General features: G+C 34.1%; 5 protein-coding genes across 13 annotated transcripts in view; 3 read left to right on the top strand and 2 right to left on the bottom strand.

The window, feature by feature from the left end:
* LOC103492044 (ETHYLENE INSENSITIVE 3-like 3 protein) overlaps positions 1–2,396 on the top strand; it is a 2,995-nt gene extending 599 nt beyond the window's left edge. The window contains exons 2-3 of one of the 4 annotated variants that reach the window (XR_007818038.1): positions 243–2,131; positions 2,224–2,396. Coding sequence is in view for 3 of the 4 variants with exons in the window: in XM_008452225.3 (XP_008450447.2) it covers positions 269–2,080 (1,812 nt within the window). In the remaining variant the exon portion in view is untranslated. Of the gene's footprint in view, positions 1–242 lie in introns of all 4 variants that reach the window. The other 3 variants (XM_008452225.3, XM_051080773.1, XM_008452226.3) reach the window with 3 other exon arrangements.
* A 20,220-nt stretch (positions 2,397–22,616) lies between these two features.
* On the top strand, positions 22,617–26,677 carry LOC103492075 (lysine-specific demethylase JMJ30). Of its 2 annotated transcripts, none has more exons than XM_051080789.1 (6): positions 22,617–23,171; positions 24,219–24,428; positions 24,737–24,868; positions 25,076–25,219; positions 25,897–25,989; positions 26,193–26,398. In XM_051080789.1, exons 1-6 carry the CDS (start codon positions 22,707–22,709, stop codon positions 26,199–26,201), a joined length of 1,053 nt encoding a protein of 350 aa, XP_050936746.1. In that variant the 5' UTR covers positions 22,617–22,706; the 3' UTR covers positions 26,202–26,398. The 2 variants fall into 2 exon arrangements, with proteins under 2 accessions (XP_050936746.1, XP_050936744.1); XM_051080787.1 differs by having other exon boundaries at positions 22,619–23,171; positions 26,183–26,677.
* Positions 26,678–34,340: 7,663 nt separating this feature from the next.
* On the top strand, positions 34,341–34,960 carry LOC103504328 (histone H3.2). The gene has a single exon (XM_008468725.3). The coding sequence runs from the start codon at positions 34,410–34,412 to the stop codon at positions 34,818–34,820; it is 411 nt and encodes a 136-aa protein (XP_008466947.1). The 5' UTR covers positions 34,341–34,409; the 3' UTR covers positions 34,821–34,960.
* A 4,853-nt stretch (positions 34,961–39,813) lies between these two features.
* Positions 39,814–60,554, bottom strand: LOC103492074 (uncharacterized). Of its 2 annotated transcripts, XM_051080790.1 has the most exons (18): positions 60,198–60,552; positions 60,014–60,110; positions 59,854–59,907; positions 59,715–59,764; positions 59,010–59,043; positions 58,820–58,904; positions 58,554–58,645; positions 57,990–58,064; positions 57,166–57,254; positions 55,193–55,322; positions 54,974–55,063; positions 44,939–45,004; positions 43,540–43,631; positions 41,989–42,054; positions 41,825–41,891; positions 40,693–40,781; positions 40,456–40,579; positions 39,814–40,271 (listed from the first exon to the last, which is right to left on the bottom strand). In XM_051080790.1, exons 1-18 carry the CDS (start codon positions 60,254–60,256, stop codon positions 40,227–40,229), a joined length of 1,404 nt encoding a protein of 467 aa, XP_050936747.1. In that variant the 5' UTR covers positions 60,257–60,552; the 3' UTR covers positions 39,814–40,226. The 2 variants fall into 2 exon arrangements, with proteins under 2 accessions (XP_050936747.1, XP_050936748.1); XM_051080791.1 differs by lacking the exons at positions 39,814–40,271; positions 40,456–40,579 and having other exon boundaries at positions 40,688–40,781; positions 41,825–41,896; positions 60,198–60,554.
* An 8,584-nt stretch (positions 60,555–69,138) lies between these two features.
* LOC103492042 (transcription factor bHLH122) overlaps positions 69,139–72,089 on the bottom strand; it is a 3,754-nt gene continuing 803 nt past the window's right edge. For 2 of the 4 annotated variants that reach the window (XM_008452221.3, XM_008452222.3), the window contains 6 exons: positions 71,364–72,089; positions 70,781–71,136; positions 70,519–70,689; positions 70,022–70,087; positions 69,880–69,948; positions 69,139–69,776 (listed from right to left, as the gene is read on the bottom strand). The exon at positions 71,364–72,089 is cut by the window's right edge and continues 117 nt beyond it. In XM_008452221.3, the coding sequence (XP_008450443.2) occupies positions 69,723–69,776; positions 69,880–69,948; positions 70,022–70,087; positions 70,519–70,689; positions 70,781–71,136; positions 71,364–71,958 (1,311 nt within the window). In that variant the 5' untranslated portion in view covers positions 71,959–72,089 and the 3' untranslated portion in view covers positions 69,139–69,722. The remainder of the gene's footprint in view (positions 69,777–69,879; positions 69,949–70,021; positions 70,088–70,518; positions 70,690–70,780; positions 71,137–71,363) is intronic. The other 2 variants (XM_051080792.1, XM_008452224.3) reach the window with 2 other exon arrangements.

Here is a 72,089-nt window from a genome sequence, read left to right on the forward strand (position 1 = left end):
TAGTGGTTGCCTGGATAAGTTTCTGATTGATGGATATTTGACTTTGCCAAATTGATTTCTTCTTGTTTGGCTTTGAGGAAATTGAGAAGAGTGGATAGAGATTGAAGTTTTGTTGATTCGAATTGAATGAAAACTGGGTGGAGTTTAATTTCGTTGAGGAGAGTGCCTACTGAATCAATATAAGTTATAGAAACAATAAAATTCTGAATTCCTTGTGTTCTCTCTTTGTTATCTTTTACTAGAAGGCAAACAGATATTATCATCTTAAATGGAGAATATTATGATGGTTGATGATGCTTTGGGAGACTGTTCGGATATGGAAGTTGATGATATAAGGTGTGACAATATTGCAGAGAAAGATGTTAGTGATGAAGAAATCGATGCAGAGGATTTGGAGAGGCGTATGTGGAAGGATAGGATCAAGCTTAAAAGGATTAAGGAAAGAGAAAAGATTGCTGCACAACAAGCTGCGGAGAAGCAGAAACCAAAGCAGACGTCTGACCAGGCTCGAAGGAAGAAGATGTCTAGAGCTCAAGATGGGATTCTTAAATATATGTTGAAACTGATGGAAGTATGCAAAGCTCGGGGATTCGTATATGGCATTATACCTGAAAAGGGGAAACCAGTTAGTGGTGCTTCTGATAACATTCGAGCTTGGTGGAAGGAAAAAGTTAAATTTGACAAGAATGGACCGGCTGCTATAGCCAAGTATGAAGCAGAATGTCTTGCCAAAGGAGAGGCAGATGGAAATGGAAATGGTAATTCCCAGAGCGTTCTTCAAGACCTTCAGGATGCAACACTTGGGTCTCTTTTGTCTTCTTTGATGCAACATTGTGATCCCCCTCAGCGGAAGTATCCTTTAGAAAAAGGGGTTCCTCCACCCTGGTGGCCCTCTGGGAATGAAGATTGGTGGGTAAAACTTGGGCTATCCCCGGGCAATAGTCCTCCTTATAAGAAGCCACATGATTTGAAGAAGATGTGGAAAGTAGGTGTCTTAACAGCTGTAATAAAGCATATGTCACCCGACATTGCAAAGATAAGGAGACATGTACGGCAGTCAAAGTGCTTACAAGACAAAATGACAGCAAAAGAGAGTGCAATTTGGTTGGGAGTTTTAAGCCGAGAGGAATCTCTAATCCGACAACCAAGTAGTGATAATGGAGCTTCTGGAATAACGGAGACACCAGTAGGTGGTCGTGGAGAAAAACAAGCTGCAGCAAGTAGTGAAAGTGACTATGATGTTGATCTTGCTGATGATGGTGTCGGGTCAGTTTCTTCTAAAGAGGATAAGAGGACTCGATCGGTGGAGGTGGAGCCATCCAGTAATCTACGCAATAATTCTCAACCTGCTGAAGAAAAGGAGCAAGGTGAAAAACAGAGAAAAAGGCATCGTGGTGGCAGGATAAAGCCTGCCAACCGAACACTGGCTCCCTCTCAGAACGCAGAAGAACCAAGTGTCGAACCAAGAAATACTCAGCTCGATATTAACCATTCTAATGTACCGCTAGATAGATTTGAAATTCCAGGAAACCAACAACAACAGGATATTGCCACAGCTTTGAGGCCACTGGAGAAAGACTTGGATGTCCAGTCAGAAGTACCGGCTCCCCAGTTGTTCAACATGTTCTCTGCACCATCGTCCGATAATATCAATATAATTTCCACTCAGAGCATGTTTGTTGATGGAAGGCCTTTGTTGTATCCTGTTATGCAGAATTCTGAGATGCGACACGAAAATGCTTACAATATTTATAACCCGTCTGTGGAGTATAGATCCAATTTTGATGTGCAGCATTCTCAATTTGTAAATGAGCCACAAATGAGATTGGAGGAAGGAGGAGTACATATTCCAACACAACATAGAAACAATGAGACGATAGGAGGAGAATTCAACTATGTAAAAGAAACGTTCAATGCCGAACAAGATAGGCCTGTTGATCCACAATTTGGATCACCAATCAACAGTCTATCATTAGATTATGGGGCATTTAACAGTCCGTTCCATCTTGGAATCGATGGTGCAAGCTCATTCGATGACTTTTTGGTTGACGATGATTTGATCCAATACTTCGGAGCATAAGTTTGCTGATTCTGTACATTCTGAGCCTTAGATTGTACCAAATCCCTCCTTGTAATGTGCCAGTTTTTCCTGTTGTAATTTTCTTCTGTCAAAAGAAATTCTGTTTAATTGATGTTTCATTACTAATATAATTCTATGTCCAGGGATTGACTGCAAGAATGCAGCTCACCGAAATTCATGCTTGATGGGGTTCTTTTCCTCAATCAGCTGGGAACCTTCCTCTTTGTTCTTCTCTAACATTGTCAAGATTGTAGGTTATATGAAACTTGATGCAATGGACATTTTCATTGAGAAAAGGCGTCAAAATTTATTTGAAGTTCATTGTTATATTTGATTTGAATAATGACTGTCAACATGTAGTATGCGATTCTCCAAGGTTCCCAAAGCAAAGCAACGGTCGGGGCTGATTTCAACTCCACTTGCACCTGGTAACTTATGTCATCTTCTTTACTTCCTAAACTCTCCATCTATCTAATCAGGTTAATAGTAAGGCCAAGCTATGAAGTTGTATCAGCTGGCCAATTTCAATCTGCAACATGTTTCGTAGCGTAAGCACACTTCATGGTGCCTCGAAGAAATTTGGCGAAATTTATCTTACCATGAGTTGATTTACTTTTGGGACATATTGAAACCATAGAGTTTAGCTTCCTAAGTGAGTTGATTTACTTCTTCACTTCCTTCTCCATCTACCTTTCAAGATCACGTGGCTATAGGTGGAAGATGTGAATCTTGGTTCAAAATGTCAACTAACTCATGCATTTTTAATTTTACTCCATATTTGTAATGTATATAATTTTTCTCATAACAATAAGATATGTTCGAGTTTGAAACTTTTGTAGGTTTGATACGGTATAAAGAAAATTGGGTGCCTAGCAGTAAAGTATCATTTGACCGAGTTGAATGTAACAATTCTATATTGTTGTCTAATGGTTAAATATGGGATGATATAAATTTTTTTTATTTAAGGGGTTGTTAATGGTAAACATCTTATAATTTTTCCCGAAGATTTAGGGTATTTTGAAGTCTGGTTAGAGATATTGAAAATGTAAATGTAAAAAAGGGAATTTGATGAAAAATAAGGTTGTATTATATAGATCAAAATTCTTCTCATATTTTCTACAAGTGGGTGTAGTCCTAAATGTCAAACACGTGAGGGGAAGGCTTCTCGTAATTGAATGCTCCCCCAAGCTGGATTGTATATGTCGTTCAACTTCAGCTTTGCTTGTCCAATTAGAGCATCCCTCAAGTCTTCAATATTTATTTTCTTAGATTTCTTTAAGTGAGTTTTGTGACTATCAAGTTTGCAATTAAATTCGATTTCATAAGTTGTTCATATTTTGTTTTTTAATATTATTCTTTGTTTCCATTGATTATCATTACATATATATATTATATATTAGTTTCATTCCGAAAAGGAATTATATCATATGAAACAATGTATGTAGCTATGGGAGTTTTTATTTCCTTATCAAAATAATTCTATATTTTCTATTGTTTATTTGTAATATCCAATAAATTTTGGTATGTGGATCACAACTTTTTAAAATGTTTCTTTTATTTGGTGGATTACTTTATTAAGAAGAAAAAAGAACTATATGTACCAAGTAATTAATTTATTTTAAAGCTCAAAAAAAATAATTTATTTATTTTAAAGTTCAAAAAAGTAATTAATTTATTTCATCGAATGAATCTGAAACTCTCATCCAATCAATCCAACCTTACAAAAGGAGACTAATGCTTAGTTTGGAATCTTAAAGATTTGGAGGATTTTCAATTTATAACCGATTTCAAATTATTTTAAAATTCTTGATTCTAAATTTTATTTTTTATTTAAAAACTTTGGTTTGATTTTACACGTACATTATTTGATCTCATTATTTTCTAATTTTTAATTAACGCATTCATGGATAAAAACCTATATTAGTAAATTTTTAATTTTCTCTTCTTTTTCAACTGTCATCCAAACATGGAATTATAAATACATTTATTTCAAATCTTTGTTTGTTTCAAACAAAATAAATTATTTAGAATCATTTCTTCAACTTTCTTCAACCCAAAGCAATGAAAAAGGAATAGAGATTATACTATTTTAATGTTTTATATATGTCAGGCTAATTTACTCACAACTCAACTAATTTTATGGATCAATCTTCATAAATAATCTATCTTATCTTACAACATAGGTATTAAGGAAACTAAGTGGTCTCAGTGAATTAAAATTATAACCAATAAAAATTACATTGATATTTCTAGCAAATAAAGGTATCGGATATCATTCAAAATATTCCATTCACTCTTGCAATTGTTTGGAAGAAATGTAATAATCTCTTATTCTATTTCCTCTTATTTTATTTGTTTTCCATCTTTGGGTTTTAAGGGTAACGAAAAGATGAAGATTTCATTCCAAAGAAACAACCATCTTTATCAAGATTTCATTCCAAAGAAGCAACCATCTCCACCCCACAATATGGGATAACAGGAACCATTAGGAGAGATCAGATGTCCACAAACAAGAAGTTGAATTTGAAACAGCAAAATAGGCTAGATTATGGGCGTCACACTGTTAAATGCCCTTGAAAAGGAAAAGAGAGCTCTTTAATACTCAAAAACTAGAGCAAATAGCCAAAGCTTCAGCATGCATTATAGATAACACAAAGGGAGAGAATAGTAAAAATTGTTGTTGACTCAATAAATTCTAGGAAGATCAAGCACTCAAAAAGTGTGTTAAAGACTTCAATATTTGGTTAGTTTTGTGCTTAAGTGATTGATATGCTTCAATGCTATTTGTTGTTTTTGTAGAGATCTAACTATTGAAGAAGAAACAGAAGGCTTTGATGTTAAGATTCAAAGGAGAAAACAAAGTTTATATACAATTGGTAATCTTGGTGTTCATTAACTACACAATTGATAACATCTCAAGATTATATTTTTAGGTAATTTATTTAATTATCTTGAATCCATAAGTTATATTTTGGTTTTAAAGATTAAACTGAATTTGAGAATGAGATTTAAGATTTAGATATTTTGGCTAATTTTGAAAATGAGATTTAAAATATTTGATTTGGAATTTTCATTTGAAAAGAAATTTGGAAGATTTGAGAAATTATTATGGTTTAATAAAAGAAGTTGGTTGAAGTTTTGAGTAGAGATCTTGAAGCCAGTGTTGACTTGTTTGAAAGAACTTTCAGCGTCTGTTGATTCTGTTTTGATTTAATGCTTACCTATATCAATTGCGCTTTACATTCAAGTTATGCGAAAACTAATGCCTAATGAATAGTAATGTTGGTGAACTTTTACTTAGAGGGTGGATAATAGGTGACTAATGTTTACCCGTATCTTAGAAGATGATTGTATCGCAGTATTGGCAGTGTTGGTGAATTTCTTTGATCGAACACATATGGAGTGATTGGATAAAGTCCATTCACACTAGGGCCTTGGAATAAAAGGTTGCCAGTAGTTTTGTCCTGAATGGTAAATTTATTAGTATTGAAAATGATTAAGCAATTGTTATCTTTGCATAGTTGGTGAACGGATAGTAGATTTGTGGAGATGGTCAGGACATACATGAAATTTTGTAGTGAAAATGAGGAGTTTAGGGTGTAGGGGAGTTTACCTGATCATGTGTGAGTAATGGGAAGTGACTGACCACTGGCAACAGAGATGCTATCTTCGCCACTGTATCCATTTGCTATGTAGAGATTTCCAAAATTTGCAGTAACAAGAGCATTGCACCCTGAATCTGCAAGCCAAGCATTTGAAGGATAGATCTGAGTATTAAGATATTGTGAGTTTTGTTGGGCAACCACGGCAACAAGATTTTGAGGGGGGTGTTTTCCTTGATAATTGTAGTTCATTCTTTTGTAGAGAAATCGAGTGCAAAATGACTAGGTCGATTACATACTTGACATTGAATGAATGGCTAGTTTCCAGAATCAGGTTGTCCACAACCTACCCCATGACTGAAATTTGATTGGCCTCTTCCTGTGTTACGACCTCTTCCTCTTCCCCCGAAGTTGTTCTATTGATGATTTTTTTTGGGTAAATTTTTAGGTGTTACTGAGTTGGTATTTTGATTTGCAAGCATTCTCGTTGGTTAAACATAGATATCTTTACATTTTTTTTATTTTCTATTGCATATTCTTCGAATTTTAGGACATGAAGTTCAGATAAGCTTATTGGTTGGAATCTTATTTGCATTGAGGTGCAAAAAGCACTATATTCACTTGGAAGATCATTTAGGGCATAGATCACAAGATCTTCTTCGACAACATTTGCTGCATTTGCTAATTTATCTTTCAGTTCTTTGATTTTTTTGATGTACAGATCAATCGATTCATCTTGTTTCTTTGAAATTTGTTGCATATTTGATTTTAGGTTGACTATATTTGTTATGGTATTTGAGGAATAATGTTTTTCGATTATTGTTTTCCATACCTGACTCGATGATTTGCATCCGACTACATATGCTTGTGACCAGCCTTTGAACAGAGGTTAGTGATTTCGGTTGTTGAAGACGAAGGAGCCTGAGTGGTTCCTAAGGAATTTAGAGTTATAGAAGTCAAAATCGTCTTTGGATGAGCAGGAATCAATTCGTCAATGAAGCCATATAACTTGTGTGTTTTCAGCACAGGTTCAAATTAGAACTTCCAAAGTGTATGGTTGGTTGAATCAAGGCAAATCGATATTAGATTGCATATATTTATTAGAAGGAAGAATGGTGATGATAGTTCTTCGGAGGTTGAAGACAAAGAACTTGTTTCGGTTCCCATGGTGGGAGAAAAAAGATCAAAAGAGAAGGAGACATGGGACAGAATGGCTCTGATACCATGAAAACTAATGCCAAATGGATAATAACATATATATTTTCTTATATATTCATTATTGATATTTAAGAGTATTTATAATACTCTTTTACAATATAGTTTGGAGATAACAGAATAACTAAAAATATAACAAAATGAAAACTAATATCAACTATTTAATACAAGCTAATTATACATGATAATATTCTGAAGAAGCTTTAAAGTTGAAAGAGTGCTGACCAGTGGGTTCGAGTTCATTTTTTGACAATATTTTAAGATTTACGATCATTTCTGTTGATCTTTGGGTACCCATTGATTAATGGATTAAGTATTGATTCAATTCTTAAATTTAAAGGATTTAAGGTTGCTGCTACCTTTCGAAGTTAGAGGTTGTTTTTTTGTATAGATTTGGAGTCAAAATTTCAAAAAGACGGTTGATCAAACTTTTCTTCAAGTAAATTATTATTATTCAATTACTTGGTTTGATGAATTGAATTATGGGTTCCAAAGGTCGAATTAGATTTTGGGTTTGTGTCGTAGGATTTACTCAAGTTCTATTAGAAGACTGTTTTGCTTCGGTATTAATATTTAATCTTGAATTGAAGTAAGTGATTTACTATCAAATTTATATGAAGACTGTGTCACACCGTAAGTATGAGGTTGAGATGGACTGAATTGAAAAGTCATTATTAATGTTTTATAAAGGGATGTTAGCATAATATGGATCTTGCATGTGGTATGTTGTATTGGACTGAAGGGTGCATATTAATATTTTTATGGAGATATGTACATCTTGTTATATGTTACGATGTTCCTATGGGATCACCACCTATGACTGTTTTAACTATTATGACTCACATATGTACCATCTGATGGAAAAACAAACATGTACAACAGAATTAAGGATCAAATTACTCTAATTAATTTCATCTAATCTAATTAAAATTAACATAAATAAATCACCCTAATTAAATCAAAACTAGGGTTTATATAACACATACCTTTGTAGCTTCCGAATTGCTCGTAATCTTCTCACGAACATGAACCGGGCCACCACTACTATTGATCTGCTATTCTCCAAACTTAAAATCGGATTGTGGAACCTAATGAGTGAAGGAATTGAGAGAGAAAGAGAGATGGAAATTGGAGAATTCTCACAAGGTTGAGAGTTGGGAATAAAATCTTTGGTGAATCTTTATAAAAATAAAAATAACAAAAAGGCCAAAAACATTTTTCACATTTGAAAAGTTGAAAATTTCTTTTTATCGTCCTTGTCTTTAGGCCTAACATGCTAGTGGGGTAAGTATGTGTCATCACCACTAGCACACAAGTACCTAGTTTATAGGAGAGTTTGTTTTAGGTTTTCCACTTTCTAATTTGTATCTTTCATTAGTTGAACGTGCTTGTATTGCCTATATATAGGCCATTTGATTGATTAATAAAATTAAGTCAAGTATTGAATATTTTCTCCGGATTTAATTAACATTGGTATCAGAGTTGGGTTGGTGAGTGATATTGGGTTAAAAAAACAAAAAATGGTGAGTGATCTAAGAGTTGGGTTGGTGAGTAAAAAAAAAGGATTGAGTGAGCGAATGCTTCTTTGATTTGTCTTGCAGCAGTAGTGTATTATTATGACAACTCAAAACTTTGTCCAACCAGCCATTCATCGCTTTGATGGTCATTATGACCAGCATGCTAATGAAAAATTTCTTGAGGTCTAAAGAATATTGGCAGGTTGTTGAATCTGGAGTAGCAGAGCCTGCACCTGGAGCTATATTATCTGATACACAAAAGTTAGAATTGGAAGCATTTAAGCTGAAGGACCTTACAGCAAAAAACTATCTTTTCCAAGCAATTGATCGAGCAACTTTGGAAACAATTCTTTGCAAAGAAACCTCCAAACAGATTTGGGACTCTATGAAAAAGAAGCATCAAGGGAACGTGAAGGCAAAGCGGGTGCAGCTTCAAGGTCTACGAACCGAATTCGAGACTCTAGGAATGAAGATAAGCGAGTCAGTGATTGATTTCTTTGCAAGAACAATGACAATCGCCAACAAAATGCGGATCCATGGAGAAAAAATGGAGGACGTCACCATTGTGGAAAAGATTCTTTGATCAATGACACCTAAGTTTAATTTCATTGTATGTTCCATAGAAGAGTCCAATGATATTAATAATCTTTCAATTGATGAGTTACAAAGCTCTTTACTGGTTCATGAGCAAAAAGTTACCAAGCAAAAAAAAGAGGAGCAAGTATTGAAGGCTTCAACTGAAAATCAGTCAACATTCAAAGGATATAGAGGACGAGGAAGATGGCGATTTAAAGGTAGAGGAAGCAATGATCGTGGCAGCCAACAAAGACACAATCAATACGAAGAGAATCAATTTCAAGGAAGAGGAAGAGGAAGAGGAAAGGAAAGCAAAGAGGAGGCCATCACTCAACAACTTACAAACCAACAGACAAGTCACATATTGAATGCCACCAATGCTATAAGTATGGTCATTATCAATTAGAATGTCAAACAAATTTGAATTGGAAAAATGAAGAAAGAACTCACTTTGCAGAGAAAGAAGATGAAATATCTCTTTTAATGGTGTGCCATGTAAATGAAGCAACTCAACAAAATATGTGGTATTTAGATACAGATTGCAGTAATCACATGTGTGGAGACAAGAAGGCTTTTTTCTAACTTGACGATTCATTCCGCAATATTGTCAAATTTAGTGATAACTCCACCGTTTCGGTCTTGGGAAAAGAATGGGTGATTATCCAAACCAAAGGGAACTCTACCCACACCATTTCTAATGTTCTTTTTGTTCCAGATTTAAAGACCAATCTTTTGAGTGTGGGTCAGTTGCTAAAAAAAAATGGTATGAATTATCAATCAAAGATGGAGTCTATAGAATTCAAGATATAGAAATGGGTTTAATTGCTCAAGTGAATATGACACCAAACCGAATGTTCCCACTTTATCTGTAAAACACAACTCATTCTTGCTTCTCAGCGAAATTGAAGGATGTCTCTTGGTTATGCATTTTCACTATGGTCACTTGAACTTTGGTGGATTGAAAACTCTACAGCATAAAAGTATGGTGAACGGACTTCCTCAAATTGAAGTTCCTACTGAAGTTTGTGAAGACTGCATTGTCAGCAAGCAACATCGAGATCCTTTTCCAACAGGAAAGTCATGGAGAGCAAAGAGACCATTGGAGTTGGTGCATTCAGATTTATGTGCCCCGTAAACCCCTCTTCAAATGGAGGAAAACGATATATAATCACCTTCGTTAATGATTATAGTTGGAAAATTTGGGTATATTTTTTGCAGGACAACTCTGAAGCTTTTATTGCTTTTAGGAGCTATAAAGTGCAAGTTGAGAAAGAAATTGGCAGCTAAATCAAAATTCTTCGCACAAAATGTGGTGGAGAGTATATCTCACGAGAATTTAAAACTTTCTATGAGAATAATGGAATCAAAAGGCAGCTAACTGCAACCTACATGTTGCAACAAAATGGTGTCTATAAGCGAAAAAATTGCACTCTTCTCAATATGGTGATAAGCCTTTTGATGAAAAGTGGTATTCCAAGAACTTTCTGACCTGAAGCAGTCAATCGAAGCCTCCATATATTGAATAGAAGTCCCACACTTGTTGTACGAAATATGACTCCGGAGGAAGCATTGAGCGAATGGAGGCCAAAGGTAGATAATTTCAAAAATTTTGGGTGTATTGTCTATGCCCATATTCCAGATCAGAAGTGAACAAAGCTAGATGACAAAGGAGAAAAGTATGTCTTTCTAGGTGTAAGTGATCAATCAAAAGCTTACAAGTTTTACAATCCTTGCACTAAGAAAATTATAATCAGTCGTGATGTAGTTTTTGATGAAGAAAATTTTTGGCAATGGAACAAAAAGGTTGCTGAAAAACAAGTGTCCACAAACTTTGATTGAATTGATGATAAGGAGTCACAAAAGCCGACAAAACGTGATCAACTCGGTTCAACAAATGGTCTGGTTAATCCACCAAGCTTGTCAACAACATCGGACAACGAAGAAAGATCTCAACGTACTAAAAGAAAACCAGCGTGGATGACAGACTATGAGGTAACAGAAATCGATGAATTTGATGACCCACTTACATATTTTGCTCTATTTTCCGATTGTGATCCTACGGTTTTTAAAGAAGTTATTAAGGATCCAAAATGGCAAAGGGCAATGGATGAAGAAATCGAAGCCATTGAACAGAACAACACATGGGAGCTGACTGATCTTCCTAAAGGTCACAAGATAATTGGGATCAAGTGGGTGTACAAGACAAAATTGAAAGAGAATGACAAAGTCAAAAAGTACAAGGCGTGCTTAGTTGTAAAGGGGTATAAGCAGGAATTTGGTGTCAACTATAAAGAAGTCTTTGCTCCAGTTGCAAGACATGATACAATCAGATTAGTGGTCTCTTTGGCAGCCCAAAATTCATGGCCTATTTTCCAGTTGGATGTGAAATCAACATTTTTACATGGTGAGCTCCAAGAAAAGGTATTTGTCGATCAACCTCTTGATTATGTGAAGGTCAAAGATGAACACAAAGTTTATAGACTCAAAAAGGCATTATACAGACTAAAACAAGCTCCATGAGCATGGTATAGTCATATAGATGCTTATTATACTAAGGAGGGATTTAAGAAATGTCCATATGAACATACTCTTTTTACAAAAATTGGAGATGGAAGAAAATTGCTCATTGTTTGCTTATATGTGAATTGTCTTATTTTTACTGGAAACGACAGGGTCATGATTGAGAAATTTAAGAGATCTATAATGGTTGAATTTGAAATGTCTGATCTTGGAAAAATACATTATTTTTTTAGGATTGAAGTAGTTCAATCAGCAAGTGGAATCTTTATTTCTAAAAAAATGCACAAGAGATGTTGGACAGATTTCAAATGGCGAATTGCAATCCTGTGAGCACGCCTATGGAAGTGAGTCTTAAACTTGTTCGAGACCATGAAGGAAGGAAGATTGACAACACACTCTACAAGCAAATTGTGGGGAGTTTAATGTATTTGGCAGCAACAAGACCTGATATTATGCATGTTGTAAGCATTATCAGCAGATACATGAAATTTCCAACAGAGATGCATCTTTTTAGCGGCCAAAAGGATTTTTCGATACTTGCAAGGAACTTCAGAATATGGATTATTCTACAAGAAGGGTGAAAAATCAAGTTTAGTTGGTTTTACTGATAGTGATTATGCTGGTGATCTTGGTGATAGAAAGAGTAATTCTTGATATGTATTCATGATGAGTTCGGCAGCAATTTCATGGTGTTGAAAGAAGCAACCAATTGTTACTCTGTCAACAACTGAATAGGAGTTTATAGCTGCAACAGTCTGCACTTGTCAAGCAATTTGGCTGAGAAAAATACTTGAGGAGCTATACTTCAAGCAAGAGGGTGCTACTAAAGTTTATTTTGATAATAGCTTTGCCATCAAACTTTCTGAGAATTCTGTTCTACACGGAAGGAGTAAGTACATAGATGGAAGTTTCACTTCCCAAGGGATTTAACAAGAGATGGAGTTATTGAACTTTACTACTGTAAGTGAAGATCAAATTGCTGATACAATGACCAAACAATTGAAGTTGCTTGCATTTCAAAAGTTACGGAAGCTGCTTGGAGTTTGTGCAATCAATAAGTCTTTAAACTAATCTTTTTTTAGAAAAATTATCAGTTTAAGGGAGGCACTATTGAAAATTTCTTTTTATTGTCCTTGTCTTTAGGCCTAACGTTTTAGTAGGGTAAGTATGTGTCATCACCACTAGCACACTAGTACCTAGTTTATAGGAGAGTTTGTTTTAGGTTTTCCACTTTTTAAATAATCTAATTGTATACAAAAATGCATGTAATTAATTTACCAAAGCCCAACATCTCATTAGTAGGTTTAAATGGACTAGGTGTTCACTTCTCATGCATCAACATAGCCTACTAGGAGTTAGTGGAATTATCCAACAAAATATTGGATTTTCTCACTAACTTTAGTCAAAGGACAAATTGGTCCTTTCACACTTTTAGTCAAAGTCAAACTTTGACTTTTCAAACCAAAAGTCAACATTTTGACTTTTTATCATTTTGTCCTCCTTGACTAATTCCAACCTCTCGAGCATGAATCCGCTTCATTTTTTTAAAATTCAAATCAAATTTGCATATAAAGTCTGTCAAAATTTGACAACATTTTGACTTTTTACAATTTTAATAATTGTCATCATTTTTTTAGCTTCCAAATATGAATCCACATTTATATGATGGATATTCAAATCACATTTAAACATAAAGCTCTATCTCTTAAATAGTAACTAACAGTTATATCACATATGCTTGTTAGTTTTTCTCTCCTTTTACTAATTTGAATTGTTTGAACTAATCCAACATACATAATGTTCTAAGCTTATTCCGTATGAGCTAGTAGGGGGAACCTAATGAACCTATAGATCATAGGATTCAACGGTCTGAGATTAACTGACTAAACTCTTTTAGACCGAGTTAATCAACATTCGTTAACTATCGAGTCATTCAACCAAAGTCTCATAATTGCACTCCCCTTACTATAGATATATTTGTGTTCATTTGATATAACCATGATTAAATTACTAATCCTTCACAGGTTGTTCGAATCGACTAGATCAAAAGATTGTTTTACTCTCGAGATTACATCTTATTCCTTAAGTCTCACTAATCCTCCAATGAACTATTTAAGGAACAGTCTCTAAACTGAATCTCTCTCAGACCAATAAGAGGGTGAGGGGGCCCCTTGTTTAAGATCTAGATTCAGTCATTAAGGGATCAACCTATCTAATAACTCTAAAACGGTCAAGAGAGAATTCCATCTTGCACCCTATGTCTCTAGTTATTCAACTGGTCTTACCCCTGAAATGGAAGGTTTATTGGGCCAGCACTGATGAACTACTCTCACCTATGTAGATTTAAGGATAATCACGTGTGAACAGAAATTCATAGTTAGCTCAGGATTAAGATTAAGTTACCTAGGTCATCAATAAATGAAATAGTCAATCTTTAAATAGTAAATGGTGTTAAAACGAAAGAGTGACTATCTATTTCATGGTTTCAGTCTTATGTAAGATCTTTACATAGTATATGTCCCCACTTTCATGTCTCTACATGAACGATTTAGGATCACATCGTTTGTACTAACTACAAAGCGGGCAGCATCCATAGTGTTACCATATTAAGTATCCAACCTCATTCATATATTATAGATCGTTTAGGCTATATACTTGAACATCCATAGTTCTATTCATGTTTATGTCTATACATAAAGTTCAAGTCTACACCAAATAGCCTTGGAACCTTAATTTATTAGATTCAAGATTATAGTATTTGTTTTCACTAATAAGTCCTCAATAACCACTTTGTAGAATAGAATGTGATTTTAAATTACAAACTATGGGTTCTATGACACAAAATTCCAACATCATGGGTCCACACTTATGACTGATATGTTTTTTCTTCTTTGATCAAAATTTTAAAATTAGAACCAAATTTATTTTCAAATCAGTGAGAGATATCGTTTTTATTTTTTACTATTTAGAACAATTATCCAATCACAAACCAAACAAAACCTAAAATTTTTAATGTTTAGAGGGAAGATGTGGAACTATTGATTAATGTGTTTCTCTTTTTCTTGTACATCTCTTTTTCTCTCCATAAGAAAGAGATGTTGATTTTATTAGGTGAAAGTTTGAAAAGTTTTGACTTTTGAAAATGATACCTCTTTTTGGTTTTGTTTGACGTGGGACTCTCTCAATCACCCAATTATATTGTATGTATTACGTCATCAAAATATCTCTAGTTTGAAAACTTTTCCATACTGCGATAATAGTTAAAAAATACTTTTCAAATCTTAAACTTTATTTAAAAGTAATAATTTAGTTTATATGTAGTTAATCAATATTTTTTTCAAATCTGTAATATTAGTTTAAAGTAATAATTTAGTTTATATGTAGTTAATCAATATTTTTTTCAAATTTGTAATATTTAAATCGTTGAATGTTAATACATTGATGATTTAGTCTCTATATTTTTTTATAATTTGTAACCGTTTTTACCATGAAAATTTTCATAAAAACAAATATCAATAGTTATTACATAATGACTCAAGTATATAAATAAATTTGACTCGTGATCAATTTCTCAATCAATTCGCATGCGAAGAAATTTCAAAAAGTTTTATCAAATAATACCAACAGTAGAAATTAAATCATTATTTATTAAAGTTGAAAAACTAAATTGATATAAATTTATCAACAAAGTTTTTGAGCTAAATTGTCAAATTTATAAAAAGTTTGGGGTCCAATGGTATGTGTTTGGAGGCAGGGTGAGATCGAATAGTAGTGGAAATTTTTTGTTTAGTCTATGTCATATTAAGTTGCCACGTGGCCAGTCCAAATCAATATAGATAGTTTTGCTTCATATTTTTGTCTCTTGTGACGTGGAGCTCTCTTAGTCACCCAATAAGTACGTTTCACACACTTGTGCATTTTAAGTTGCCACGTTGCAGCTTCAAATATGCATTTGATGATTGGCTTTCGTTTTCTTTTTGCTTGACATATCCTAGATTCTCCTTTTTTTTTTACTTTTTATTTTTCTCTTTGAAATTATAGGCATTATTTTTACTTTTTATAATTCAAAATTAGGTAAATTTTGAATCCCAAGTTAAAGTTGGATTTGATAAGATATTATACACTCACTCGTTATTTAGGTTATAACATTAAATTTGTTTTAATCCCTAATTAACTACTATAAAGTCTATTTAAAAAATTTCGTTCTCAAAAAGCGAAAATTATTTGAAGCCTTTTTTTCTTTATTACAATGGACTTATAATTAATTAAGATGAATAAGTCGTTTTCTTTTTCATAATCTAACACTTAGAATTTAAAATACATGAAAAAAAATATGTTTATATTTTGAATGGATTATTTTACTTTCACTTAAATATATAAAAAAAAATATTAACGAGTAAATTAAAAGAAATAATGTTTTCTTAAATTAAAGTATAAAACTTACGAAAAAAAAGGAAGTTGGTAAACTAATGTAGTCATAGAAAATGAAGTAAAAATGAAATGTATTCCAATTTCTTTCTTAAATTAAAATACCAAAAAATGTAATGACAAAAGAATAGATAACTTTCACACCTTTTGACTTTTTTCCTAATATATATAGTTAAAGAAAAATAAAGCATAAATAAATGTAAGACTAAAAAAACGTTTTTAGTCCCTAAATTTGAATGAAAGTGTAACGACCCAACTTTCCGGACTAAGCTGAGGTCACTACCAAACACCAAAACTCGACCATTCAACATAAAATTTAAAACGGACCAGTTACGATTCATTAAAACATTAAAAATCTTACAAAAGACAGTTTCGGGCCCTATTTTAAATAATCAAAAAGTCACAAAATAAAATATCAAGTCACCAGTTCAAAATCACAAGTCAAAATATTCTGACAAAATACATAGCGGAAGCGATAAGAAAACCAGACGCGTCCATATGGCCTTCACGCATCCTTCCTGCCTCTCGTCGGTCTGTCCCTCGCTGTACCCCTACCTGAAAAGTTAAAGAAGAAAAAGGGTGAGTATAAACATACCCAGTAAGGGACCCACTACTGGGCCCGTTAGGGGACAACAGTTAACTTCCTATTCGGGGGTACCCTACATAACAGTCTAGTGCTCCCGAAGGATGCACATATCAGTCTAGTGCTCCCGAAGGATGCACATATCAGTCTAGTGCTCCCGAAGGATGCACATATCAGTCTAGTGCTTCCGAAGGACGCACATATCAGTCTAGTGCTCCCGAAGGATGCACATATCAGTCTAGTGCTCCCGAAGGATGCACATATCAGTCTAGTGCTCCCGAAGGACGCACATATCAGTCTAGTGCTCCCGAAGGATGCACATATCAGTCTAGTGCTCCCGAAGGACGCACATATCAGTCTAGTGCTCCCGAAGGATGCACATATCAGTCTAGTGCTCCCGAAGGACGCACATATCAGTCTAGTGCTCTCGAAGGATGCACATATCAGTCTAGTGCTCCCGAAGGACGCACATATCAGTCTAGTGCTCCCAAAGGATGCACATATCAGTCTAGTGCTCCCGAAGGGCGCACATATCCGTAAGGCACACTGCCCCATAGATGAAGCTAACTGTTACCCCTCAGTCCAAACTAAACTGTCTACATCAGTCACATCCCAACGGCATTCATATCACAGTCCCGCCATAGGCTTTGTCAGTCAAATAGTATAGGTTTAAACATCTACACCCTCAGTTGCTATATGCATTACCGATTCGCACACCAATAGGGAAAACCCTAGATCCAACCGACTAACCAACCAAAAACCGGACTCACTGTCCTTCCCCGTCCAAACTCCATGAACCACATCCAGACCAGTGTTTTACTACATACTGAACCGTAACTTTAAGGCCCATCAATATAAAATCTCAATCCACAATTAGCAGTCACAGTATATTTACATCAGACAAAATATAATATCAGTACTTAACAGTCAACACGCATGCAGTTATTCAGTACAGCCACTAACGTGCAATCCCCTGTGGATTGCTACGTTTTCAGCCTGGACTCGGGGTCCAGTAGTAGGAAAACCCTTACCTGATACTCGGTTATGCCCCTCGATCGAATCCACGCTCAACGGATCAACCTGAACGATAACACAAGGGTTTTAGTTGATGACTCTAGTAGAAGTCGCTTTAAAAGGTCCGAAACGACACCCGTTGACTTACCCAAGGAAAGGAGGACTACCTCCAAACAAGCCTGCCGCGGGACCCGAGAACTTAAGCGTCAATTCCTTACTACCTTCAAGGGAGAAAAGTAGGGCCATATCTTAATCCAACATTCAAACTCGAATCGGACGAGGTAACATTAGGGAATTCATCAAAACAATCCTTACCGAAAACTCACCGTGAACCGAAGTGGAGGAAGGAAGGCTTAGGTGGCTCGGCTCGGCTCGGCTTGGACTCGGCTCGGCTCGGCTCGGCTCGGCTTGGTTCTCGGCTCGGCTCGGCTCGGCTCGGCTCGCGGCTCACTCGGCTCGCGGCTCGGCTCACTCGGCTCGCGGCTCGGCTCACTCGGCTCGCGGCTCGGCTCGCTCGGCTCGCTCGGCTCGGCTCACTCGGCTCACTCGGCTCGGCTCGCGCGGCTCGCTCGGCTCGGCTGGAAGCGGTTTCGGGTCGGGTCAGCTTGGAACCGGGTCGGGTCTTTGCAGCGCGAAACGGGCAACCACACGCGACGGATTTCGGCGTTCGACGACCGGGATGGAACGCAGCTTGTCCGACGACTGGCCCTACTTCCACGCGGCGGAGGGCGACGGCGGATACGGTCTGACGGAGGATGCACGGCGGCGTTTGGTTGTTTGAACCCGAGAGGAGATCCGAAATAGATGGTCGCGGCGGCTGCTCGTTTTTCGGAGACGGAGACGACGACGGAGGAAAAGATGAAGGCGGACACGGACGGAAGGAGAAAAGAATGAGGAGGAAGAGATGGGCTGTGTGCAAACGGGCGGCGGTGGTCGGGCGAAGGATGGAGGAAGAAGAGAAAATGGATGGGCGGCGCGTGGTGGAGAGGAAGAAACGGAAGAGAAGAAGAAAATTTGGGGGGGGGGCGGCGCGAATTAGGGTTTTTAAAAAAATATTTATTATATATATATATATATATATATATATATATATATATATATATATTCTTAATAATTATATAATATTAATAATTTAAATTAAATAATAATATATATATTAAATATAAATAATAATAATAATAATAAAGTAATAATAATAATATATTAATAATATTAATATTAAATAAATAATAATTTATTATTATGTAATAATAATGTTTATTGTTTTAGAAATAATAATATTTCTATAATATTAATTAATAATAATAATTATAATATTAATATTATAACAAATAAAATAAATATTAATAATAATAATATAATTAATATTATATTATTATTATATCAACTTGCACTTTACATAAAACGAGAAAAATTTTACCTTAAATTTTCGGAGCGTTACAGAAAGTGACAATTTAATCTCATAAGATTTATAATCTTTGTATTATTAATTTAAGGATGATTTATATTCGTTGTACTATCATCCTTATAGTAATGTTAAATCCACTCTCTCACATTATCGGTTTTGTATTTTAACATTATCGGTTTTGTATTTAGAGTATAGTGGTAGTGTAGTGGTTGAGCTTGTGTTTTCACTCTCACAATCTTAAGTTAATGGTTTCAAGCCTTGTGTTTTGCAAATATTTTTTAACATTTTTTAGTTTGTTTATTATATAATGTTCCCTATGTAAAATTTATGGATCCGCACTAATTAAATCTATGATATTTGATGTTAATTGACATTGGAAAGGTTAGCGAATCAATGATAAATTTGCATAATGGAGATCAAACTCAGCCTACAAAATAAGAACTATGTGCACACACTTCAATGCTCAAGTTAGTCTCATGCTGTGAATAGCTTGATAGTGGAATAGTAAGAGATTCCAGTATATTTTTAATGAATGATTTGTGTTGTTCATATGGCCTTAATCTGATTTAACTAATGAACTTGGGTTCATCATTATCATCTTGTTATCTCTTAAACCATTGAAGTACTACCTAGGCAGTCATAGCACCACCACTTATGCTCATAATCGACCTTGAAATACTTATATCCACTCAATTTTTTAATGGTTTTTTTACGGATGATCTCTTGAGAATCTAAACTACTTCTCATCTAAGTTCAATCGCTCAGTTAAACTAGGATGCCATCTTCTTTAGTTCATTAAGAGTTAGATCAAAGATTCAAAATGAATTAGTTATCCCAATAAGAAGCCTCTTTTGTCGAGTCTACATCTGACGCTCAAGGGTGACCAATAAGGGTCATTCCTTGATCAATCATTTTGGATTTTTACCTTTGTCTTTAGGTCTTATATTGATAAATCAACTCATAATCGTACGTGGAAATATTGTAAAAAGGTTAGAATGGGACTTTCCAATAAAATTATTTTAAACTAATTTTTGTATGTAATAGACACAAAAAGGGACACCTCTCATTGGTTATTTACTATTTTTTTTTATTGTTTATTTATTTTCATGTGACATGTCTTCGAATGAAAAGGAATTTTCATTATATTTTGTGAATATAATGTATGATTGGTTACTTTTAGTTATGATATATGAAATAGACATTGGATATATATTGACTTCTCAAAAAATGATATTTTTCTTTGTCTTTTCTCCATTTCTTATATAGATGTACGTGGAGCTCTCTTAGTCACCAACAATTGCATACGTGTCATTTTCTTGTCAAGTCAAATTGCCACGTACGTGACAACCTCAAAATATTTCTTTTTGGTGTTTCCTTGATATTTTCTTTTTTAGCTTTTTAAAACTATATATATTCATATAGCACTTTTATAATTCTTTTTCCATCCATATTCATTTTCTAAAATAATGTTTATTGTAAAAGCTAAAAAGAATTAGGATCTCACAATATTGGCTCAAGTAAAGTCAAGGTATGTGACAAAGCAGGAACATTCTCAAAACGTGGGTAAAAGAAATCGAGATATACAGTAGTATTTTTAAATATGGTAAAATGAATCATCGATAGATGTTAATAGACATCGAAAGATTGCTATCGTATGTTTAGCCATGAAATTTTACTATGTTTATAAATCTGTTTTCAATTAAAATTTGAACAATCTATTTAGAAATATTATATTTTTTGTCTTCTTTCTGCTCTAACAATATAATTTAAACTCTAATTAAAGCGATGTTTAGTTTATTGGTTTTAACGAGTTTGTGTTTGTAAAAAAAGGATAAGTTTGAGTAGATAGCATAACGTCCATTTAGATTGATAAATGAATTTTAGAAGAAGGGATTTTTGCAACTTGTATCTAATTTACAATTTATAGGTTATGATTTGTTTTACGCAACAAATGAGTGATTTTAGTAACCCATAATTCATAAAGTATAAAGTTGAGAAGGTTGACTATTTTGAGAAAACTATAAATATAATAAAATATGTTTATAATTCAATAAATGTAAGTCGTAAATATAAAAATTATTTTCACAATTATTTTAATAAAAGAGATAATTGTCATGTAACAACCACATCCAAAATATTGGCAAATATAACACAAAAATTATTAATATAGCAAAATTTAGATCTAATTTTGATTTTATGATTTTCATAATAATTAGTTTGTCTAGGCTCCGTGAACTTTGCGAGTTCATTTCCATTTCTGTAATTGATAGTTTTAAAATATATCATTTAATTTTTTAAAAAATTAAAATACAATCATTATACTAAGCAATTATTTTAATTTTTAGCATAGTTGGGCCACAATACCACTCTCATATTAATTGTCTCAATTGTACGTAAAATAATCTAGAAGTTGAATTCTAATTTAAACAATAATTGGGTACTAGCATAGGTACCCACTGAATATTAGTTGACAATAAATTAATTAAATTTCTTTTAGATATTAATAGTAATTTATTTATAATATTTTTAAAAAATAACTTTCTAATAGGTGCGTAGTTGGGTTGAAGGTAAATTATAGGCTAACCTGAAGTTCTTGGATTAGCAAAAACTGAATCTTATCATTCAATGTGCAAGAATCAACTTAACCAATATTTTCCTGGTTGGTTCACTGGGTTAATTTCTTTTTCTTTCATAATTTAAACCATTTTTTCATTCTTTCTTTTTTCATTAAAAGATGAATTTTTGTATTGAACTAATCTTATATTTACTTAAATGACCTAAATATGTTACATCAATTTTTCAAAAAATTATAATCAAATACTATTGAATGTCGTAACATCCAAGTGTTAAACTTCAAGTACATGAAACCTAAGTCCATGTAAAATCAAAGTATACATTCAAATTCATTCAATATATAATAGTAATAACAATAACAACAATAATAATATTAATTGGGTTGGGTTGACCCAGTTACTAAATTCTATAATCCAACCTAATTGAAGATATATATATATATTTTTCTTAAAAAATTGCAATCGAACCCAAACACAGTTTGGGTCGGGTAACCAGGGTTGGTGGGGTTATCGAGTTTTTTTTAACACATGTGCATACTATATTTTTAAATATTTTAATATTTATTTGATTTAATTCTGTATTGTAATTAAATTTTGAAATCCAAATTTTTGATACATTAAAAATATAAAAGTGTTAATTTTCAAAACTTTACGACGTGGGGGTCATAGAATTCGAAAACCATTTTCATAAATAGAATTTAGATTGTTTATCAAATATACATAAGTCAAACTCAATAAATCTAAAAATATAAATAAATGGTGAACCAAATAAATTATAATTATAAGCATCAGAAGGTAAAAGGATTGAATCTCCTACCTTAGGGATGGTTGAATTGTGTTCCATTGTCTTCCGGGTAAGTGACCTTGGTTTGGTTTAGAACTTTCAAACATTCCAAAAATTCATTAACAAAAAAAGTTGAAAACAACCAATCATTTATTTCAAACCAAAAAAAGAAATATAACAATTTTCCTATTTTTGTCACTTATTATTTAATATTAACAAAATAATGATAATAATGAAAAAGTGACATTTGCTTTACCCCACCAACCAAAATATCTCTTCTCTCTTCTCAATTTCCTTCAACTGCTAAATATCAACCACTTCTCAATCAAAACCTTCTTCTCATTCACTTCCATTTCTCTTCTTCTCCTTCTCCTTCTCCTCCTCCTTCTTCTTCTTCATTGTAACCATGTCTTCATCTGAACCTAAACGAAGCCCTTCATCATTTCATTTCGAAACCCCTCTTCTTGACGCTGAATCCCATTCCCTTCTTCACTCAATCTCCGAGCACGGTGGCTATGCCTACGTCAGCATGGTGGCTCTTGCGGCTGCTGGAGACTCACGCGCTGCCGAGGCCGCCGGAGAGATGGCTTGGGAGCAACTTCACTCTGGCCCATGGCACTCTGTTCTCCCAATCTGGCGTGATGCCTACTCCATGGCTTGCCTTTACTTGGCCAGGTTTCATTTTGCTGGTGGGGAGTTTAAGGAGGCGCTTAGGGTTTTGGATATGGGGGTCATCATGGGTGGTCCGCTTTTCAGAAATGATTTGGATTCTGCCATTGCTAAGGTCTCTGCTGAAGCCAGGAGTGTTAGGGTTTTGGAGGATGGTCGAGTAGACGAGAGTTCGTTGGGTTGTGAGGAGCGTAATAACGAGGTGAGGGTGTTTTTCTTTCTTATTTCTGGTGATTACGATTTCTATGAAACTCTGTTTCAAACCCTTCTCCTTATGGGATTTCTTTTTTCCCATTCATTCGTTTGTGAAGTGTTTGCTGTTTTTCTCTGTTTTAAGCTTTTTAAGCCTGTAATTGTTTGTGGAGACTCATGAAGGCAGTGGATGGACTTATTTGTCTTTTTCATATTTAAATAAAATGAGAGGTTTCATTGAAAAGGAATGAGATTCAGTATAATTTTGATTCAAGATTCATCCTCAAAATATCAACTCACCTACAGAAATCAGAAAACAAAGATCAGTGTGTACAAAAAATGCACTTGTTCTATCCTCCAAAAACAAAATGGATATATTTTATTTGTTCATGTTCTATACACTATTGGTCTGGTCCTATTTAGGTTTTGGCAAAGGGAATATCATAGTTTACTCAATATTGAGCTTTTTCCTAAATGTTTACTGCTGCCATTGTTGAATCACTTGAAACCCAGAAAACTTCTAGGGAGAATCACTTGAAACCCAGAACATACTAGCAGGTTCTGCTACAAATTAATGGAGAGTAAGCACCAAAGAAAAAGATGATGGAAAGATATAGGATTACATGCATCAATTCTTTCACAAGTATTAATGCCTCTGAGGAATACAGTCCAAACGAAAGTTTTAACTTTCTTCAATTATTAGGTCTTCCATATCAGCTTCCTGACAGAATATCATCACCATCGACTGAGATCTTATCAAAATATAAAGAGAAAAAAAACCTCCCTCAACCGAGAGATTTGAGAAAGGGACTTGCATAACAACTAACCAAGAATTCCATCATATTAGATCTTTCATGTACGAAGTAATTTGATTTAAGCCTCCGCCTTGTTCAAATAAGTTTTTCCGTCTTCCATCATTTCTTCTTGGTTCTTATGAATGTGCGAATTTTTTGTTTACTTGTATGACACAGTGTTGATACAATCATATTTTCAATGTTTCCAAGTCAATTTCCAAAAGTTGTTCTAACAAGTAATAACAATTAATGCCTTTGTCTAGGTTGCTTGGAATTTGCCTGTAAAGGCTCTCACTAATAAGATGATTGCAAAGATGTCGTCTTTATCTCTGGAGGGATTCTTGCGTGAATATTTCCAACCGGGTTTCCCTGTTATTATTAGTGATGGTATGGCTCATTGGCCAGCTAGGACCAAGTGGAAGAACATGGATTACCTGCAAAAGATTGCCGGTGGCCGTACAATTCCAGTTGAGGTGATCTATTTATCTGTTCATTTGTTTATTATCAATACGTTGAACAGTCTTGGATTTTAAGAATGTGTTCTAAATTGGCTATTAAAATTTTTTTCGGACAATTAAGGACAAGTTGATTGTTACTGGAATAGCAAATATATAATTTTCCTTTTTGAGATGTTTATTTTCTTTCTTGTTGTTTATCTATTTTTATCATTTTTCTTTCTATTGTAGCTTAACTCCTGCAGTCTCTCCTGCTGACTTGATATTGGAACTGATAGATTTTCCACCTTTGAACTGAAGACTTGTAAAGCTTTTATGCTTTTCAGGTTGGGAAGAACTATCTACGGCCAGAATGGAAACAAGAGCTTATTACATTTTCCGAATTTCTTAGCAGGATTCAGTCCAATGATCGTTCTGATGATATTACATATCTTGCTCAACATCCATTATTTGACCAGGTATGTATTGATATTATCTGTTTAGCATTTTATATTCTTCAAAGAACTAACCAGATGTTAGATATATTAATGTGCATCTCTACGTATATGTATGAATGCATGTTTTTGTGTGTTATCTGGCAGTAGGGGATTTGAAGAAATCTAGGATTAACCTGTGGCACTTCATGCTTGAAATATTACTCAATACTTTTCTTTCTTTAAAGACAGATAAATGAGCTCAGGAAGGATATTTGTATTCCTGATTATTGTTCTGTCGGGGGTGGAGAGTTAAGATCACTTAACGCTTGGTTTGGCCCACCTGGGACAGTAACTCCTTTGCACCATGATCCTCATCACAACATATTAGCTCAGGTTTGTACATTTAGATCTTTTTTGTAATGTTTTAACTGGAAACAATTGTAGCCCTTTTTTTTCTTTTCTTTTCTTCTTTTTTTTTTTGGTATTTTTTTTGTATTTCTTTTATGTTGGTACTTTCAACCCTACATTTTGTTTTTGTGTATCGAGGATTAAAGAAGTCACTTCTTAAGCTAAATTTAAAAATGGATAACGCCATTAGCATTCAGGTTCTAAGACTATTGATTCACTTGAGTTATAGAACTGCAACAAATCCACAATTTTTTCTTACATGAATATATTGATTTGGGAAATGTTTGGATGAGATCTGAAGAAAGAAGGTAAATGCTAAAAGAATCCTCGGTTGTGAAGGAAAATGAGATGGGAGGTCTAAGTGAAAGTGATGATTCTTATAAGAGGAATTCTGTTGCTGTTTGGGAATAGGTAGTGTTTTTAGAGGTAAAAGTCAAAGAAAAAAAATGTAAGCCAACCATCAACCATGTGCCAATTATGTTCATTAACCGAAACAACATCGATGTGCTCACCCAGTGAGCCACCCATGTGCCAATAATGTGCATGTGTGGAACCTAAAAGGAAACAAATGCAACTGTTCACAATCAAGTAACTGCTGTAAATTATGTTCTTTCTTTGTTTTTTCCCCCTAAACCTTAACTATGTACTACTCCCTCATGCAGGTTTTAGGCAAAAAGTACATTAGGCTTTATGATGCTTCATTGTCCGAGGAGCTTTACCCATACACCGAAACTATGCTTTGCAATTCCAGCCAGGTAAAGAAACCGATCATTATTTTGATGAAAATCTGACATGCTTATCATTTCTTCATATTTTATCACCGTACCCTTGTTTTTAAAAGTTGCTTTGACAACAATAATCTGTTGAGAGTTATTCTTTCCACTGTTTATGTTATTACAATTTATGATGAGCCGATTCTTTTGTGCTTATGTTCTTTTTTGTTTGAAGGTGGATCTAGACAACATAGACGAGAAAGCGTTTCCAAAGGTGGTGGACTTGGAATTTGTGGATTGCATTCTAGAGGAAGGGGAGATGCTTTATATCCCACCAAAATGGTGGCATTATGTTCGATCCTTAACGACTAGCTTTTCTGTTAGCTTTTGGTGGAACAATTGTGATGAAAATTCAACCTCTTCCTCATATTAATGCCATTTTGTTTTTCTCTCTTTGTTTTTTTATCTTTTTTCTCTGATTCTTTGTTTTGATATAGAAAGAACATTGAGAAAACTATATTGGTAGCCTCTGATGATATGATATAACCTTCCATATTCGTACAATATGGTGCCTTTGATTACTAGGGGACAGATTTTGTGATAATGTCAATATAGATTATGTACTAAATTCACTTTTGAAAGCCATTCTTGTTCTTGATGCAATGGGAACTGTTTTGGCCTCAATTATTATTGTACTCTGATGTCACTGTTGATGATGAGGGTTGTTTAACTTTTGTTGGCATTTGTTTGTCTCTTTTATTCACTTCGGATTCTGCCTCTCTGACGGTTGCTTTTCTTGGGCTTTAGGATTTTTTTTTTTTTTTTTTTTTTTTTTTTTTTTTTTTTTTAATGAAAAGAGATAACCTCGCCTTATCCACCTCTCTAACCCCACGGAGCGGTAAACCCTTTCATTTTGAAGTATAATTTAGGATTCATTGTACCTTAATATATAAGAAAAGAAATCTATAGGTTCTTGATGATGACAACAAAATAACTCAGCAAATGACTTTGTGTTGAAAATTGTTTAGACAATAATGGTGAATGAAATTTGTTTCTCTCTTGTCAATAGAAGACATTACCCTTGCTTTTTTTTTCTTTCATTAATAATAACTGGATATATTTGTTTGGATAATAATAATAATAATAATAATAATAATAATAATAATAATAATAATAGTTAATTATTATTATTATTATTATTATTATTATTATTATTATTATTATTATTGAAGGGTTAAACGACACGTTTAACGCCGTAGGCCATTTGCATTCCAAAATCCTTAAGAAAAACCTATCTCAAATTACTCGTACTTTATTTGATATTTTGTGGAAAACCAAAAGCTTTCAAGTTGCCAAAATACGAAGATGTGATGCAAGCAACTTTATTTTTCTCTCTTGTGACTTTTAAAAAGAACAAGGGAGAAAGAAAATAGTCACAGAACTAGCAAGAAGAAGAGCCTCATTTACCAAAATAATAATAATATTATTAGAATCTAGTCATTTGATGACAAATACTTTCTGAGTGCTGCACTTTGTATGCCAAGTATGTAATAATGGTAAAGTAAATTGAGTCTGTACAAAATAAAAAGAATAAAGTTGAGGGGAGTTGCTCGTCTCAGGCTTGGTAGAGAATCTTCTCCATCTCTAAGTTCTTAAAAGGACGGACAATTTAAGTTGTTCCTCAAAGTACTCGATACAATCTTATGATATGTGTCAATGAAAATCCTATCACCTTCATTTTAAACCGAATGAAGATGCTCTTAGAGAATTCTAGAATATTATAGATAGTTCTAGAACTATACATAGATATTCAAGACTCTTTAGGAAGTCCAAGAATACTCTAGAAGATTCTACAAGAACATTATGCAAATAATAGAAAAGGTTCTTAACATTATAAAAACCTGTAGAAGGTTCTAGAAGATTGTGAAAAGATGTGGAATGTTATGAAAATTTAAAAGGAGTATTCTCTAACACCAGACTATTCTATAATTGTAATGAAGATCCAGGACTTGTAAGCAACATAGTATAGATTTTTCTAGATTTTAAAATATAGACAAAGAAGAACAAGTTTTAATCTCCACTATCCATTGGGAAAGCTGAAAGATTATGAATAGTTTTGATCATTTGACATAAGGCATCCTACATAACATCCTTCAATAACTTTATCAACACAATCTTCAAGTTAATAAAAATTTCTTTGTCAAATTTTCTCCGCTTGAGTGTTTTTTTTTTCAACTTAAAACATACCTACTTGATTATTACTATATGTTGTCTATATATATTTCAGCTGAGGCTAGTGGTAACTATGATATGTGTTGTTATGCCTAGCACAAGAAAAATAACATAAAAAAAATCATGAACCACCTCTAAACTATACTATGTGGTGGGTTATAATAAGGTTGGGTAAGAATATTTGCTATCTGTTGCTTTGTGGACACGTAGTTGAGATGAACCACTTCCTTGTTGACTTTTTTTCTAGATAAAGTGTCGATCAATTTCAATGTATTTTGTCATATCATGTATTGGCGATGAACAATCTTTCCTTACTCATTTAAGACTCTTTTGATCCATGTACCTTCACACAAGCCTTAAGCAAGTGTTTTGAATTCAGCTTCTATGCTACTTCTTCCAACCACATTCCACATTCTGCTTTTTTACTTCATCATGTAACAAGATTGTCTCATATAAAAGATCAATAACTAGAGGTAGAACGTCTATATGAGATGCTCCCTGCCCAATTTGCACAACATATACTTCAATGTTTCTTTTATTAGTTTCCTAAAAGATAGTCCTTCATTTGGGTGATGCATAAATTGGCTAACCATACTAGCAACAAATCTAATATTTGGACGAGTATGAGAAAGATAGATAAGACGCCCTATGAGACCTTGATATCTCCATATCCACAAATGCACTCTCGAAATTGTGTCATAGGAGAGTTTGTTGGTTTGCATTCTAGCATACTAGTTTCTTTGAGAAGATCTAACACATACTCCCTTTGAGATACCATGTTTTAACCGAGCAACCTCCATGCCTAGAAAATATTTTAGATTTTCTAGATCCTTGACTTCAAACTCTTGCGTCAAGTGCCTTTTCAAGGCTTGTAATTCTAATTCATCATTACCAAATAGTATTATGTCATCAACATATACTTTCACGAGGGCAAGTAGGTCTTTAGATTTTCTTTTGACAAATAAAGTATCATCTTATTAGCATTGTGAATACCGAAAACAAAAAATTTGCAAATATACTAAATCAAGCAGAGGAGATTGCTTAAGCCCATAAAGAGATTTCTTTAGCCTGCAAACCTTCGTTGTACCAAATTTCTATGTGCATCCAAGTGGATCATTCATGTATACTTCTTCTTCCAAATCACCATTCAAGAAGGCATTCTTAATATTTAACTATCGAAGATTCCAATCTAGATTAGCAGCCAGACATAGATAATTCTTAAGGTGTTGAGTTTTGGCAACTAGTTGCAAACTTTTCCTAGTAAACTTTACTCTCAAATAGAAATGCTCATGATTGAAGCTGATTGTTATGCATCTTTTGCTCATGATTGAAGTTGATTGTCATGCATCTTCTCCTTTTGACAATCAATTTTGGAGTAAAATGGGACATATTCAAAATGGCATCCATATAAATGGTTCAATTATTAATAATCATACGCCGTTGTGATCCGATTCAATTTATTTAAACAACATAAATGGTTTGACTCAAGTATTCAAACAATAGATAATAATAAATAAAATTTAAAAGAAAGAGAGAGAGAGAAAATTAAAGAATAAACATCTACAACACTTGGAATGATCTTTCAACTTTTCTTTTCAAAGAAAATTGCTTACGAATTACCCTTACAAATTCACAAACTTTTCCGTTCCTCTTACAAATTCACACAACTTTTCCATGCAAGAACCAAAAGGAAAAAAAAAACCACCATAAATTTTCTTTTGTGCATAAAACCTGAAGACTACCCTCATTCTTCTTCAGCACCAACAAAAGTTGTCAACACTCCATTTTCATTTTGTGAGATCTTCCGCCATTTGAATTCTTTTCTTTTTGATAAACATGAACTTTTCTTCCACATTAACAAATCACAATCTAAATCGTAACTTAATTAAAGGAGATTGCATAGAAAGATCAGAAGGGATCTATTATGATTTTCAAATTTTACCTTCATTGATTTTCAATGCACATCCCTCAAATCTCTCAATTTTTACACTTTACATTCAATACCTAAAGATTATTTCACATAAATCTCTCCACATTAATTTACACATTTTAAAGATTACTATATAGTATTGTAAATATTGTATTATTGCATACTCAATTTGACGAAGATTTTAGATGTTATAGGACCAAGTAGTTCAAACTAACTAGAAATTAAATTGTTCAATATTATTGAATTTTTTTCAAGTTCAATGTATTTGTGAGGCTTAATGATACTTCACTAATTAAGTGAAACCTTATTGCCACGAGCCTAGCTAGATGAGCAAAAAAGAATGAATATTTCATTTATTTCGAAAGGGTGTCCATGCCTTAATAAATAATAGGAGTTAGACCAAGGAATAAATAACAAATTAAAAAAAATAATAAAATCCTCTAGTAAAAAATAATTAAGTTACTTAAGCAATTAATTAACGGAAGAACCAATTAATTAATTGAAAATACAAAGTAAATTACGCCGTAATAAATAATATCAAGTGTCATTAATTCAAATACACAAACAAATAAATATTGATGGAGCCGATATTAATAAGAATGGTTCCACCTCAAACTAAGGTTGTACACAATGAATAATAGAGAGAGGGAGAAAGAGAGAGACAGATAGCATAGGGGAGGAGAGCCAAAGCCTAAAAGAAGGTTAAGTGCTCGTACCATCTCCTCCCCCAAACATACAAAATAACGTAATTTTATTAATACTTTTTTGACCTGCCAAGCAAGCGCACAAAGGTCCATTATGATATACATTACTAAATTCATGGTTTTGATCAACCAAACTACCCTAAAATGTGTTCAATTATTTCTTCTCCACAATGTTAAACTGCACCAAACATACATTTTGGTGGACCTTAAACCCATAAAGTTAAAAGTATTCATAGACCAAGATCCCCATCACCATCATCTTGAACGTAAGAAATCAGCAACGTTTATAGTTTGAAATCTTTATTTTTTTTATTTTTAAATAGAGTTTTTAAGTATAAAGGATGGGTATTTAAACACGGGAGCCCATCTCCTCGTGAACATAGTTTTTAGTAAACGACTTTTATCCAATTCCAAGAATGCTTTTACCAACGGATCGAGGCATCTTTCATCCTTCTAGTTCTCGAGTCTACCAAAAATTGATAACAGTAACGCATTTTTTGTTTTATATTTAAAAATAAAAAGTAGCACACTTACTAAATTTATTTTTTTTTGTCAATATTAAACAATTTAATTTCTAGTTAGTTTGAACCACTTAACATCTAAAATCTTCCTCAAATTGAATATGCAATACTATATGTACAATACTATATAATAATCTTTAAAATGTGTAAAATAATGTGTAGAGATTTGTCTGAAATAATCTTAAAAAATGTAGGTATTGAATGTAAAGCATAAAATTTTTAGGGATGTCCTTCCAAAATCAATAAAGATAAAATTGGAAAATCATAATAAATCCCTTCTGGTCTTTCTATGCAATCTCCTTTAATTAATTTACAATTTTAAGTTGTGATTTGTTAATGTGGAAGACAAGTTCGTGTTTATAAAAAAGAAGATAATTAAGGTGGCGAAAGATCTCATAAAAAGAAAATAGAGTGTCGACAACTTTTGTTGGTGCTGAAGAAGGATAGTCTTCAGTTTTTATGCAGAAAAGAAAGGTTGTGGGTGACCTTTTTTTTCATTCTTGCATTGAAAAGTTGTGTGAATTTGTAAGGGTGATTTGTGAGCAATTTTCATTGAAAAAAAAGAGTTAGAAGATAATTCCAAGTGTTGTAGATGTTTATACTATTGGGGTTAATGCCCTAAATCTCGTGGTGTTGTAATTTGTAATTGCATATGTTATACTTTATTTATTATTTTATTTTATATTTAGTTGCATTAACCCACAAAATCAATAAACTAACATCCAAAGTTATCTTCTGTAACCTAAACATGTATGTGGAGACATACCTAAATGATCTGCAGTAGATAGATAAGATTGGATACCTTACCTGGTGACACTACGAATACAACATGTTTTGTAGTTGTTACAATTGTTCTAGAGTGGTATTAATGATTTGATCCTAATCATTCATGTCAAGCCATTAGAGCGGGGGTATTCTATACAAAGAGTTTGTATAAGACCAAACCATAAAATGAATAGTCTCTCTTATTAAAACAGTTACTAGTTGAGACTATATTTTACCAAGATGACCATAAATGACTTTGACCTGAATCCTGAGTGAGTTGTGAACTCCTACCTATGAAGGCAGTCCTTTGATTTGCAAGGGTAAGAGTGCCCTATGTCGCTGACTCAATATGTCTACCATTTTGGGGATTTGTTTGATTGGGAAGTTGGGAACCCGGCTACTCAAGAAGGAATTCACTCCTTCTCTATAGAAAGAATAAGTCTGCTCTCTTAAGGGTTGATTCTAGGGCTTGAACACTGTTTCTAGGACTTTAATCAATCATATGATTGCGTTACTAATTCTTTTAGGGTTGATTCCCTTACCAAATCACAGAAGCCCATAACTCTGTTGATTCTCTCATCGAGAATAACGAGACGTTCTTGAAAGATTTGAGGAAGTGTTCTTAGAGGTTCTACAAAGGTTAGTTTATTTCTCCATTTTTATCCTTAGAAGCATGTTTAGGCTTTAATTTTGTTTTTCTCTAAATTTTTTTTGTTTTACAAATTGAATTTCATTTGCACGACGTTCATACGCTTTCGCTTTAGGAATTCTATTGCTTCATATACTTTAGCATCTCACTGGAATGTAGATGAGCCTTCCTATTTCAGATTGAGAAACTGAGTAGGTGGGTCACCATTGATGAAAAGCCAAGTAGTATGGTTGTTAGCTCCATGAATTGACCTTTGTTGGGACCCTTGCTGGCGAAGTAGCAGTTCTTCTTTCAGTGGGATGGATCGTCATCAACTTTTGTGGGTTTTCGTCAAATTGAGAAGCGTTCGAGCAGGTGGGCAGCTGAAACATGGAATTTTGGCCATTTCGAGCAAGATGCCAGATTCGATGGTCGATGGTATGCCGTTCAAGCAAGTTGCCGAATCAGAAACGTGTCTTCGATTTCGGGGCTCCGTGGTTCGCAATCAATGAGAAGTTTTGGCCGACCGATAGAGGTAGAGATGGAGAGGATTTTCGAGTGGGATTTTTTGGGATTTTCGGGTTGAGGTTAGAGGGAAAGGGGAGAGAAAAAAAATATAATTAATAAATTATTTAATGAAAAAGTTGGAGAGAAATTAAAAGGGGGAAAATTTTAGTAAAATTTTAGCAAAATTTATGTTTGTTGCTAAAACTATTTAATTTTTAGTGGCATTATTGTTGTGTTACTAATTCTTTTAGTGACGCAAATTAAAAACAATAATCTTTTGTGACATTTTTTTTCGTTGCTATAAATGAATTTTTACTGACAAAAATTAGTTGCGTTACTAAAACTTTGTTATTGAATAATGAATTTCTTGTAGTGATAGTAACATAATCTCGAACGGTGGAAAGAGAAAAACATTTGTAACCATACTGAGTAGGTGAACATCCGAAGAATATGCATTTATGGGCTTGAGGATCCAACGTACTACGATGTTAGGAAGGGATGTCAGTGAATGCACTACACTTTAAGGCTTTAGGAATCAAAATAGGAGATTGAGCACAAAGATGAGAAAATGATTGAAGAAAGACTTGAGAGGAGTGGAGTAACTAAGAATACGAAAAGACACACGATTTATCAGAAATAATAGCAAGAATGGCTTCTTCCCCAATAGAATTTATGAGAGAACATCAAACATGAAACATGAAACATCGAGTGACTTCGAGAAGATGTCGATTCTTGCAATTCACCTTATTTAGATAAAAATTTCTATGCATCATGTGTTTTGAGGGCATGGATTTTTGGTTGATATTGATTTTGGATGAGATACATTTTCAATGGCTTAATGCCGATATATATATATATATATATATATATATATATATATATATATATATATATATATAAAAGCAAAGACCTAATAAAATATATAAGGAAATTGTGTGGGCAATCCCATCATCAATTATTCAAATATCAAGCAGATCGCGATCCGCGTGACACAAGACAACAACCGTCCATAACCTTCCGAAATCAACGGTCCCAATTAACTGAAAATCTTTCCCGCCCCATCTTCAAAAATCCTTCCTATAAATACCAAACCAAAAACACACTCTTCCATAAACAATCATCAAACCTCTCCAATTCCAATATCTCCGAATTTCACTTCCATATCTCTATCACAAATGGCAAGAACAAAGCAAACAGCAAGAAAATCAACGGGAGGAAAGGCTCCAAGGAAGCAGCTAGCAACAAAGGCAGCAAGGAAGTCGGCTCCGGCGACCGGAGGAGTGAAAAAGCCTCATAGATTCCGTCCAGGGACGGTGGCACTGAGGGAAATCAGGAAGTACCAAAAGAGCACGGAACTTCTAATCAGGAAGCTTCCGTTTCAAAGGCTGGTGAGAGAGATCGCCCAGGATTTCAAGACGGATCTCCGGTTCCAGAGCAGCGCGGTGGCGGCTCTTCAGGAGGCGGCGGAGGCGTATTTGGTGGGGTTGTTTGAGGATACAAATCTTTGTGCTATTCATGCTAAGAGAGTTACGATTATGCCGAAGGATATTCAATTGGCCAGGAGAATTAGAGGGGAAAGGGCTTGATTTTGTGTAATTTGTCAAATTGGTTAATTGGAAGTGGATTTGTGTTTTAGGGTTTATGTATACTAGAAGGGAATTAGGGTTCTTTTTCTTCAACAAAACTGAAGTTTAATCTAAACTAAAGTTAATTGGTTTCCTTTTTAGTTTAAAAGTAGTGTTTAAGATCTTTAGAGTATCAATTTGCCTGAAAACCCTAACTATTATTATCACCATATAATTAATTTAGGGTATGAGAAATTGTTTTACATAGTTGTATATTAGATTATTAAAAATGTTTATGATTATAAAATAATTTAATATGGATAGATAATGGTAGCCAATATCTTATGAAGGTGTGTTTAGTCTAAAGATTTTGGAATAAAAAGTAAATGGGAAATTACCAAAAATAAATTAAAAGAAGAGGGTTAAAAGATTTTTAGGATAGTTTTTTAAAATGAAGAATTTTAGATAATTTAGGGATGAATAGATAAAAATGTTTTTTTCCCTTTCCCTTTACTTTCAATTAGAACACTTGAAGTAAAAAAAAAATTTGTATTTTCTTGGCTTTTGAAATTTTTTGCTCTATTTTGTTATTTTATTTTAGTGCCTTTCGTTGTTCTTTTTTTTTTCTTGAACCAATCAACTTTTGAGTGTTTTCTTTTATTTAACTTATTTTTAATTTATTTGTTGTAAATGTTTAGTTTAGGTATTTGTTGTGGACTTTATTAATACTTATTTGCTGTAAATTAGTTTGGTTAAAGTTTGATTTAGATTGTTATAAAGTTAAATGGGTAATTAAATGAATTGAAATAAAGGATTTAGTTTGGTCAAATAGAGAAGAAATTGGTTTGGTCTATACTTGGACAGAGAATTATTTACTATTTACATTCTTTACACAATTGAATGAGGTAAGATGATTTCAATTAACTTAACATATGAAATTATTGAGGTGATCTTTTGAAGATAAGTGCAATTGAAGCTTCTTTGTTCTTATTTCTTTGAATTTTTTTTAACTCCAATTTTATCATTTGATTTGTCACAAGGGTGTAAACATCTTACATTTGCAATATAGTTGGCATTTTGCTCCTTTTTCCTTGGATCCCTTTTTAACTCTGGATTGATTGCTTTTGGAAGTGCAATTGAAGCAAATAAAATGACTTTTTTTTTTAATCTACATTGCTTTCTATCTATTATATATTGTCTTATATTGTGAGCAATTTTTCATGTCGCTATGAATGATGTAATAATTCATATAGCTCATAAGCATAATAAAAGGTTTAAATAACTGCTCTATTTAATTTGAGATAGTTTGTTTGTAAGAAGAAAGGAGAATGATGGAACAATATGATGGAACAATTAAGACTTAAGTTTATTAATAAGGTTGTAAATAGTAGAATGTGAGTTGATAATTTTAGATTACATGCACATAAGGATGGACACGTTGAGAATTTGGGTTTGAAGAGGTAAGAGAATCCAAATAATGAATATGAAGAAGTGTTAGGTCATAAATTGAAGCAGATGAAAGAGGTGATGATATACATAACGAACGGAAGGGATATTTATTAGTTTGGATTGTTTTTATGCATGTTTAGTAAGTCTTTTAGACTCTTATATTTTATCTCGCACACATCTCGCACATTTCAAACTTTATGCATTAGTTTGAATTGTTTTTATGCATGTTTAGTGAGTCTCTTGGACTTTTATGATTTATCTTGCACATATCTCGCACACATCTTGCACATTCCAAACTTTCACTATTTATTTCGAAATAAAATTGGTACCCCTCCTAATCCATTTTGAGTTATTCACCATATCTATGCAATACATTATGTGACTCTTTAGGAGACCCTTACACTCGTTCATATGCATTCTCTTTGACACGCCATACTTTTTCATAACTCATATTTATACCATAGTCTTGCCTCATGTCTTCTATATGATATCACGTGGTTTGTATAGGCGATCGTCTCTGTTAAATTTGGATTTTTATTAATTCTCCAACAACCCAAGATTTTGCTTGCCTATGATTACAATTCAAAAATTCAATAGAACACGAATGAACTTTGACATACTTTTTAATCTTGAATATATTTGAATCATTCAATCTCATTGCTCGCAATCTCGAACCACACTTGTTGTCGATGCATCAACAAAAAGAACCTCTTTTGTAGACTTTTTTACTACAAATTGAATTTTTTTTCATTGCCAATACACTTAATCTCATTGAAAAATCTCTCTTGCAATAAAATATTTGTCCTACATCCAAATCCTCACTTGTAGAGCTTTCTTCGAACCAATCACTTCTTTTTGTCTTCAACTTTCAACTAGAGGAGTTGTAGTGAACTTTAGCTTTTCCTTTGCAATCTTTTGTAGGAGCATCTCTTTGTTGTGGGATGTTAGACGATTCATTGTTCATATCTTAACTGACTTCCGTGTAAAAGTATCATCTTTTGAATCATGTAAATCATACGATGATTCCCATATAGCTGAAGTGGTCTCTATCATGTTATCACACAAGCCAACCTGAACTTCAACAATATCAACTTCATTCTCATTTAATGTATCCATTGCAATTGGAGGGTGAGGGTTTAAATTATGAACTTGGTTGCTCCCAGATATTGAATTGTAATCTTTGTTTAACACTTTCTTGCTTTGATTGCTTCTAGGCTCAAATGATACGTATAGGGGGACCTCCAATGGATTTTCACTAAGAATATAAAACTTCAAATCACGGTCATTACTTAACTCAAATGGAGGAGCTTCATTTTCCAGTGATATCTCATATATGCATCTTATCTTTGTGTCAAACTCTGTAGGGTCAACTTCTGTAATGTCATATAATTCATAATGTAAATCATTGTGTGTTATTTCTTTACTGACAACAATGCCTTTTAACACGCCTCCTTCATATTTTCTTGTCCCTCATCCCATGCACCACTATAACGCACTAAAATCTGAGCATGTGACATTCTTAAACCACCTTAAGCTTTTTACTTCCTGTAAAAAATGATTTGAACTTAGAAGTTGACATATCACATAAAAAAAGTGTGACTTATTTGCGAGATTAAAAAATAGTAGCTAAAAAGCATCCTAAATCACATAAGCACACATATATAATTCATCTGAGATTAAACATTTGAACTTAAGAACCTACGAGATGCCTACGAGATGTTTGCGAGATACAAAGAAATAACAAAAATAACTTGTTGACATGCTTTGAAACATCTCTGAAATAACTCTAAATCAATTTGAAACAATTAAAAATTATATTATTGTTATACATTTAACATTCTAATGTTACACAAAAAAAAAAAAGCTATAACATAACACAATTCAATGGGAAAAAATAACAAAAAATCAAAAAATTCACCAGACAGCACGAGAACTTGACAGAGTGATGAACGAGACCGGAGTAACATGATTGCACCGGAGTCAAATCTCAATGTGAATGGGTTTTGTGTCGGTTCTCTTTACTGTGATAAAAGAAATGAAGCAAGAAAACTTTTCTTTCACTGCGCACAAACATGAAAATGGGTCCTTTTTTTTCTTTTTTATTTACATCGGAGAGAAGGGATGGAAAATAATTAGGGGCAATTGGGACATTTAACCACCTTATTTGTCCTAAAACTCTTCATTTTCAAAAATTATCCCAAAAGTCATTTAACCCTCCTTTTTCAACCTATTTTTGACAATTTCCCTAGAAACTAGGATTATAAACTCTTGTTCATAATTTAAATAATAAAAATTGGGGTTTTTTAAAAATATAAAAAAACGGCAAAATATTTACATTCTAGAACAATTCCGAAAATGGAAAAAGTCCAGAGGCCTACCGTGTAAAATACCAAAAAATGCTCCATCAACCATGCCGTCAACAACGCGCGCCTAATATATTTGTAATCGTTTAGATTTGGTTATTGATCGTTTAGATATGACTACAATTTATACGCGATCGTTTAGATATGACTACAATTTATACGTGACCGTTTAGATATGAGCTTTTCAATTTCATCGTTTAATTTTGTTACACGATCGTGTTCTAAATGATTTTTTTTAAAAAAAAAATTGGTACATGAGCTTTTTAATTCTTTTGGTATACGATCGTTTAGATTTCTTTACGCAATCGTTTACTTTTTTTATACGATCGTTTACATTTGGCTACTCCAATCCAAATGATTTTTTTTTCAATATTTTTATACACACAATTAAAGGATCGTTTACATTTGGCTACCCCAATCTAAATGATTTTTTTTCAAGATTCTTTATACACAATTTTTTTAATTTTTTTACACAATCGTTTACATTTTTTACATGATCATTTACATTTGACTACTCCAATCTAAATGATTTTTTTTTCAAGATTATTTATACACGATCTTTTAGATTTTGCTATTTTTTTTTGTACACAGTCTTATACAAAGTCGTTTAGATTTGATTGCGCGTAAAAAAAAAGAAGAAGGATGATGGAAAGAAATCGAAGCGAAAAAAAAGAAGATGAAAAGAAGAAAAACAATGGAAAGATTAAACAACGTAAATAAAGAATTGAAAAATAAGAAAGATGATAGAAAGAAATCGCAGAAAAGAAAAAGAGGAAAGAAGAAAGACGAAATCGCAGGAAAAGAATGGAGAAGACGAAATAGAAGAGGAAGACGAATCACGAGGAAGAAAGAAAGATGGAAGGACAAATCTAGAATATTTTTAAAAAATGACCTACACGGGCCGTAAATAGTTTGGTGTATTTAAAATAATTTCCCTTAAAAATTTGTTATTTTATGAATTTTTATTTCTTACTATTCATCCCTTACTTCAAATATTTGTAGGTCATATTTTATTATATTTATAAATATTTTGATTCATTTTATTTGAAGTAAAAATAAGCAGATTAATTATTCAATTTTTCTATTTGATATAAATATGTGCATATTCAAATTTACGTTATTATTGAATATTTTGTTTTTATTTTAATGAGTAAACATAATTACAATCAAACTACAATGTGACAAATTCAACAAAATCCAAAAGGTAAAAATTGGGACTAATTTCATAACACAATTATTTATGTTATTATAGAGCTTACTACATGTTGAATTCAATCTTTGCTCCATTTGGTTAACACACATAAGCGAATAGCTATAATGCTTATATTCCTTACTTGACTATTTACGGATAATCATAACCTAACAATAAAAAAATTAGCTTCCATACTACATTCCTTTTTCAACAAGCTATGCTTTCTTAATCTAAACTAACATACAACGATCTAAAGAAAACTTCCTATCATCAGTTGCAACTTCCAAATAGATCTATATACGTCGAATCTGGAAGGGCATACGTATCACGTATGCAACGTCTAAGTTCCGAAGGCATTTTCTGATTAATCGATAGCCACGGCTTCTTTGAGTTGCAAATCTTTCATGGACTTGATCTTGGCTTCTAACATGATTGGCTCTTCTGGGAAATCATGATCAAGGAGGAATTCTGAAACCAATCCTTCCAAAAGTTACGACTTGGACAAAAGGGAAGCCAATCAGCTTAAAGAATAACAATACTCATCATCATCTTCTTTGTTTTTAAGACTATTATATGTATTAATTTATATGATAAGAACTAAATTGCTACAGAATAAAACAAATAATACATTAGAATCCTTGACACAACAAACCTTGGTTCCAGCAAAGATGGTGCCATTAAGAGGGTGAGCAGCACAAGAAGTAACTCCTTCAGACAATTTGACAAACCTGTTCTGTCGTTTTTTGTGCTCTGCTCCAGAACCACATAGTTCATCACTAGAACACGAAAGGTTACAATAAACAAAAGGTAAGAATATATCAATACCTTCTCCATAAATAAATGTTTCAAAAACATAGAATGTTAGAGGCATGATGTTTAAGTTTCTTACTTGTAGTCTACATGGCTGGGAGAGCGGGAGTCGGGATGAAAATCCAAAAGATGAATGCCTTCATCAGAAGAAGATCCAACCACATAGATCTATGTAAAATTACATCATAGCAAAAGAAAAAAAAAAAAAAAAAAAAGAATGTAAGAAACTCAAAACAGAATAAAATTTGAGGAATTTGCTTTAGAACTTGCTATGCACAGCTGCACATGCTATAGATACTAATAACATCACAGTACATTGCCATACTATTTAACTTCAAACCCTTCAAGCTAATTGTTTATGAAATCGACAATAAAAAAAAAAAAAAAAAAAAACAGAAAACGTCCACAGGTCGAGGGAGAGAGTATGTTTATTTTTTATATATTTTTTAGAAGTGAGTAGTTTTATTATCAGAGAGAAAATATCTGATGCGTTTCTAGGGTTAGAGAGTATAGATACAACCCTCTTCTAGATGAAACGCTAGATAATAGGTTCAAGATACTCCAATACTAATATTTACTGAACTGAGAACATCTTGTTGTCTTCCAAGATCCAGAAATTAACAGATTAAGGTAGGCCAATAGCTTTCAGTTGCCTAGACAGACATTCTCGTTTGTGTAGCTCCTTTGCAGGGAGATTTTCTTAGGAGCATAGCTCTTTCATTCTACTTCTATCTAGTCTTTTTTTCCAACAGAGCATCTACTATAATAAAACTGACCACCAACTAAGTGCCTGAATAATGTAAGAGAGTTTCTATATCAAAATTTGGGTGAAAAAATTCCTGGATCAAATTTTGCAAATAAGATTCCTAGCTTTGCAGTTGACTTTGACAGCATAATTTAGACTTTTCTTCACTCGGTCTACAACCTTAAGTGTCAGGACTATGTTGTCAATTCATTCAAACCTAGTACATAGGCAATATGTAAATTATGAGGTTGCCAACAAAGCAAGCAGTAAAAAGAAAGGTTACAGAGAGTCAAAGAAAAACTGAGCAACAATATGTTGTGCTCAGTGTTTTTGAAAACTCAAGGCGCAATATTTTTAAAACACTGGTTGTGCTGTATGGTTAAAGAGTTAAATAGAACTATTCTATACGGGTTTCTACCAGTAAAAATGATGAAACAAAATAGAAGCACGAGTCACAGTAACTTACAGAATCTGTTGGCAGCCATGATGGCTTCCTCAAAAATAATTGATCTGTGGGGATGTTGGAATCGTTTCTACTCTTTCCAAACAAAAAGAAACAGAGTTAGAAAACTATCTGATGCTCCACATAATGAAGATATTCAACTTTACATATGTTTTAAGTTTACTTACATCCAAGCTGGGGGAGGGCAATGAATATGTGTGACCTGAAAATTGTAAACATCCAAAATACCTGACCTGAAGAATCATAAGAAATTTTTAATCCTGGATTATCTTTTAACATATAGAATGGAAAAAATTTATTATAACCTCAGAGGTTAAGCTTCTGGGTGTAGATATTTCACATGTTATCAATGCAATAAAAGGTCGAACAGTCAACTGTGTATAATGTTATTCCTCATATTAACAGTCTACATGTTAGATGAGTAAAAATTATTATCCGAGTCCACATGTAGGAGAAAGTACTGAAAAAAATATTAAATGATTCCTCGTGGGAAAGGAAAACCCTCAATGCCATTTTAGGTAAATTCACTGTCGAATCTAAGGAGCACAAGTCCCACAATACAACCATGCCTGACATATGAGAGAGATCTTTGCTCGGTGATCTGAAATGTGTGTGTGTGTGGTGGGGGGGGGGGGGGGGGGGGGCTTAGTTAATGAAGGGCTGTAGAGGAGTTTTACATTCCTAGAATAGATACATTCTAATTAATACTTATATTTAGTTAGCTTTCAAGTTTTTTAGTTTTTATCTGAACTTCGTAGGAAAATAGAGAAATATCAAGCTGAAAAAAAAATTCTAAGCCACTAAACTTCAGCTGAGTCCTTAGAGTACCCAAAAAGTTAATGCTGGGCCTAAATAATATATTGCTTTAGGGCTTACCACATCAATTGCAAGCCATCATCACACGAGAATTTTTATTCAGTTTTGTGAGAGATTAAACAGGTCCAAAACTTAGCAAATTTATCTCCTTTTTGTTTTCTTTCTTTCACTGTTCTGCCCTAAGCTGAACATATTTTTCTCTATTTTCTCCAAGGCTAAGAAGCACAAGATATGAACACTCCGTATTTAAACTATCGAGGATCATTCCAGTGAGTTCAGTTATTCTTTTTGTTCTCAATGCTTGTGAATGACTGTTCCACGACCAGAGATCTAGTCTAAGATTGCAAGATGGCTAAAAAAGAAGTTAAAGAAATTTGTTTCGAACACTAAAGAGTAGTCTCCGTAAATCATAGGATTTTTCGTGTAACCAATTGATCAAGTAGTTGAATACTTGCGATCACCAAAAATAACAACAGCACAGATTAAGTGATACTAGAAGTAGACATTGAAAAGAATAGATGCCTTGGGTCAATTTATTCCTATAGCTAAGAGAGAAAATATGATTCATTTGTACTAGTGAAGAGAGAAGGAAATTAATACTTCCTAGTAAATGAAGATGATAGACGGAATCAATGCTATTTTTAATTGTCAGAAAAGGAAAAGCTTTTCATCATGGTTCAACTGATATAAACTATTGATCACATTCATGAGCTCATATTAAGAATGATACTTGAGAACAAAAGATTGTAAAAGATGCTAATGTGAGAACAAGAGATCGTAAGAAATGCTAAATAAAATGCTTATCAACATTCCAACTGTGCAGGGAAAGTTGTGCAGAATGGTTTGCTGTTGATAGATACATTACTTGATGAAGGAATATGAAGTTTCCGTTTCCAACTTACCAACCGTCATCTAGATGGAAGGCCAACTGATATGGACACGCTGGATTGAAATCAATAGAGTGTATTTCCTTTGGCATGATGTTTGTTTGCTCCTGCATTATGATGAAAGATCGACAAAGGTAAACCACATCTATTGAAATGAAGTCTTAAAATACAAGTAGAAAAAAAAATAGCTTGTTATTCAATGGGAACTTATATTGCTTATATGGAAATAAGCTGGTCTGAAGTAAAATTTAATTTTCACGTCCAACCAAAACATCATAATTGTTCTCACAGTGCCTGACTGCCCACAGGTTTGTATTCAATTTCCACAGAATTTACATGCTAAAAGAAATATATTCATTTTGACAAATTATATAGCAAATTATACTTCTTTTTCACCAATATGGTATCACACTAATTTTGAAAGTGGCTGATGGCCGACTCATAAAGATTGGCAATAATTCAGGTTTTGAATGGGGGATGGCACCTTTCTTGGTGATGAAGTTCATCTTGAAGAAGGGAGAAGAGGTCTATGTAAAGGTACTAATAGGGGTTTATGGATGGAACTTGGAAGTAATAAGGTATTAATAAGGGCATCAGGATAATTAGCTGGGGAGTTGGTGTAACTTGTTACAAATAGAGGGAGCGGGATTGAGGGAGGATAGACAGTTGTTGAGTGCTTTACGGTTTTGGCTCAGGTTAGCATACTCAAGAGAGAAGTTCTGAGTGACTTATACTTAGTTTATCTTGTAGTTTTTTATGTTTTATATTTCAATATATTCAGTTCTTAATTGTCAAGAGTAGGTATCCTTTTTATTTAGTAATTTCTAAGGCCTTTTATCCTAGGAAATTTGTGTTCTTTTTATGAGAACTTTGGTGGCATCGGTCGAATTGCCTCCAATAACAAATGCCTTACTTCATTCTCTCTTCTTTATGGAGTACTGGTATCTGTTGTAAAATGTTCTAGATGGTGTTTGATCATGCATGCCATGCCAGCATATTTGATTTTTTACCAGTGATTTTTGTGGGATGTCCCTTTAAGGAAGTTGCGCAAACTTATGACTGTCCTTTAATCATTCCTTCTTTCGGATCTTTGGTGTGAAAGAAATGGGAGGATCTTCAACAACACTCATTTTTCTATCGAGGATTTTCTTGATTTAGTATTGCTCAATGTTCTTTCTTGGTGTATGTAGACAATCTTTTAAGAATTATAGTCTCGTTCTTTGATTTATAATTGGCAATCCTTCTACTAAGCCACTGTTGGTGGCCATTGCACTTTTTAAATCAGAAATCTCAGTTTTGGAAAGGGAAAGAAAAAAAAAAAAAGCAGACATGCATTTTCAACAGTCTCACGGCTAGAGACCCTTTTTATTGAAAGAAATAGTGGACGAATATATGTTAGTGAAATTTGAAGTACCTTCAAAGTCCCAATTTTCTCAATCAATGAGGCTAGCTTAAACGATTTTAGAGGAGGATGGCACACCTGCATGATAAATATTAAATGATGCTCCAATGTAGAATCTACTGGAAGAAAAAATCAAAAGATAATAGAACATTATGCTGAAACTTTTCACTGGCACGTTAAGACGAGGGTTAAATTTTGATGTAAACTTAACTGCACTAGGTTAATTCATCTACAATCTGAGCAACACACCAATGGGCAATAAATTCTCGCATAACATGTTCTACTCTGAGTAGATTGTTTATAATTGGCTTCTAAGATAAGAGTGATAGCCATCCGGTTGCCAGCAATTTTTTTTCTCTCAATATGCAAGAGAAAGAAAAAAATGGATGGAGAAAATGGTTAAGGTAATATATCTTAATTGCATAAGTACACACATTCTGTTTCCTTAATTGCATTAAACTGGCCTGCATGGCCAATGAAAAACAAAATCGGGGTAAAAAAAAGAACAGAAAAAAGAATGCTCATGCCTATAAATTGCAGTCTGATTGCCTTTTGGATTTGCAATATGTATATGGACAACTATGGCAACCAGCCCCACATATATAATCAAGTCAGCTACTTTGCAAGAGAGAATCCCTACTATTTCTTTTATTGATATGAGTTCTAAACTGATTTTCGAATGATTTAATTATTAAGGAACATTGCTTTTATTTGGCAACAGCCATTGATTCCATAACATCTCAACCTATGGTACGGTACAACAATATTAATATATATAGGATGCATTTATCGCCACATAATGCATAATTGCAGTTTTAACTCGACAGCGAACTTTTAGTAAAAAAAGAATTCTAAAATTCTCGAACTCATTTTTAATCACAGAACTTATTGAAATCCCAAGCAGATTTAGGAAAAGGAATGGCCCAATCAGAAGAAGTTTAGGAAATTAAATTCCAAACAAGCCTCTTCATTAATTAAACGTGTGTTGGAAATTAGGGGCTAGTGGAGTGTTTATAGCTCCAAGGGTATTTGTGTAATTTATTGTACCCTAGTTTTATTTCCTTTTTTATTAGGGCTTATTTTAGCCTATATATATTCTCCCCTCTTGAACTCTTTTAATTATTGAAAATAATACGAGAGGCTTCTATCATGGTTTTTTCTCCTTGTACTAGGGTTTTCCATGTATATCTTGACTGCTTCTTTTTAATATGGTATCAGAGCATGGTGACGAAACCTTGGCCGCCATTAACGAAAACCAAATGGTGCTAGACGACCTTAGTTTTGCACCAACCCCACCCAGCCATAGCTGCTGCCGCCAACTTTCCGCCACCTTTTTTTCTACTGCCGCTACTCTGAAGCTGCCGTTGATCATTATCTTCAGTCCTTGCATATCCATCCAACTCTAGTGGTGCCACAACCCTTTGATGGAAACTCTAACCGAAACATATATCATGAAAACAAGATTAGTGAATCGTTTGGTTTATCTCGGGTAATGGTTATGAACATCAAGGTTCGGTTGGTTTATCTTCGATAATGGTTCAACAACAGTTGGTTAATCTTCAGACAAGTTTTCAGCAACAAATCGTCGCTCTCGAGGCAGACTTAGGACCTACCACAAACTCCACAAATTTTGCCACTCCTTCAGTCTTACTGATGTACTTAAAGACGCTACAAATTATTTATCTAGCTCCATAGGAAATTCTATAAGAGTAATTGGAGAGGAGAAATCAAATGGCTAGAACTATTTCTTGTGTTCTCAATCCATTAAGATGGCCCTTGAGGGGTGTCACAAATTGGATACCTAATAGGTGAGGTACCGAGAGCGACTTTGCAAAGGAAAGGACTCTCTTCTTCAGTGAACATTTAAGAAACTTTGGCATACAAAAGACAGTTGCTGGAAGTTACATGGTCGACTAAGCAACGTCCGCCAAATGACAAGCATAATTTTGGTAGGGCTTTTATGAGTGAAGCAGCTGGAACTTCACAACCCCCAACCCCGCAGGGAATCAAGGTGATCTTGGTACTCCTCTTGGAGCCATTGCACAATTAGTTACATCTCAATCCTTTACTCTTATCAGCATCGATAGGAAGAAACCCCGAATACTTGATTCAGGTGCTACAAAGCAATTAATTGGATCCTCTGAACATTTTATATCATATCTCCCATGTGCTGGCAATGAAAGAATTAGGATTGCAGATGAGTCCTTTGCTCCTATTGCAGGCAAGAGTCATATTCTCCCTTTTGATAGTCTCATTTTACATAATATGTTACATGTGCCAAACATATCTTACAATTTACTATATATTAGTAAGATAACCAGGGACTTACATTGTCAAGCTGTCTTCTCACCTGATACTGTTTCTTTTCAGAACTTGAGCTCGAGGAAGATGATTTCCACTGTCTGAGTAGGGGACTATTTTTACGATGATGATGTTTCCTCTAGGGATTGTTGTAGGACTAGTTTGTTGTCATCTTATTCTTCTACTTTAGGAAAAGATTGTATGTTGTGACACTTTCTTCTTGGTCACCTAAACTTTCAATATATGAAATATCTATTTCCTCACTTAATTTCTAAAGTAGATATCTCCTCTTTGTCTTGTGATATGTGTATTCGTGCCAACAACATAGTCTCGTTTCCGTCTCAACCCTACAAACCTACCCAACTCTTTACTCTCATTCATAGTGATGTTTGGGGGCCCTCACAAGTTACTAGCGCTTCAAGGAAACGTTGGTTTGTAAACTTTATTGATGATCAATATCCGTATCACTTGGGTCTTTTGTCAGACCACCCATTATACATACATATGTGACGAGGGGTAGTTTGGGGAATTCACCTAGTTAGAGGGGTGACATGTACTATTTTATATATATATATATATATATATATATATTATTTTTGTGTGGTGGGAAAACTTGCGTTTTTGTGTAATCTTATTAGACTTGTACCAAAGAGAACTCCATCTGGAAAGGAGCCCATTGTGTTTTGTATTTTGTTAAGCAATCTAAGAGTTAAACTCTCAATAAAGGGTTGTGACATCTTCTCCTCATTGATAAATCTGAGGTCTTATCAATATTTCAATAATTTTACACAACCATTGAGACGCAGTTCAGTGTTAAAATTGCGATTTTGGGTATTGATGTAAGAACCCAACTCCTTATACTGAGTCGAAGTCATTACTAAATATAGGACAAGTGGTTTAGGTCAAAAATTTAGTAAAAATGTATAAGGTTTTAGAATTTTATTTATGAAAATCCAAACAAAGTAACATGCAAAAATGATATTTCGTTCTAAAGTCCTACTCGGGCCCTATCTACTTTAAAAAAATGGTAAATAGTGAAGAATACTCAAACTCAGGTACTAAAGTCAAAAACAAGAATAAGCGGAAGCAGAAATCCCTATGGCTCGCCACGGTCACTTCTGGTCGCTCGCCAGCTTGCCTTTGCCCTTACCTCGTCCTCTACCTGAAAACATGACATGGAAAGAGTGAGTATAAAATACTCAGTAGGACCCACTACTAGTCCCACTAGGTGCTTGTTAGCTTTCTATCAGAGTCCTGTAACTGGTACCCAATCTCTAGCACGTTCCCGAACACGTGCATCATGCGCTCCCGTGGGAACGTAACTCTGGTCTTCGGTGTCCCGGGGGGACACCTAGGACAATCGGGATGCGAGGACCCCGTCGAGTCGAGTCATATCTATATCCATGCTAGACTGGTGTCCCGTCGAACCGCACAGTCCTAAATAGGTGGTGATCCCGAAGGACACCCATGCAGGTACGACTCTAATAGGTTAAGCTAACAGGTACCCTAATCACAGCATACATACACATGGCATCATCATATAATCATAACAGATAAATCATCATTTCACTCTCCATCTCAACATCCGTCGTACAACCATAACAGTTCTCGTCATCACAACATCATGCTATAATATAACCATATCATCAATCGCATCATACTATCATTAATTTCATGCATCGTACAGTCTAGTCCTCAACGTGCACAATTGAAGGTATACGTGACCTCATAATTCCAAATATGGAGCTAGTAGTAGAAATCTCTTACCTGGAGATTTACTTGGCGAGTTCTAACCGCGAGGCAAGTGTGCTTTCCAAGCAACAAGGTCCTAACTGTTTAATACGCCAAAATTCGTAATTAAGTCACCAACGACTAACGGTTCAAAACTCAATGAAATGACTTACCCTAGAAAAAGGTTGCAATGCTGAGCCCCTACTGAAGAAATCCCACGCTGCAACAGTTACTTGGTCCAAGACGTCCCTTAAGGAAAATAATTTAATTTAATTCCAAATTAAATTATTTAGTGTCCAAATACATTGAGTCTTACTGGGTAATGCCAAAATAATTAATTTAATTACCAAAAATTGGATGGGAGGAGCCAAATTAGTCTTGGCGGCTCGGCTGGAAAAAGGACAGGGACCGGCTCGGCTTGGAGGTTGAAGACCGGCTCGGCTCGCGGCGCAGACAGGCGCGGCTCGTGGTGCAGACAGGCGCGGCTCGGCTCAGCACAGAGGCTACGCACGTGCGGCTCGCACGCGGGCGCTGCTCGGCTCACGGGTGCACGCGGCTCGAGTTCCGGGTCGGAGGCGCGCGGCGCGGGCCGGGCTTCGGGTCGAAGGCACGCGTCGGTTCGGGTCGCGGAGCGGGGTTTCGGCCGGGTCGGATCTTCGCGCGCGAGGCGCTGGCTTCCGAATTTCGGACGGCGCGACGGCTGCGGGAGGTCCGGCTACACCGCGGCTTCGCTCGGCGACGGCTGTAGACGGACGCTTCGGCTGCGCTGCGTCGGATCGAAGCGGCGCGACGCGGCTGGCTGACGGATCGGCTGCGGATCGCGAAGGGTGACGCGGGCTCGGCTTATGGCGACGGCTGCGAGAGACGGGCTGCGCCGGCGGACGTTCGGCGTGCGCGGATCGGCTTGGGCGGATCTTCCGACGCAGCTGGAAGTTCGGCGACGGCTCGGGTGGACTGTAGACTCGGCTGCGCTGCTGAACAGAGAGGGGAAGGCTTGGCGGCTCGGGTTCGCGGCGGCGGAGTGCGGCGGCTAGGGTTTTATTATTAATTTAATTTTTTTTCTTCTCCCTTTTTCTCTTTTCTTTTCCCCTCTTTCTTTCTTTGATTTATCTCTTCTTCTTTACGCACGAGACCCAAGGCTTTTATAAAACAATATCTCTTTTTCTTTTCCTTTAAATAACCCAAACCAACCATCTCCTCTCTCTCTCCAAATCTCACCAAAATCAACTAACCCTCCTTTCAATTAGCAATAATTCACTAAATAATTTCTAAATACTAAAATAAGTAAAATAATAGAAAAATACTTAATAACAAAAAAAATGGAAAATCCCAACTTTAATAAACCGGAAAATTCAAAATGATAAGGTTCTCCCAATAATTTGAATTTTCCAAGACCATACATAAATATTAATAGTAATATGAACAAAAACGAGTTTGTTGGGGCGTTACAATTGATAATGGTCTTGAGTTCTTGAGTAATACTCCTTGAGACTTTCTTTCTTCTAAAGGCATTGTCCACCAAAATTCTTGTGCTTATACCCTGCAACAGAACAGTGTGGCTGAACGGAAAAACCATCACCTCCTTGAGGTTGCTGTCTCTCTCATGTTCTTTACTTCTTTTCCTTCCTACTTATAGGAGGATGCAGTCCTTACTGCGACACATCTTATCAATAGAATGCCATCTTGGGTTCTCCACCTCCAAACACCTCTTGAATGCCTCAAGGAGTTCCACCCTTCGACATGGCTTATTCCTGATGTTCCTCTTCGTGTGTTCGGGTGCACTGCCTTTATTCACAATCATGAGCCTAACCACACTAAATTTGCTCCTTGTGCTCAATCATGTATTTTTGTGGGGTATCCTTTGCACCGGTGGGGCTGCAAGTGCTACCATCCTCCTTCTTGAAAGTATTTTGTGTCCATGGATGTCACCTTGAAGATAAACCCTTCTTTCCTGTTATCCATCTTCAGGGGGAGGGTGGTAGTGAAGAGGCTAATTGGCTCATTCCTTTCATACCCATATCTTCCACTGCGCCTTCTGAACTCATCCTCCATGACACCGTTTTACCCACCAACCAAGTCCCTTGGATAACTTACTACAGGAAGAATCTTAGAAAGGAAATGGTGCCCCCTACTGATCCACTGGCCCTTGTCCATGAATCTGAACCAACACAAGCTCAAGGTACTATTGAACTTAATAATGATAACTTGTATGTTGAGGATGATATTGTTGATGTGGTTGAGGATGACAAAACTAATATGACAATTCCAAAAGAGAATAGTAATGCCATAAATGATGAAACTCTAACAGACAGTCAAGTGCGTGAGACCAGCCCAGATGACTCAGACAAGCTAGAGATCTATGATCCCTCTTGTGACATGCCCATTGCCTTGAGAAAGGGTATTAGGTCTTGTACAAAGCACCCGATGTGTAATTACATGTCTTACAATAATCTATCACCTATGTTTAGGGTGATTATTGCACGTCTCGACATTGCAACAATACCAAAGAACTGAAGCTATGAAAAGTCCTGAGTGGAAGATTGCTGTCACGGAAGAAATGGGAGCACTTGAGAAGAATAAGACATGGGATCTCTAAACTCTTCCTAAAGGGCACAAAACAGTGGGATGCAAATGGGTCTTCACTTTGAAGTACAAAGCAGATGGAACCTTAGACAGTACAAGGCTAGGCTTGTTGCAAAAGGGTTCACTCAAACTTATGGGGTAGATTATTCAGAGACTTTTTCTCCTGTGATAAAGTTAAACATGGTCAGGGTTCTTTTGTCTGTTGCAATCAATAAAGAGTGGCGCCTCTATCAACTTGATGTAAAAAATGCTTTCACAAACAGCAATTTGGAAGAAGTGTACCTGTGTCCTCCTCTAGGCTTTGAAGCTCAGTTTGACTATGAAGTTTGTAAGCTTCGAAAATCTCTTTATTGTTTGAAACAATCTTTCAAGGCATGGTTAGACAGATTTACCTTATTTGTTAAACCTCAAGGCTTCTCTCAGGGACATTCTAATCACACACTGTTTACAAAAAGGTCTGAATCTGGAAAAATTGTTGTGTTAATTGTGTATGTCGATGATATTGTCTTGTCAGGTGATGACACTGTTAAGATTACTAGGCTGAAAAAGAAAATGGGTAACGAGTTTGAAATCAAAGACTTAGGGAATCTAAAGTACTTCCTTGGGATGGAGGTGGCACGATTGAGGAAAGGGATCTCTATTTCACAAAGGAAGCTCTTGACTTGTTAAAGGAAATAGGTATGACTAGATGTAGACTTGCTGATACTCCATGGAATTCAATGCAAAATTGGGAAATCCTGGTGACAAAGTTCCTGTTGATGAAGAAAAGTATTAGCGTTCAGTGAGAAAGTTGATTTATCTGTCTCATACAAAACCAGATATCTCCTACGCAATTAGCACTGTTAGTCAGTTTATGCAAGCACCCTACGAATAACACATGGAAGCTATGAATCGCATTCTAAGATACTTGAAACTTACTCTAGGTAAAGGTTTGATGTTCTGAAAAACTGACAGAAAATGTATTGAGACTTCTACCGACTCTGATTGGGTAGGATCGGTTACTGACAGAAAGCCCACTTCAGGATGCTGTACCTTTGTGTGGGGTAATCTTGTTACTTGGAGGAGTAAGAAGCAGAGTGTTGTCACTAGCAGCACTGCAGATGCTGAATACAGAGCTATGAGTTTGGAAATCTGTGAAGAGATTTGGCTGCAAAAAGTTTTGTCTGACCTTTACCAAGATTGTGAGTTACCTATGAAGCTCTTCTGTGACAATAAAGCTGCTATAAGCATAGCCAATAACCCAGTTCAACATGATATAACGAAACATGTGGAGATAGATAGACACTTTATAAAAGAGAAACTTGAAAATGACAGTATTTGTACCCCGTACATTCCTTCTAGTCAACAAATTGTTGATGTCCTCACCAAAGGGTTACTCAGCCCTTTAACTATTGTATTAGCAAGTTGGGCCTAATTGACATCTATGCTCCAATTTGAAGGGGAGTGTTGGAAATTAGGGGCTAATGGAGTGTCTATAGCCCCAAAAGTATTTGTGTAATTTATTGTACCCTAGTTTTATTTCCTTTTTTGTTAAGGCTTATTTTAGCCTTAGCCTATATATACTCTCCCCTTTTGCACTATTTTGATTATTGAAAATAATAAGAGTGGTTCTATTGGGTTTTTTTCCATGTACTAGGGTTTTCTATGTATATCTTGTTTACTTCTTTCCAATAAAACAAAATGAGACAAATGCTCTAAGTACTAGAAAATTATACAAAGAGCTAGAATCCCTAAGGGACAAAGAAACCGGAAAACAAATACATGGACAAACAAAACAAAGCCAAAGACCATTACAAACTCCAAACAAAGCGGAAAAAAACAAGACAAACTGACAAAAAAATACAAATGAAATGCTGGGAAAGGGACAAAAATGCGCCAAAAATCCAGAGCCATGAAAGAAGTAATCTTTGAAAATGCAATTGAAGAAATTGTTTCTACAGTGAAGATTAACAATCACCCAGTTCCAACTGAACCAGCTGTGAATTTGGGAAATGTGATGTAATCTAAGTAACTTCATGAAGAAATCCTCCTTTCTTGCACTTCAAACCTTCTTTCTTGATTATTTCAGGGTCTTCATGGCATAATTGGCCGGAAATTTGGCCGGTAATGCGCCAAACTTCTTGGTGGTTTCCATTGCCGACTTCTTGCTATTAGGGAAGGGCAGTCAACGCAATTTCAAGCCGATGAGCAAGTCGTTCGATGGTGGTTTGAAGATTTCCCATTCGTTCGTTGAGATCTACCACACTTCTTCAACGGCCATCAAACGGGCAGCCGAGGTGCATGGGAATGGGTTTTCCCATAGGTGTTCTTGCCGGTCACAGCTTTCCCCAATGGTGTAATCATTGGGGAGAATGACTCAACATGTAGATCAACCATCAATTTATTTGCAAGAATCCAAGAACAGATTGGTTTCATATATAGAAGAAAAATCAAAGGAATCATGGTTGGAAATTTTTCAAATAGAAAATCATGAAGATAAAATTGAAGAATAAGAATTTGAAAATGTTGATTTGGAAATTGTCACAAGTGAAGAAAAATCCAATGAAGAAGATGAAAAAGAAGTATCAAACACCAAGCAAAAATCGAACAAAATCAACGACACATTGGTTGCGGTGGAAATGAATCTTCAAACCGTCGAAGAACTTGAAGCAAATAATAAAGAAAATGTGATTCTTGAAGGATTTTCTTCGAAAGCTAATTCTTTTAAAATTGATTCTTTGAATATGGTTTTGAGTGAGATTGAAAGAAACATCTTTTTCGGGTTTACGATCGATGGAGAGGTTCATCTTTTAGTGGCCATATTTGATTTTTTGTCTCGATCTTATCCCTTCGATCATAATTTTTTTGTTCAAAATGTAGGAGGTAGAAACTTGTTTGATAATGGTTTAAGGGCAGATATTATGGTACAACATTGCTTTGTAAATAATGTGTCGTACCATGAGGTTAGAAACTTAGCATTAATGATGGAACAACTGATCAATAATCAAGAAATGAAGTAGAAAGAACACGGGTGGTAGAAGCAAACAGATTTTGCAGGTTAAGTTACGAATCATCTACACTTCTCAATGCAGGTGTTGACTGTTAATTGTTTGTTCACTACTTCACTTGAAAGTTTCATAGTTTTAGGAAGTCTTTTTGATAGTGTATTGTTCTTCCCCTAGTTACGGAACTTATTAAAAGAATTGATTATTCATGGAAAAAAAAAAGTGTGAAAATTATTATGATTAAATCAAAAGAAGGGGAACAAAATAAGAACAAGTTAAGAAATTAGAAATAAGGTGAACAAGAAGGTACTTGCTTCATATCTCATTTCTTTTTTCAAAAAAAAAAAAAAACAGAGAAAAAAGTATCAAACTAACCCTTTCATCAATGGCTTAAGATTATTAGATCTATTACCTCCTTATATATACAAAAATTTGTTAGTTCTATTACCTCTTTATGGTTTTGAAAAGCACCAGATGTTCTCCCTCCGCGAAGATCCCAAATATAGATGACTCCATGCTTACCAGCACCGAAGATAATCTAAACCAAGATATCAAGGTTTCAGACAATGGGACAAACTCATTAACTATGAGAAATGTAATGAAGAAAATGAAAGAAAGTGATTCATAGAAAACAAAATCGTCCACATGTTAGTTGAACAGCAAGAACCTGATTTTCAACATTCAGCTGGATTCTGTTAAGGGTACAGCATGAGTTACTAGTAAGCTCGAGACATGGAACTATTCCAGTTCTTCTGTCCCACATATTGACTACTCCACATGTATCAGATGCAAGTAACCTGCCAAAATGTTCATGGAGGACAATATCTTCAACTTTTTTCTAAGAATAAAGATTAACATGACTTATCTGAGGTGTTAAAACATTGAAAGTTCGGGTGTTCAGAAAAATTCAATAGTTAGCATTATCAATCACCAATAATATACCACAATTTACCATGACAGTATGTCACATGCATTTGGTATTCCATTAAATAAAACTACCATATTAAAGACTTTGTCTGAACACAATTTAAACTTGATCGATCCATCAGAAATGTACTGAAAGAAGACCTGAGTATCAAGTTGTTAAACCCCCAATTTTACATACATATAAACGAAGGGGCAGGAACAGAATTGCACAGAAGACAAGAGCGGCAAAAATGTTGGGTAGGAGAAGAATCGTTGAGGGACCACAAAAAAGCTGCTGTAAACGGAAAGTGTGGGAACCAGTGTAGGCAGGCTGTTTTTGGTAAAGGCTGGTAGAGGCTTTTAGAGGAGTTCCAGCTCTCTCGAATGTGCTGGTTTTGCTACTTTCTTTCCTTTCTCTTGTCTTTCCTTTTAGCTTGTTGAATTGTTCTGTATTATGGCTGTTGTTTCCTTCATAAGGCTTGTAATAGTGACTTTGGTGCTCCTTATTATCAATATCAAAGCTATCAGAGCAGTGAGCTCTGTTCTATCATATTTTTGTGTCGGGTTTCACTGAATGCAGGGGAAGGAGGAACCTAACACAAGTTTCAGGCAACTTTACGTAAAGGTCAATCCATACACATGATTTTGGCCCAGTTTTTAGTCTTTAGCACGCTTGTTTTCTGTAGTAGGCAAAACTTCTTTTTTTGTTACCCTTTTTCCTTCGTATTCCTTTTATACCTTTTGTAGATCAGTGACTATGATCTTATTGAATCAAATAGAGAAAAATGAAGACTTCATTGTTATTCAACATGGTATCAAAATTGACTATTTGCATTGTTTCTCTTCCTCTGCTCCATCTATATCATTCAAATTAGCTATACTCATCGCTGCATCACTTGGTATAGCTGAAATTAGCCATCATATCTCTTTCTGGAGTTTTTTTTTCTTTTGCAGGATCTGAGAGACTTTATATGAAGTGTGATCTATGACTTGATTTAACATCTCTTTTGAATGCTTTCTTCTAGGAGTTTTGTAACTATCTTTGGGTTCTTATTCTTAACAATTGAAGCTCTTTCTTGCAATCTCAAGCTTAGTTTCTTTGTATAGGATATAACGATAATGAACTTTTTCTTGTCTATCCATTTGTATTGTATTGTTCATATTTCTTACTGAAAGCATCGTTTGTAATATACATACACACATACATATACATAAATAAATACATGCACACACATATATTTATGTATACATGCCTATATTAAAAAAAGAAGTAACATTCAAGGTAACTTTAAAGTTGATACTCAATCCTAAAATGTGAAGGGAAAAGACAACCCCATAAGAATAGAAATTAATATTTTTTTTATGAGAAACTATGCTTTGATGGAGAAAAATGAAAGAATAACAAGGACGCACGAAAAAAAGAAAGAAAGAGAAGTCCAGCCAAAATGAGTCCAAGAACAAACTACAAAAAGGAACTTCAATCAGGCAAAGTCAAACCAAAATCATAATTGCAAAGAGGCCTACAGTGACGATGCTCATAAAGAGGTATTAAATCTCCAAACCTCCCCACAAGACCTCTCAGTCTCTCCCAAGATTCTATTATTACGATCAAGCCAAATGCCAAATAGATAAAGCTTTTTATCAATTCATTCTTGCTGAGATTATGAATTATATAATAGTCGCAAACCCATTGACCAACATAAAAAACTAAATATAAGGCGTTGTTAGACCAACCTTGAATTATCCGAAATAAATGCTATATCAGATAAACCTTTATGATTATCTGACCCTATATTGTTGATTCTTTGTCTTACTCTCAACACCTACAAGGATAATGGAAAAATTATCGGTCCATGGTCAGAGAGATGTCAACTATACTTGAGCAATAGTTCATTTTCAACGGTGAAAAGAAATAGAAAAATAATGGTATGGTGACCAATTGTATGAGTTAAGTTCTTTAAAGCAAAACATGCTTAAAACAATATGCCCTTTATTGACAAACTAAAACATAATAAAAAAGAAAGACAAATTTTCACCAATCGTACAAGCAAACTTTTTATTTGCACAAGTAAGCTGCTTCATTTTGAAGTGTTGTCTCTCTGATAGACACACATGTATGTAAAGACTGAACGTTAAACAGGACATTATTGTACATGAAGTAAATTGTATTGGTACTTGGTACTGTTAGCAAAATGGAAGCTTAGAAAGCAGATGATTGTATTGGCCTTTTTCTGTAAAATGAGAAACTTCAGGATTTAGCAATGAACGTTGTAATCGCCAGCAGATTCAGTATAGGCCCGGTATGCTCTTTATATAGAAATAATACCAATACCAAAAGCTAACTTAGGGTTTCTGTCTCCTAAGCCCTCTCTAGGCCCAGGTTCAAGCCCCAACTCCTTACATATTTTTCCAAATTTTTTTTACTAAGCTATGAAGTTCCCCATCAACAAAATCTCTGGATCTACCAACAAAATCTCTGGATCTACCACTTGTTGTAATCGAAGAATATAAAAATCCAATTGAAACCCATGAGTTAATATAAAAGTGAAAGAACTTACTTCGACTGGCTTAGAAGAAATATAACCAATGTCAAATATCTTTAGTTCCTTACTTTTCATGGATGTACAGACCACCTAAGTAGAGAACATAAGTTAGTAAACAGAAAATATAGGAAGAATCCACTAATAAATAGATGATTCAACATCAGCTTTAGCATAAACAACATGCACATTCATGGGGGTTCAAAGTAGAAACAATGAAGTTGCATTACGACACAGTTAAATAAAAGATACCCCATTACAAGTAAGTCATTGTCCATACTGCAGCAGGCCCTAAGTTGCGAAAATAAAAACCATACAAGATGCTCGGAACTTTATAGGTAAGTTCTATATTTTAGAATTCAGAATATATAATTCTTTTGTGATCTTTAATAGTTCACAGCATCAAACTAGATTGCTTCACACAAATCCTTTTGTAATTACATCAAGCAAGGAAACAACTAGGAAATTGATCTTAGCATTAGAATAACAACCAATATTTAGAATATTCATTGAACTACCATAGCCATGTATTGAGTAAAAATTGTATTCACATAATTACAAGGAAATGAATTGAGTAAGGACCTCATCTTGGTTGGCAGGATTCCACCGTACAAAGTCGAGCTGTTCATTTAGGGAAAGGTGCAGTAATTGTTTGTTCTCATCTTCACTCAAGCCTATTAGTAGAAGGAAGGTACTTTAGCAATCAAAATACTCAAATGCTCTCTGTTCAGAGATATATATATACTGTGTAAAAACATGCATACTGTTTTTCCTATGAAGCATAGAACAAAAAGAAAAGAAACGTAGACAAACTAACTGAAGAACAGAACATGAAGTACAATAGTCACCTGTTTCATTAGTCTGCAAATAAAGACTCTCAAAGTCGTGTACTGTTAGACAACCTGTTTTTGTTGCTGAAACCAAGTATATTCCCTGGAATAGATTTCCGTAGAAGCGTTTTGGGAAAAACCAAAGAATAGACAGTAAGAATATTAAGGATGTAAGACAAAATCTGAAGGTAGCGATCTAATAATTCACCTTGTTGTCGAAGTCCACAGCAGATATGCCTTGTCTGACAAAAGAATGAAAATTAGCTTCTCTTTTCCCCCTTTCCTCTTTAGTCTTATTATAGGGAGGAGAGAGGAAAGGTGATAGATATGGATGAGATTCATGAAGTAAGAAGTACTACAATCACTTAAATTGCATGAAGAATGATTTTCCAGTTGAAAAATCAGAAAATGAAAGAAAATAAAAATGTAAGAACTAATCAAATGATACTTAAACAGAAAACACTTCATTCTTTTCTATACATTACACATTTCTCAAAATGATAACCCTTTCAGGAATTGGCAGCAGGATCTGCGTAACTGAAGAAGGTACACTACAATTTAAATTTAAAAACTTCACAGCTATCTAGGATTTAGAAGAAATAAAAAATGAGAGACTTGGAATCAAAGATCGAACATTTTCATAGAATAATAACTGATGAACCAAAGATAAAAGGAAAAAAAAAATCAAAACTATATCCCTTTGAAGAAAAAATTCTTGGTTTTTGTTAACAACCGATGAACTGAAAATAAAAGAAGAAAATGAGTATAGAGACGCGAATTCTTTTACTCCAACAAACAAAACAGTAAAAAATTGAATTGAACAACCAGAAAGAAAAAGTAATAGTAATAGTAATAATAAAACAATCAATTCACATCCCATTGCTTAAAGATGATTCGATAGAGATGCACTGACTTCTTAAATGGCAGTTGATGACCTTGAGCTCCCTCAGTAATCCGATTCATCTGTAGGCTCTACATCCTTAGCACAAACAGAACCCAATTCCAACCACACAATAATCAAAATGAAACCGAAAATTGAGTAATGAACGTACACTCGTTGGACAAAAAACGCCATCTATATGATACAAATGAGGAAATGCTCCAACCTTCATGAAATGAAAACCACGGACTACCATTACGAAATCTTCAAGAATATCGAGAACATTTTACAAACCAAAATGCCAAAGGAAAAAAAAAACGTCGAAAATGTACCTCTGCATAAGATTGCACAAGTAGTCCAGACAATTCCTGGCGATACTTGGGATCCAACTTACCATTCAGTTCTACAGTACTTAATTTCCACCTATTCCTGCTCACATAAACCAACTACGATATTGAACAGACGTATCGGGAAAACAGAATGAAGGATACGAAATAATTGAATCAGAGACAAGACCTCCGGAACGGTTTAGGAATTTGCGGTATTGAATCGGACGGAACCAAGTACTTGTCCATGGCTGATGAAACGGAGCTTGAATTTGAGTTTCCCCAATTGAAGATGCTCGAAGGAGAAGCTTGTATTTGTTCTTAAGCACCAGGCCTTTTCTGTACCTTCTTTACGGTTCAGAGCTTCATTTTACTTTGGCCAGATAACAGCGACGACGGCCACCAGATATAGATACTTTCCGGCCGTCCGTGGGGCTACAGTTCCGGCGAATGTAGTCTGAGAATTTGTGATCAGTTGGGACTTTGAGACTTCGTCAGCCGTTTTCCCGCCACTCGGCATTTTGCTAAACTGCGCGGATTTCGAAGTATCTTATAGTACTTAGAATGTCAATTTTCCCTTGCGAATAACTTTAGTATAAAAGGATGAGTGTGTGTTTAGATTGAATTTTGCGGTGATTAAATTAAAAAAATAAGTTCGGTTTAGGATAAACAATTAAAACCAATCTTTTAGAAAAATGAAATTTGAGTGGTTAATGGTTAATCTCTCTTATTTATATAAAACACTTCCTCCAACACCTTCGACTATCCTCATTGGTTAACCTCTGGCATGTCACGTCTTACCCCAAGGTCACTTCACGCGATGAAGTGCAAGCATGACTGCCTAGACACTCAACGCAATCCCCTAACAAGATAACATGTTGAATGTACAGTAAGCGAAATTAACTCAACAACAATCTTAACACAATTTGATTCTTACTCTTTCCTTAACACTTAGCTCAGACTTACAACCTTAAGTTATTAGGCGACAAAAATTACAATGCAAGCTAACAACAAAAATTTCTCTTTATTAACTTAACAACTCACGTTTTAAATACAATACAATACATGCTTTCTTAGATACTGGGAAACTACAAATAAAAGGTTTCCAATGCCTAGCGCAACTTCATCCTAAAACGCCTAGCTTGTGATGGGCTTATTTCCCTTTTGTAAGCCCAACCCATTTACTATGTAATTGACTAATTCACAGTGAGTGTGACGGCAACTAGTGAGTGAAAAAATAGAAAAAGTAAATTTCGTGTAGTTCCGTTCTTCAACCATTTGGGGTCATCGATCAGATGAAATTTTAACAATGTATTCTTGACACGAGGGTATTTATTCTGAACAATGGAGATTTCGTTTAGAGCTATCTACAATTAGATTCTTGTGGATAGTTAGCTAGCACATATGGTGAGATATTTCTATTTTTCTTCATTGTTAGTGTCGTTTGTTGCCGTGATTATTATTCTCGAGATATTTGCCTCTAGTTATGACTAGGGAGAACTTTGTTGTACCCATTAAAGATTATAGTGGAGACTTTGACTTCGGCCCGAGGTTTTTTTACTCCTTACTTTGAGGGGTTTTTTCCTTGTTAAATTCGTTGTGTCCATACTTTGATTATTATTGTTATTATTATTGATTAGTATTCTAACAGGTTCACACAAGAGTGGGATAATTGATCCAAGTGTTTATCTCAACAGCTTGCTTACCTTACCCTTCTTTACTTGGCCTCAATGGATTGATAACCTGAGGAAGGAAACCTCAACACATAAGTCAAATACTCAGTGAATGATGTTTAGGAAAACCTTCGGGGAATACAGTACAATCAACAAATTCATTTTCATAAAACAGGCCCTCAATGCCATATTCATAATCATAAATCACAAATTTCGCATAAGCCTCTACTTATTCCTTTCCACAAAGAACATGAAGCATTCCCTACACATAAACTACTCGGGTTCATTTCACCAGTATCCCTTGGAGAATTTTCCAGTTCATTTTCTGTTGCTTAGGCTGCTAACTTAATATGTTTTTTTCAACGCATTGACCATCTTCTTAATGCCATGTGGTCCTTGCACCCCATGGTTACCTTTACTCGTTATGTGCACATTGATAGAAATAAAGTCGATGGTTTACTCACATACATACATACAATCATCAAACATGAAACATTAGTCTAAAAAACTTCCTTTTCAATAATCAGGTATAAATATCAAAATTACAAGACATGTTAAACAACATAAAGACTCATAAAGAATGTTTTCAAAACACTATTCTTTCTTTTAGAAAATCGTTCACAAAACTTAGTTTCCGTCCTTCTTTGAATTCTGTCGGAACGCCTTGAAGGAGTATCTCCTAGACAAAATGCCTAGACACAGAATGCAGGCTTTCTCGCCTTGTATCTTGCCTAATATATTGGTATCTCGCTTGGTCAAATCACCTAATGATTAGTTCGCCTACTAGTGAAATCGCCTAATGATCAACTCGCCTACTAGTCAAATCGCCTAATAATCAGCTCGCCTATTGGTCAAATCGCCTAATGATCAACTCGCCTACTGTAAAACAAAAACAAGTTAGAATAAATGGTTGAGTCGCAGATTTCACTTTCTTTAAGACGTTTCGTGGCTCTGCTCTTTTCTACAAATAAATTTGTATTGTCCCGTCATCCCCAAGATAAAACAGTCGTGTTTCACCAATCAGAACTTCATCAGATACTAATCTGGATACCAACACTCAAACAAACACTCTAATGCTTGGAAAACAAGAACCAAAATTTTGGCTGATAAAGAGATAAAATGCGATGAGAGATTAGAGAGAATTTGAGAGGTGGAAAATCTTCGTTGTTATGAAATGTGAAGGGAGATAGAATGTATATATAGTGGATGGGGAGAGGCTCCAACAGTCACATATTTAATGACATAAAAAATCGTCCAAACGGTTGATTATTTATTCAAAGGTTGGAAACGTTTTTAATATAAAAAACAGTTTTAAAAATTCAAAATAAATTTTTAGCAAATATATTATATTATTATTTTATTCCTCGCCTCGCCACATTCGACTACAACAGCACGTGGAGATACCAACAAACCTACTTTTGCCTATCTTTTCTCCCTTTTCAAAACATTGGTACTCCTTGAGGTCCGAACCCATAAATGAAAGTATGGGTCCTTAAAGGGACTTCTAGCAATGTGGGAATGCTATTTTGGAATAAAAAATTAATATAAATTTTGCTTTCTAAAATTTTTTATTCAACAAATGCAAGCTTTCTTCTTCTCGCATTCAGAACATCTAACACTTTCTTGAGATCGTTCATTCCTATTTATACTCACCCTTAAATCATATTAGTCATTTGTAAGCTTCATTTAGCTGGCCAGCTCCTACTTAGAACTTTACATGTGTTAGTTTACTTAGCTTTTTAAGTCATACTTAATCTAAATTCAACACGCAATTAGCTATCTAATCAAGATTAGACATTTTTCTTTTATGAAATACTTAACCCTCCTTGCCTAACTTCATCTCACGTTATAGAGCTTGGTCATGTACCTCCTCATCGTGTTGCTAGCTTCAACGCAACTTCAAAACGCTTAAATCTTCAAAACACCTTCTTCTAAAAACAACCCTATCATAATGTCTCTACTTTCAAAAAGTAAAACCCTTCTATTCCAAAAAAATTAAGGTAATTTTGAATTTAATTATCAAAATTTTATTTTATTTTTTTATGTTGGAATTACTGAGTGCTAATTTGAGATATTTGATTTAGAATTGATGGTTTTGTGGAATTAGAATTATTCAAATATTTGTTGGTTGAATATTTAATTAATTATTGGATTCCGATTTTTTTGGAGTGGTTGAAAATGAATTGAATCAAATTAATTTTTGAATTAAAGTGAATTATTTTTCTTTGAAGGTTGTTGACTAATTTTTGGAGCAAACGGTAAAAATTTTCCCATTTAAGGTTGATTCAATCTCACCTTAGCTTTAGGTAAGTTCGAACGCTGATCAGTAAATAATTAAATGATTGGGTGACAAAATTATTAATTTAATTTTGTTTATGTTTAGAATTGGTTATTTGAGCTTTGACTGTCAATGATTAATTTAACTAATCTCGAGGTAAGAAATTCTACTACTAAGACCTTAAACCCTAAAGAAATTTTACTACTAGACCTTGAATGCTAATGAAATTAAGAGCTTACATGTATTTTTCGTTATGCATTGATGTAGCTAAGGTGCATAATATGTTGTAGTCGATGAGTGATATATTTATGATACATGATATATTAATCAAATTATTAGTTAGAACTTTATGATTGATATTTATGATATGTTTATGATGTTGTTACATGCTATGTTTATACTTACTCCTTTTTATGTTTATATTTCAGGCAAAGGTAGAGGTAGAGGAAAACTAGCAAATGATAAGAAGGGTCTATGACTTGCCATAAGGGAATTCCCTTTGCTTCCGCCTTTCTTATTTACGGTATTTGATTTTTATTATTTTATTGAAACTCATTAATTATTTTATGTTATTTTCTTTAAAATTAAATTTAGATAGGGCATGAACTAGCACTATGTTTACCTAACATTTTATTATTTCTTTGCGAAACTACAATTTATTAATGGAGTACTATTTGAACTTATTTATTAAAAATTTAGTTTTTCTTTTCTTTTTTAAAGGAAAATTTTGTTATTTAAATTTAAAGTAATTAATGACCTCAATTTAGTATAAGAAGTTGGGTCGTTACACACATGACAACCAGTCGACCAACATTCGACTGCCGTCTCTGTAACGGCCGTCATCAACTTTTTATTATGGATGATGAAATTAAAAATTACCTTAATTTTTTATTTTTGAGTGTTACACAATCTCCAATGACCATCGTCGATGAACCTTCTACCACTGCTTCGAATCAACCATATATCAAAGTAAAATAAATTTGTAACTCACATTTGATGATAAAATTGAACTAAAAAGAGATAAAAAAAAAATAGATGAAATGTCTTATAATGATTCGTTTGTCATTGTCAAATTTTTTTTATAGAAAAAACCTTAGCAACTTACACAGAAAACACAAACTTATTTAGCATTCTAATATATATATATACACACACACACACACACGAGAAGGAAATAAATGAGTAAAATTGTTTATAGTATATTTCAAAATGTTCCAAAGTAACAAATCTGGATAAATGGTGATGATGACATTCAATACTTTAAAAGTAATAATAATAATAAAAAAAAAAAAAAAAAGAAAGAAGAAACATATAATTTGTTGATTATATGTGTTTGTATGTTTACTTTGGAGAAGAGAGGAAAGATGTACTTTTGGATGCCATGTGGACGTGGTGGTTATGTTGACGTTTTATACTTTAGAAAACATCTCTTAACAATATGCTTTGCCTTCCTCTTTATGTTTGTTGTCTAAAGCATATGCGCTTCGATACGGGTTTAGAATAAAACAAGTAGATGTTATTTTAAATGATAAATCTTCTAAAAATATTTATAAATATAATAAAATATTACAATTCATCTAAGATAGATAAAGATATACTAATATATAATTATGATATAAGATAGAAACATATGGTAGTCTATCTTAATCTATCATGGTCCATTTTGTATACACAATGTTATTTTGCTATATTTAAAAAATTACCATAAAACGATGACCAAAATGATAAGATATGATATGGTACAAATATTTAAAAAGCCCAAATTCACCAAATAATTATATTTTTATAGAACAAACCTTTTATTGACATCACCAAGTGTTTTCTATGTTTTTTTTTTTTTTTTTTTCACTTTTGTTCTAATTCAAACTCAATTATATACGCTACCATTCTAGCTATAGCTTATTTTCTATCTCTAGTTCTTATTCACATTCTAATTGATTTTTATTCATTTTCTCTCATATGCTTTCTATACTTGGTTTATTTGACATCTGAAAGAATTCATTTTTTTTTTTTTTTGTCTTTAATTATTGTACGTTGTCGAAGGTAGAAGAAACAACTTTATACGTCGTTGCTTTATGTCATTGTCGAAGACAAAATACTTTTTATTACGAGATATGAAGAAGAGAGGAAGAGAGAGATTTATGAGTTGATAAATATAAGAAGAAAAGAAAATATTTTTTAAAAAAAGTTATAAGATCTTATTTTGAAAATTCATGTCAAATCACATTTTGTCTCTTTTCTTTTTTTTTTCTTTTTTGTTTCTTTTATTCAATCAATCTATGAAATAGTAATAAAATGTTTAAACTAAAAGAGGGAAGTCAAACAAAACAAACTCACAAACAAAGATATTATAAATTTTCTATTCTTTGTGTATTTGTACATTCTATGAATTAATGGATTAGATGGAATGTTCTACTTCTACTTCCATATAAAGTTAATTATTTGTTTACATTCCATTTACACAAACTTTTTATAGCTATTAATTACATCTTTATATAAATTAAAAAATAACAATGTTGCATTTCACAACTCACATCAAACATTTCAATCAATCTCTCTCAATCCCATTAATTACATCCATAGTATTAAATTCCTGTCGATGAATTCACATTTTTACTGATTCAACGTCGATAAAAATCGTGAATAGACACATTCGTTCTATTGCAAAAAAAATCTTAAAACGTAAAGAAATAATTAGCAGCAAAATATCATTAATATATACACCATATAAATAATAAACATGCTAACTTGTTTAAAATTCTATAACGAACTATTTACTAATTTAAATATTTTGTTGTTTCTATAAAAAAGAAAAATTAAAATCTTAATATTAACATTTTACTGCTATTTTTAGATGTCGATATTTTTATCAACGTCAACATTTTAAAGGGTTGTTTGATGTTTGAGACTTATAATAGAATGATATTTTGATTAAGCATTTTCGACTTGAATTGTACGTAATACCAAATTCGTCTCATTCTTACTGTTTACAATCCAACTTTTCCAATATTTTCATAGTTGATGAGTCTATTTATATTTGAGATTTGATTTCTGATATATGGGAACACCTCATATAGATTAGATTTGGGGATTAAATTAAAGATGAAAAAGAAAACTGTGTCTATATTTAATGAAGAATTGACTTAAATGGATCCTTGTAGAAGGGAGCAGTTGTGTTCCTTTATTACTCACACCAACTTCTTTCTCCCTCCCTCAATGCCAATTATAGAATCAATGAACCTCTACATATATATATACATACATATATATATATATATTTCCAAAAAGGACAATATTTTCTGAACACTACTGAAAGGGTCTAATTTAGCAATATTTTTATTTAATGTCAACTCCTTTTTCTAAAGTTAAAATCAAAATTAGTGGTTTCACAATATTTATTTCCTTACCAATATGATGGGAAACATTTCAATTCTTCATCATTTCCTCAAATCATTACTCCCATGTCCTATCATTGAAATTCACTCAATATTATTTATTTTTCTTTTCTAAATCAACATTTTTTCTGCTCCATTCTAAATTTTTTAGTTTCAATATTTTACACGTTTAATTCTTAAATAACAATATATTTCAGTTGAGCTTTTAACAATATATTTCAATTGAGTTTTTAGGTTTCAAATATTACGATCTTTTATATTTTTAGTTTTGCTTCTATTTCATCCATAAATTTTAAGATTTATATTTTCATTTTACATTTTTTACCAAATAATTATTTTCCAATTTTTCGAGTTAATGTCCCTTAATTAATTAATTAATTTTTAGAAACTTACAATTATTGCAATTAATTAAGTTTGTTATTTTTCATCATTATTAAAATTAAAGTTAAATTTTCATTTAAGAATAAGAGTAAATATTTAGCAAAATATCAAGGTGAAAAGTGTAAATTTTAAATCTAAGGACACAGTTGAAATAAAACTAAAGTCTCAAGTGTAAATTATAAAATTATGAAACCTATCTGCTAAAGTGAAGCGAACTTAAATGAAACAAACATTCTTATAGTCATTCAAATTTAATGACAATAAGAATGTTTTCTAATATATATATATATATATATATATATATATATATATAATGAAACTTCACTATTTATCAACTAGGATAAACTACCATTTGTATTAGTGACACAGATATTAGTCTATTGATAATAAATTGTGACATTTTGTTATATTTATAAAAATTTGCAACTATTTTGTTATGCAATTTTTTATAACAATAAATCTAACATTTAGAAGCTCAGAGACCAAATAGAAAATAAATCTAAAATCTAGTTTTATTTTTCCCTTATTTTTTTCCTATGTTTGAAGATTTAATTTCCGTCATTTCTCTATCAAAAAATTTCCATACTCCCTTTATTTATAAGATCTCGCGTCAACGTGCTTTCAAAAATAGAGTGAAACCAACTAATATTAATGGGAATTCGAAGTAAAATGTGAGTAAAATACTTTTGAAGTAGTAGGAAAGTTTCATAGATTTAAGCTGATGAATAACTGAAGCTAAAAGCTATGACCAAGGAGTTATAGCTCCTCCTCACCCTCTATCCTTCATCCTTCTTCTCAAACTTGCCCCCTTTAAGTAAACCTAATTAATAATGCACAAAACTCCAAGCTATGAAGCCAGCCACCCAAATCCACCTAACTTTACAAACCCAAAGTTTTAAATTGGACATATTTACTACTCGTGTCTAATGGCAAAACATTTGGGTCCCAACAGGAAAAAGAAAGTTGTGGTTCAGATTCACTTAACAAACCCACTAAGTTTCCCACACTATATCTCTCTTTTTTATAAAGTAATTGAAAAGAGGAAAAAAAAAAAAAAAGTCTATCTCTGGCTCTTATAATGCAGGCAATATTCTAGAAAATGAAATCCACTAATCTTGTAAATTTCAAAGAGAAATAGAGTAGGCTACACCATTTTCATACGGATTTATTCCACGATGTCCATCCACTTGCTTGTCCACCAACTTCATAACTTCACCGACTTTAACAATGCTTATTATAGAAGCTTAAATATTTATCGATGAAATTTCATTATAAAGTTTTCAAATTCTAAACTAAATTACTCTGCACCTCTATACCTCAAATATAGACTTCCTAGCTACAACCAAACTTTCAGAGCATGAGTAAAAAAAAAAAAAGAAAAAGAAGAAGAAGAAGAAACTGGGATGAAGAATGCACATAACAATGGTAATAATAATGAAATGTAGCACCAAAAGGAATAATTTATCTGCAACATTTCTAATACAAATCAGGCAACTTATTTCCCACTTCTTTCTAAGCCATTCATTGGGTCAGCCATTAATGGCAACTTCCCTTCTTAATTTATATAACCAGATCTACAACAGCCAAGTCAATCTTTCTCTCTCTCTAAAGTGGCAGATTAAATGCAATGAAAGATCTACTAATCATGCAAATATAGTTATTTAATTTACACAGTGGAAGGCAAGTACCAGCAAGTCTTTTAAACTCACATGCATGACCAGCTTTCACCAGTTCTTTGTCTTCATTTCCCATTGCTGTACCTCACTATCTGCTTGTCCTTTGCAGCTCTCCGATCTTCTTTCTTTTTTCTTTTCTTCTGCAAACTTTCTTCAAAGAAAATAATGTTGACCCACTTTTTTTTTTCCTTCTTAATTAGTACAGAAATAAGTAGTTATATCCTCAGAGAGATTCATTCGTGTTCTATCCTAAAATTTGAAATTGCTATTGCTCTGTACATAAGAATTTCCACGGCCGATCTCTTTTTTTCATTATTGATGCTGACTATGTGAGCACTTACATTTTGCACGATTATCTGAAAGTGTCTGGACAAAAACCAACAGAAAATAAGGAAAAAAAAAAAAAACAATGGTGGTGGAAACTTTTATCATACAAATATGTGAATCTCAGTCTTGAATTTATTATTACCTGAACTTGTTTCTGAAGCCCTTTTATGTACTCAACTGCCAAATCTAACATGTCTGATGTGTTGGTTTGCTGTGGAGAGAGAGAGAGAGATGTTTTAACTCAACCTTTACCAATTTTTAGTGTAAAGTGAAAAGAAAGTTACCTTGTCCATGTTGGGCACTAGCTCTTGAAGCTTCCTCATTCTTTCACTAATTTTAGTTCGTCTGACCTGAAAGTTATCGATAAAGGAAAAGACATCGAAATTTCATATCAAAATCAATTGAAAATAAAAGGACTAACCATCTATCTTACAAAATGCGAGGTTTTTTAATTTTTCTAACATGGCAACATTTAATAAGCTCAAGAAGATTGAAATTTGTAAAAGATTTTAAGTTTTCAGTTATACATGAAAGATTCTCTACAATTTCATTGAATCAAGGACATAAGTTCAGGTTCAACAGATTCCCACGTTATACTAAACTTAAGTGAAAAACTTCAGGGTAATCTAGATTCACCAGATGGCTTGACAGATAAGAGAATCACAAACCATGTTATTAATTTTTATTCTGCAGCATGTAGTTTCAGAAATAGAATAAACACACAGCCAATGGTTAAGATTGAGAGAAAATATGACTAATTGTACAATATGTCCGAACTTACTCTCTCCGCAATGCTTCTGGGATGAGTAGCGCAGCCGCGCTTGGCTCGAAGTTTACAAGGAACAGAATCTGAAAATTGCAAGATCTTTTCAATAGCACTCATTTCTGCTGAAGTATTTGGTAAACTCAGATGATGAGCAAGCAAGGGAGGGCGATTTCCGGTATCCATCTTCTGAGTTTTCCACAAAGACAATAAAGATACGAGACAAATCAGAATAAGACATCAAGGAAAACAATCACAATGGACTTGAATTAGCTAATACCTTAGTATCTGAAATGTTAAAATTCGAGTACGACTTCTCGTCATCATCGTTATCTTCTAGTGGTTTTTGACCAACAATGTTATCAGACATAACAGCAGAGTCTTCCCAGGAACCAACTGGGAAGCTAGTACTACCATAATCGCTGGTTTGGCTTTCGGCAAAGCTTTTAGTATCTTGATTGGTTTCTCTGATACTTTTTTTCTCAATTCCAACCACGGGACTCATCAACCCTGACGAGTGTGGTGGCAAGGTCCTTGGTGAGAAATTTTTCAACCTGCTTGGAGAAGAAAAAGACGCTTCTTCATTAAAGCTACTACGAGTTCCAAAATTTCCCATGCCTCTCAATGCAGCATAGCCTGCCAGTTGCTAAGAATTTTCAGCACCATGTTGGGAATATTGGAAGCTAAATTCTATTATCATAAACAGAACAGAAGATCATAGAAAATCAATATGGATTGATTATGAATTACTGTAGCCAGAAAGTCTAAGTTGCACAAATCATGTTTCTCTCAACCCCAAATGATCAGAATCTATTAGAACATGAAAATTAAACATCAAACATTTAGGCGAAAAGAATACATACCACTATCATTGATCTTTATGTGGTCGAATAGTCCGGCAGGTGAGCTACTTTGCCGAATGAGATTCGAAGTTCTTCCACCATCTGTTCTAATCCGTGGCTTTAGATCGACTGCAATTGAACCAGATCCATCCGTTTGTGAAATCATACCCTGATTTGGAAGTGGGGGTTTCATTGAAGTTTGATAGAAACTCGGTGTTGATGAAACAGGTGGGTAATTGGTGTTGACATTGCTTGGTTGCTGATGGATAGCTCTTGTTTGATTACCCACATAAGATGTTTGTTGATTTGCCTCAGTGGATACAAGCACTTCTCCACCCTGAGCACTCTTCTGAGACTCGTCCAGGTTCTGGGATGAACCTTCAGGGCCGCCGCCGCCGCCGCCGCCGCCGCCGGTCATAAACCGTGCGAAAATTCTTTCTGTTTCAGGGCTGGATGGCCGATTGAAGAACTGATCGCAGAATTCCCTATCCGTCAGACTTCTGAAATACGAACTCGGTGCAGAACGGTACCGTGTCAAGCCAGAATTCATCTGCGGTTGTTGCTGATGATGTTCATGAAGAATATGATGATGCTGCTGCTGAAAATCTGCCTCCATTGGTCCTCCTCCTTTCTCCAGCTCTACTTCAACTAGACTAACAGCAATCGAACTTAATATAACACAAACCTTTCGGAAACAACTTCTTCTTCAGTTACGCCAAAGTCGTAGTAATCACCAACGGAAACAAA

Source organism: Cucumis melo, chromosome 2 (assembly GCF_025177605.1).
Source record: "Cucumis melo cultivar AY chromosome 2, USDA_Cmelo_AY_1.0, whole genome shotgun sequence".
NCBI classification, from domain to species: Eukaryota; Viridiplantae; Streptophyta; class Magnoliopsida; order Cucurbitales; family Cucurbitaceae; genus Cucumis; species Cucumis melo.

Bases quoted from the DNA above. Each gene is read 5' to 3' on its own strand.
- LOC103492075 (XM_051080787.1), top strand. From the start codon at position 22,707: ATGTCTTCATCTGAACCTAAACGAAGCCCTTCATCATTTCATTTCGAA. The intron at 23,172-24,218 runs GTGAGGGTGTTT...GCCTTTGTCTAG, and splicing joins GTGAGGAGCGTAATAACGAG to GTTGCTTGGAATTTGCCTGT. The intron at 24,869-25,075 runs GTATGTATTGAT...CTTTAAAGACAG, and splicing joins AACATCCATTATTTGACCAG to ATAAATGAGCTCAGGAAGGA.
- LOC103504328 (XM_008468725.3), top strand. From the start codon at position 34,410: ATGGCAAGAACAAAGCAAACAGCAAGAAAATCAACGGGAGGAAAGGCT.
- LOC103492074 (XM_051080790.1), bottom strand. From the start codon at position 60,256: ATGGACAAGTACTTGGTTCCGTCCGATTCAATACCGCAAATTCCTAAA. The intron at 41,892-41,988 runs GTAAGTAAACTT...TGGAAAGAGTAG, and splicing joins TGCCCTCCCCCAGCTTGGAT to AAACGATTCCAACATCCCCA. The intron at 40,782-41,824 runs GTAAGTTACTGT...AATTTTACATAG, and splicing joins CATGGCTGCCAACAGATTCT to ATCTATGTGGTTGGATCTTC.